General features: G+C 38.2%; 3 protein-coding genes across 4 annotated transcripts in view; 1 reads left to right on the forward strand and 2 right to left on the reverse strand.

Annotated features, from left to right (window-relative positions):
* Positions 1–8,783: 8,783 nt before the first annotated feature.
* Positions 8,784–42,068, forward strand: LOC144972463 (phosphatidylinositol N-acetylglucosaminyltransferase subunit Q-like). Of its 2 annotated transcripts, none has more exons than XM_078913657.1 (10): positions 8,784–9,532; positions 14,514–14,633; positions 15,592–15,712; positions 16,280–16,406; positions 16,898–17,051; positions 17,488–17,680; positions 21,109–21,223; positions 21,583–21,647; positions 22,352–22,555; positions 41,294–42,068. In XM_078913657.1, exons 1-9 carry the CDS (start codon positions 8,847–8,849, stop codon positions 22,538–22,540), a joined length of 1,770 nt encoding a protein of 589 aa, XP_078769783.1. In that variant the 5' UTR covers positions 8,784–8,846; the 3' UTR covers positions 22,541–22,555; positions 41,294–42,068. The 2 variants fall into 2 exon arrangements, with proteins under 2 accessions (XP_078769783.1, XP_078769785.1); XM_078913659.1 differs by lacking the exon at positions 41,294–42,068 and adding an exon at positions 34,663–34,768 and having other exon boundaries at positions 8,787–9,532.
* Positions 35,205–37,433, reverse strand: LOC144972464 (uncharacterized). Its single transcript, XM_078913660.1, has 4 exons — positions 36,289–37,433; positions 35,956–36,177; positions 35,684–35,831; positions 35,205–35,486 (listed from the first exon to the last, which is right to left on the reverse strand). Exons 1-4 carry the CDS (start codon positions 36,387–36,389, stop codon positions 35,292–35,294), a joined length of 666 nt encoding a protein of 221 aa, XP_078769786.1. The 5' UTR covers positions 36,390–37,433; the 3' UTR covers positions 35,205–35,291.
* A 21,083-nt stretch (positions 42,069–63,151) lies between the features above and the next one.
* The window catches only part of LOC144972462 (uncharacterized), a 101,758-nt gene continuing 92,820 nt past the window's right edge, over positions 63,152–72,089 (reverse strand). Inside the window, exons 74-82 of the mRNA XM_078913656.1 lie at positions 72,084–72,089; positions 71,375–71,444; positions 69,537–69,810; positions 69,259–69,355; positions 68,950–69,040; positions 68,343–68,504; positions 67,744–67,869; positions 67,279–67,381; positions 63,152–66,489 (exon numbers count right to left, since the gene is read on the reverse strand). The exon at positions 72,084–72,089 is cut by the window's right edge and continues 86 nt beyond it. Of these exons, the coding sequence (XP_078769782.1) occupies positions 66,252–66,489; positions 67,279–67,381; positions 67,744–67,869; positions 68,343–68,504; positions 68,950–69,040; positions 69,259–69,355; positions 69,537–69,810; positions 71,375–71,444; positions 72,084–72,089 (1,167 nt within the window). The 3' untranslated portion in view covers positions 63,152–66,251. The remainder of the gene's footprint in view (positions 66,490–67,278; positions 67,382–67,743; positions 67,870–68,342; positions 68,505–68,949; positions 69,041–69,258; positions 69,356–69,536; positions 69,811–71,374; positions 71,445–72,083) is intronic.

The following is a 72,089-nucleotide window of genomic DNA, read 5'->3' on the forward strand; positions in this document are numbered from 1 at the left end:
ATTGAAAAATATCAAAAAGGTAAATGTATACAGATTCATTAAATTAATTGTAAAATTATTGCTTACATGAATATATTTTTATGATAAACAAACAAGTAATGACAAACAGCGTTTGGAGAATTTATTCTCTGCGAACTTGAACAACAACCTCGGTACTTTCGATTTCAATTTCAATTTCAATCGTGCTGTCGTGCTGGGCGCTGACTAGTGCTGGGTCGAGTTTGAAACGATCAAATCGAGCGGGTTTTCGATCGAGTCCTCTAAAATCGAGCGGGTTTCGGGCGGGTTTCGAGTCAGTGACGTCATCGAGCAGTGATTCGTTTGAAAAAAAAACACGAGCAACTCGTTTGCCACAGGAAACTTCACATACCCCTCCCTCTCTTATGTCTGTGGCTGGCTTGACTGCAGCTGGTTATGATGGGGGCTGCCAGATGGCCAAGTTCAAAATTGGTTACTAAGAAACGCTTTTCTATTATTATTCATTAAAAAAAAATCTTTTATTTAAAAAAAAATGAAAAGATAAGTTTATCCAACTGTAGTGAATTGTTTTGTTAATCAAAACCCATGAGTTTTTCAAGGGAGTCAGAATGCTTGTGGTGTTTGGCCATTTGGGGTCTATTTGACTACTTGGGCAAGAAGAAATCTGGCTGTCTGGCAGCCTTGATTATGATCGTTCGTCGCATCACACACACATACACACACACACACACACACACACACACACACACACACACACGCCATCAAACAGTTGTTGATGGTGAAGGGTTGAGACCCCCCCCCCCCCCTTCCCACCACCATCATCCCGCTGTCACCTTAACATTTCATATTTATGTCGCGCCAAAAGTTGTCGGCCGCCCCCACCTCCCATAATTTGTCACTGGTCGTCATCGCCTCTTGTGTGTGCGGGAAAGGTCGTGCCTTTCATTTCATTATTTGAAAAATAAATGAACAAGAATGGTGTGTTTTTATTAGGTAGGTAGATAATAATAATATTTAGCAGGTTCCACACCCAGACACACACGGATTGCCCGGACACGATGATAACGATGCCGACGACAATGGATGACGATGATGATGATGATGATGATTATCGTGTTTCTGTTTAAAAAATGAAATACTTTAGCAGGTTCCACCCCCACCCCCAACACGGATAGACCGGACCCGAAGATGATGATTGTGGTTTTGCTGGCTGTTACGGCTGTGATGAGGATGATGATAATGATGATGATGATGACGATGGCGCAGATGGTGATTATTTGTTCGGTCGCTCAGTGGTACGGTTTCTCTTGTCACAAAATCAAGCCTTGTCAATGGCCGGATGAGTGACAGTGATTGTTGAAAATTGTGATCCAGACGTTAAGTCCGTGTGTCAGGCACTTGACTCAGGTGTGAATGTATTCTTATCTTATAAGCAATGACGGGTATTGTAAAGAGCTTTAATACAAAAAGACTCCAAACAGCGATCGGTACCTACTGTACGAAATGGATGTATGGTCGATATGGCGTGCCGGAGGAATAAATTAAATTAAATATTGTGAAGTTCATTGAGCATGGTAAATCCTTGGAAATGCGCTTTGAACTAATACACCTGCTAGACAACTCCGATTCCAATATAAACGACTGATTAATATTCCCATATATAAACTATAGTTAGCTGAAAATCTTTCTTTGTCGGGACTCCAAAAGTATGGAACAAATTAGACAAAGAAATCAAAGGGTCTTTTAGGAGCACTGATTGATTTTAGATTGATTATTACATTGAAATGTGTTGATATTTATTTTATCCATTATTATTAGGGTGGTGGTGGTGGTGGTGGTGATGATGATGATCCCGCTGATATGATGGTGATGATAAATAAATTAAACATAATTCCCTTTATTCATCCCATAGGGGAGATTCGTCTTTCGGGTCTATTCTAAGGGAAGACTGGAATAACCCAAGCGATAGCCGCAGTGCAGCGCCGCAAATTTAGTTAGGGCAAGGTGACTTGCTCAAGACCACTCAGCGGCGGGTGATCGAACTCGGTACCTTTCGGGTGCCAACCAAAGACCGTACCGCTGCCCCTGATGATGATGATGATGATGATGATGATGATGATGGGAACTAACAAAGAATACACAGGCATCTAAAATTGAAACATTCCATATTCAAAGCTAATGTTTTACTTTAAAAAATTGAGCTTTACAATATCCACTAAATGTGATCAAAGCGCTTTGTAAAGGGGTCCCCGGTCAACAGCAACATTTAATATCTAGGACGGGACATGCCGCCTGTTAGGCGATATTACAATTTTTCAGACAAAGACAACGCTGTTAACGGCCAGGTACTCATTTTACACCTGAGTACAGTGAGAGAATGTGAGTAAAGAGCCTTGTCCAAAGACTCAACTATGCACCGAGCGCGAGGCTCGAACCCAGGACTTTCCGATACCAAAGCGGGTGTCATACCACTAGACCATTATAATGCACGAGACCCATGGTCGACTAGAGTACTACCTATAGTTACGTCATGACTAGACCACATAGCCGCACTACTGTAGGAGTGTTCATTGATAGAGGGATGCGTGTGTGTCATAGAAATAGCCTTAGTGTGTGTGTGTGTGTGTGTGTGTTGTGTGTGTGTGTGTGTGTGTGTATGTGTGTGTGTGTGTGATAGTCAAACTTTAGTAGGTTTAATGAAGTCTTGTCACACACGCGTGATACACCTATACGAATTTCCCTGCCACTGCCACCCAGACACACTAACATCTGACAAGGAGTGAGGGCTGTGGAAGAACCACAGACTACCGTGTGCAAACATTGGCGATTGGTATCGGATGGCAAACTGTGATCGTTTGAATTTGAAATGATTCGAAACACTCGTTACCCCTCCGCTCGCTCGAATCCTGATCGTCTCAAGCTCGTCTCACGTGTCAAGATCGTCTCAAGCTCACAACCCGCTTGATCGTTTTACGATCGAGTGATCGTTTTACTGACTCGCTCTTCCGGCATTGAGATCGAGCACTGACTCGTGGCTTGGCGCTCGGTCGCCGATCGGGTAAAAGCGATCAAATAACCCAACACTACTAGTGCTGGGTCGAGTTTGAAACGATCAAATCGAGCGGGTTTTCGATCGAGTCCTCTAAAATCGAGCGGGTTTCGGGCGGGTTTCGAGTCAGTGACGTCATCGAGCAGTGATTCGTTTGAAAAAAAAACACGAGCAACTCGTTTGCCACAGGAAACTTCACATACCCCTCCCTCTCTTATGTCTGTGGCTGGCTTGACTGCAGCTGGTTATGATGGGGGCTGCCAGATGGCCAAGTTCAAAATTGGTTACTAAGAAACGCTTTTCTATTATTATTCATTAAAAAAAAATCTTTTATTTAAAAAAAAATGAAAAGATAAGTTTATCCAACTGTAGTGAATTGTTTTGTTAATCAAAACCCATGAGTTTTTCAAGGGAGTCAGAATGCTTGTGGTGTTTGGCCATTTGGGGTCTATTTGACTACTTGGGCAAGAAGAAATCTGGCTGTCTGGCAGCCTTGATTATGATCGTTCGTCGCATCACACACACATACACACACACACACACACACACACACACACACGCCATCAAACAGTTGTTGATGGTGAAGGGTTGAGACCCCCCCCCCCCCTTCCCACCACCATCATCCCGCTGTCACCTTAACATTTCATATTTATGTCGCGCCAAAAGTTGTCGGCCGCCCCCACCTCCCATAATTTGTCACTGGTCGTCATCGCCTCTTGTGTGTGCGGGAAAGGTCGTGCCTTTCATTTCATTATTTGAAAAATAAATGAACAAGAATGGTGTGTTTTTATTAGGTAGGTAGATAATAATAATATTTAGCAGGTTCCACACCCAGACACACACGGATTGCCCGGACACGATGATAACGATGCCGACGACAATGGATGACGATGATGATGATGATGATGATTATCGTGTTTCTGTTTAAAAAATGAAATACTTTAGCAGGTTCCACCCCCACCCCCAACACGGATAGACCGGACCCGAAGATGATGATTGTGGTTTTGCTGGCTGTTACGGCTGTGATGAGGATGATGATAATGATGATGATGATGACGATGGCGCAGATGGTGATTATTTGTTCGGTCGCTCAGTGGTACGGTTTCTCTTGTCACAAAATCAAGCCTTGTCAATGGCCGGATGAGTGACAGTGATTGTTGAAAATTGTGATCCAGACGTTAAGTCCGTGTGTCAGGCACTTGACTCAGGTGTGAATGTATTCTTATCTTATAAGCAATGACGGGTATTGTAAAGAGCTTTAATACAAAAAGACTCCAAACAGCGATCGGTACCTACTGTACGAAATGGATGTATGGTCGATATGGCGTGCCGGAGGAATAAATTAAATTAAATATTGTGAAGTTCATTGAGCATGGTAAATCCTTGGAAATGCGCTTTGAACTAATACACCTGCTAGACAACTCCGATTCCAATATAAACGACTGATTAATATTCCCATATATAAACTATAGTTAGCTGAAAATCTTTCTTTGTCGGGACTCCAAAAGTATGGAACAAATTAGACAAAGAAATCAAAGGGTCTTTTAGGAGCACTGATTGATTTTAGATTGATTATTACATTGAAATGTGTTGATATTTATTTTATCCATTATTATTAGGGTGGTGGTGGTGGTGGTGGTGATGATGATGATCCCGCTGATATGATGGTGATGATAAATAAATTAAACATAATTCCCTTTATTCATCCCATAGGGGAGATTCGTCTTTCGGGTCTATTCTAAGGGAAGACTGGAATAACCCAAGCGATAGCCGCAGTGCAGCGCCGCAAATTTAGTTAGGGCAAGGTGACTTGCTCAAGACCACTCAGCGGCGGGTGATCGAACTCGGTACCTTTCGGGTGCCAACCAAAGACCGTACCGCTGCCCCTGATGATGATGATGATGATGATGATGATGATGATGGGAACTAACAAAGAATACACAGGCATCTAAAATTGAAACATTCCATATTCAAAGCTAATGTTTTACTTTAAAAAATTGAGCTTTACAATATCCACTAAATGTGATCAAAGCGCTTTGTAAAGGGGTCCCCGGTCAACAGCAACATTTAATATCTAGGACGGGACATGCCGCCTGTTAGGCGATATTACAATTTTTCAGACAAAGACAACGCTGTTAACGGCCAGGTACTCATTTTACACCTGAGTACAGTGAGAGAATGTGAGTAAAGAGCCTTGTCCAAAGACTCAACTATGCACCGAGCGCGAGGCTCGAACCCAGGACTTTCCGATACCAAAGCGGGTGTCATACCACTAGACCATTATAATGCACGAGACCCATGGTCGACTAGAGTACTACCTATAGTTACGTCATGACTAGACCACATAGCCGCACTACTGTAGGAGTGTTCATTGATAGAGGGATGCGTGTGTGTCATAGAAATAGCCTTAGTGTGTGTGTGTGTGTGTGTGTGTGTGTGTGTGTGTGTGTGTGTGTGTATGTGTGTGTGTGTGTGATAGTCAAACTTTAGTAGGTTTAATGAAGTCTTGTCACACACGCGTGATACACCTATACGAATTTCCCTGCCACTGCCACCCAGACACACTAACATCTGACAAGGAGTGAGGGCTGTGGAAGAACCACAGACTACCGTGTGCAAACATTGGCGATTGGTATCGGATGGCAAACTGTGATCGTTTGAATTTGAAATGATTCGAAACACTCGTTACCCCTCCGCTCGCTCGAATCCTGATCGTCTCAAGCTCGTCTCACGTGTCAAGATCGTCTCAAGCTCACAACCCGCTTGATCGTTTTACGATCGAGTGATCGTTTTACTGACTCGCTCTTCCGGCATTGAGATCGAGCACTGACTCGTGGCTTGGCGCTCGGTCGCCGATCGGGTAAAAGCGATCAAATAACCCAACACTACTAGTGCTGGGTCGAGTTTGAAACGATCAAATCGAGCGGGTTTTCGATCGAGTCCTCTAAAATCGAGCGGGTTTCGGGCGGGTTTCGAGTCAGTGACGTCATCGAGCAGTGATTCGTTTGAAAAAAAAACACGAGCAACTCGTTTGCCACAGGAAACTTCACATACCCCTCCCTCTCTTATGTCTGTGGCTGGCTTGACTGCAGCTGGTTATGATGGGGGCTGCCAGATGGCCAAGTTCAAAATTGGTTACTAAGAAACGCTTTTCTATTATTATTCATTAAAAAAAAATCTTTTATTTAAAAAAAAAATGAAAAGATAAGTTTATCCAACTGTAGTGAATTGTTTTGTTAATCAAAACCCATGAGTTTTTCAAGGGAGTCAGAATGCTTGTGGTGTTTGGCCATTTGGGGTCTATTTGACTACTTGGGCAAGAAGAAATCTGGCTGTCTGGCAGCCTTGATTATGATCGTTCGTCGCATCACACACACATACACACACACACACACACACACACACACACACGCCATCAAACAGTTGTTGATGGTGAAGGGTTGAGACCCCCCCCCCCCCCCCTTCCCACTACCATCATCCCGCTGTCACCTTAACATTTCATATTTATGTCGCGCCAAAAGTTGTCGGCCGCCCCCACCTCCCATAATTTGTCACTGGTCGTCATCGCCTCTTGTGTGTGCGGGAAAGGTCGTGCCTTTCATTTCATTATTTGAAAAATAAATGAACAAGAATGGTGTGTTTTTATTAGGTAGGTAGATAATAATAATATTTAGCAGGTTCCACACCCAGACACACACGGATTGCCCGGACACGATGATAACGATGCCGACGACAATGGATGACGATGATGATGATGATGATGATTATCGTGTTTCTGTTTAAAAAATGAAATACTTTAGCAGGTTCCACCCCCACCCCCAACACGGATAGACCGGACCCGAAGATGATGATTGTGGTTTTGCTGGCTGTTACGGCTGTGATGAGGATGATGATAATGATGATGATGATGACGATGGCGCAGATGGTGATTATTTGTTCGGTCGCTCAGTGGTACGGTTTCTCTTGTCACAAAATCAAGCCTTGTCAATGGCCGGATGAGTGACAGTGATTGTTGAAAATTGTGATCCAGACGTTAAGTCCGTGTGTCAGGCACTTGACTCAGGTGTGAATGTATTCTTATCTTATAAGCAATGACGGGTATTGTAAAGAGCTTTAATACAAAAAGACTCCAAACAGCGATCGGTACCTACTGTACGAAATGGATGTATGGTCGATATGGCGTGCCGGAGGAATAAATTAAATTAAATATTGTGAAGTTCATTGAGCATGGTAAATCCTTGGAAATGCGCTTTGAACTAATACACCTGCTAGACAACTCCGATTCCAATATAAACGACTGATTAATATTCCCATATATAAACTATAGTTAGCTGAAAATCTTTCTTTGTCGGGACTCCAAAAGTATGGAACAAATTAGACAAAGAAATCAAAGGGTCTTTTAGGAGCACTGATTGATTTTAGATTGATTATTACATTGAAATGTGTTGATATTTATTTTATCCATTATTATTAGGGTGGTGGTGGTGGTGGTGGTGATGATGATGATCCCGCTGATATGATGGTGATGATAAATAAATTAAACATAATTCCCTTTATTCATCCCATAGGGGAGATTCGTCTTTCGGGTCTATTCTAAGGGAAGACTGGAATAACCCAAGCGATAGCCGCAGTGCAGCGCCGCAAATTTAGTTAGGGCAAGGTGACTTGCTCAAGACCACTCAGCGGCGGGTGATCGAACTCGGTACCTTTCGGGTGCCAACCAAAGACCGTACCGCTGCCCTGATGATGATGATGATGATGATGATGATGATGATGATGATGATGATGATGATGGGAACTAACAAAGAATACACAGGCATCTAAAATTGAAACATTCCATATTCAAAGCTAATGTTTTACTTTAAAAAATTGAGCTTTACAATATCCACTAAATGTGATCAAAGCGCTTTGTAAAGGGGTCCCCGGTCAACAGCAACATTTAATATCTAGGACGGGACATGCCGCCTGTTAGGCGATATTACAATTTTTCAGACAAAGACAACGCTGTTAACGGCCAGGTACTCATTTTACACCTGAGTACGGTGAGAGAATGTGAGTAAAGAGCCTTGTCCAAAGACTCAACTATGCACCGAGCGCGAGGCTCGAACCCAGGACTTTCCGATACCAAAGCGGGTGTCATACCACTAGACCATTATAATGCACGAGACCCATGGTCGACTAGAGTACTACCTATAGTTACGTCATGACTAGACCACATAGCCGCACTACTGTAGGAGTGTTCATTGATAGAGGGATGCGTGTGTGTCATAGAAATAGCCTTAGTGTGTGTGTGTGTGTGTGTGTGTGTGTGTGTGTGTATGTGTGTGTGTGTGTGTGTGTGTGATAGTCAAACTTTAGTAGGTTTAATGAAGTCTTGTCACACACGCGTGATACACCTATACGAATTTCCCTGCCACTGCCACCCAGACACACTAACATCTGACAAGGAGTGAGGGCTGTGGAAGAACCACAGACTACCGTGTGCAAACATTGGCGATTGGTATCGGATGGCAAACTGTGATCGTTTGAATTTGAAATGATTCGAAACACTCGTTACCCCTCCGCTCGCTCGAATCCTGATCGTCTCAAGCTCGTCTCACGTGTCAAGATCGTCTCAAGCTCACAACCCGCTTGATCGTTTTACGATCGAGTGATCGTTTTACTGACTCGCTCTTCCGGCATTGAGATCGAGCACTGACTGGTGGCTTGGCGCTCGGTCGCCGATCGGGTAAAAGCGATCAAATAACCCAACACTAGCGCTGACTAATGTGGAACTGGTGGCGGCCAGTTCGTTTCAGACTTCTGTTTCTTTTCCAAAATGAACGAGGAACACCTCTACGATGGTGTGAAAAGACAGTGGAATGTATTTATTTGTCAAGGTTTACTGGACAAACCGCCTGGTTTTTTGACAGGTTATATCGATCGCGATGCACGACAGTTGTATATTCTCGGTCTAGCGACGAGGCAAAACTGTGATGAATTTGAACGGGGGTCAAACATTGGTTACTGGCACGGGAAGAACATACAATCTTTCGAAAGACAAGTGAGATCACGAGCTGAAAGTTCTCTAAGAAGAGATGACAAATGCGTGCTTCATCTTGTGAATGTGAAGGGTAAACTAAGTTTAAATTTCTGTGAAAACGGAACACGTAGGGAAGAGGAACCACCAGTTTGCATCGTATTTGAACCTTCAGCTATTCTGAAGTCCTATCTTCTAAGCTCTCAATATTGCCATGTAAACAATGTAATTAACTCAATGTCACCAATAAAAGATTTCTGTGGTAGAGATGACAGAACAGTTCCAACAGCATCTGATGTACTCGGTGAAAGATTAAGCCAGGCTCTTGACCATTTCCAGTATGATATAAGGTTGCCAGGGGAAAAATTGTTTTTTAAAAAGCACAACCCTGCATTGCATACACAACTATTAAAGGATGCAACTTGGATTTTACCTTCTATTGTTGTGACACTGCTTTCCTTTCTTCATTTCATATTTAATTCCAGGTAAGTTTTAATGAAAAGGAAGTGTCATCTAAAATTAAAAATGTTAAGACTTTTAAGATTAAGAGTCTAATTGTTAGATGGGCACATAGCATTATGATCTACGCACATGGTGACTCGTTTGCCGTTGCAATACAAGCAATGGATGGACCTCGCTGTCGTGTGTGTGTGCGTTTGTTATTTTTTAAAATCAATCAATACATTTACAATTTTACCAATTATAATAATAATGAATACAGGCAGCGAGATTCAACCTTACATTAACCTAACACCAGATCTTAGTCTTAACACTCTTTTGATCTACATCATCAGGCAACCCATTGTTTCTTTCATCTTCCCCCCATGCCCCTCGCCCCTCCCCTTCTCTCTTGTCATAGTGTCATCCCTTCCCCTTTCCATCTCATCGTAAAATGAAAATTTTGTGCTCAGTTTGCAAATACATGTAGTTGTAGGATTTTTGTCTCGCTAGGCTAGGATTAAAAACCAAGATATCAGGTAAGGGGTGTCTAATGCCAAACTATAGATTCTCTGTTTTGCCAATTTAGTCGTGGCCGTCTGGCAGTCCAGCTACTTACGTTCTGCCTATAACACACAAAAAGGAGGTTGTGGGGGTGGAAACAAAAGAAATCAAGGTCATTAGTTACCGTGCACCAAGCTCAATGCCCCCTCACCCCTCCCTCCCATAGCGTGATACAAGGTTACCGTGTACGTAGATCCTGAGGCTAGGTGCCCGGTTACTACACTCCGAAAGTGTTATTGCAATTGAGATTAAAACTCCATTATACATCCGCAGTGAATCTCGGGTTTAAAAAGCTTAAACCCTTGGAAACTGCAATTTGAACACAAGGGCAATTTTCAACTAGTAAACATCTGTTATTGTGATTAACAAAAGTGCATCTCAAAAGTCGTTCATTCAGGAAAGAATGTTACAAACTGATTTCTTCAGCCACATGGTCTGCATCATATTTCTTTCAGTGTGTTTATTTGAAAAAGAACATTTTGTAAAAAAAATGTAAATCTGTTCAAAATTGAAGAAAAAGTGTAAGATTTTTATTAAAATTGAAGATTTATTTACGTAATTGACCCCTTGAATTGGAGAGTGCACTACTCTAGTAAGTCGACTCTGGTTAGAATATATGGATCAATTTTTGGGAGAATCAAGTTTAGACCAGTTTGTGTGGTATAAAAAATATTAAAAAGGGATCATCTATTGACGAGTTTTGGGTGTACCTATATTGTCATCAGATAACTCAACACCTGAGTTTTGGGTGTATATGGTCACTAGATAATTCAACGCCTATGTTTCAGGTGTATAATATCACCACATACTTCAATGCATGACTTTCGGGTGCATATAGTCACCAGTTAATTCGACACCCATGTTTTTTTTTTGGACAAAAATTCAACACTTTTTCGTCTTTGCAAACACATATATTCTCTCACAACACACTAACCTTCAACTGTCCAAGAACTCTCTCTCTCTCTCTCTCTCTCTCTCTCTCTCTCTCTCTCTCTCTCTTTCTCTCTCTCTCTCTCTCTCTCTCTCTCTCTCTCTCTCTCTCTCTCTCTCTCTCTCTCTCTCTCTCTCTCTCTCTCTCTCTCTCTCTCTCTCTCTCTCTCTCTCCATTTAAAGATAGGTGGCTTAACTGATTTTAGCATCATACAAAATTTGCCTTAATTAATTTTCAGACGAAGACTAATTTTGAATGCTTCATACTCATATTTATTTCTGATAAAACGTCTTTACATTTAAGATTTTAACCCATTGCTACCCGGGCATAATCTGAAAAAATGTCTCTCACAGACCATGCGAGGGGAGATAACTCTTCCAAATGTCATAGTACACTTCATTAAAAAATTAATTGCAAGAATGTGAGGCACAGCGACTAAAACTCGAACTTTTAGTTTGAGCCAGCGCTCCACTGGTGGGAGGGTAATTAATCAAGTTGTGACAGGTCGATGACTCATCATGCTACTGGCATCGGCATTTTCGCTACCTGTATTTTTTCTCTCCGATTCTGCATTTTATTGATATTTTCAAATAATCGTTGCTCAATAATCCGTTGACGTAACTTTTTCTTATTCATATATTCTTGTTCTTCATAATGTAAAGAATATTGTCATACCATTTGTATGGCTATGAACCGAATGGTTTTACAACGGCACTCTCCATGAGTTGTACTATAATTCAATGCAAGATCATAACTATAATTGGTAAGAAACATGTGAATAAATAGCATAAGTCACCGTACAGGCAAATAATTTTGGGATAATCAGAAGCAGAAGAGAATGAGGAAAAAGTGTATGTAAGTTTTATGGCCTGTTCAGACCTGGCAGTCCTGTGAGAGGTCTTGATATTGTGGTAACTCCTTATCAAATCCACCAGTATCCTGTCCACAAATTAGCCAGTCACAGTGATGACTGGAAGGTACGTGTTAGTGTGTGTCTTATAAAACTGATATCCAATCATTCCTTATGAATAAGATTCACTTGATGACATATTTCATTAATTAATAATATAAATTCTATAGTCTGTCACGTTCCCGGTCACATTGTCAGTAATAAATTTACTAAGAAATATTTCTATCACTCTCTCTTCTATTTTCACACATCACAACTAACAAAGTTTCATGTCTAATCACTATGCATGCAACACCATTATGAAAACAAATAAACAAGTTTAACAATAGTATCTCATCTATTTTCAACACCAACCAGAAAGGAGAGATATCATTCTAATATGTAGGATTATTATTAGGGGCCTTTATGAAGTACTGACGTCTGGTTCAACTTGAAGCAATGATGTTTCCATTGTGAAAGACAATTTTGCTTTTTCACTTCGAAGTCCTCCTGCTCTTTTTTCAATCTTCCCTATGCTAGAATGGAGCAGTTGACCACCTTGCTCGCCATGGAATCCTAACCCTATCTTATATCGCTTCAACCAGTAAATGCAGTGCATTTCCAATATATGTAATTTGGGGGTAATTGAGTGAGGGAATGCTTCTCTGTAATTCTGCAAATACCTTGCGACGGCTTCCTCTGCTCTTTTAATTTCTTCTGATGACATGGGATTTGAATGGGATACTAATTTATGTACATCTCTGTAGCTGTCATTTAAAGTATTATATTTGATCTCAAGTTGAATTATTTTCGTGATTAGGGTGTCTCTTTGGGTGTTTGTACTAACTGCATGTATAGCTGTCTTTGTAAGGTGTCTGTAGATTACTTTCTTTATGTATTTGTGGCAGTGATTGGCAATAAAGTGGCCACCGTGAAATGCTTGTCTGACAATTTTATTCTGATCTAAAACATGTTGTATTGCTTTTCTAACTGGTCCGATGATACTTTATTTACATTCTTTCATGTCATGCAATTTTTTCTTTATCTTTTTAAATTGCTTCTCCCACCTCCTCTTTTCAAATATCTTTTGCCACAAAGTCTACATAGATTATTTAGTTTTGTTACATGAGTTTCAAGAGAATGTTCCATCCTTGTCTGAAGTACCCAAAAAATTATTTCAGTACCACAAATAAAATTAATATAAAAAAATAAAATCACTCAACCAAAAATAATAATGTTATTTCACACAACGGATTGCCCAGATTATAAATAATCATAACTTTTTTATTTCGTGTGAATTAAGCGTACTTCTTGGACATACTAATTGCAAATTTATTGAATTATTTTAGGGTGTAAGAAAATATGACCCTCATGGTGACAAAACATGTTTAAAAAATATTTTAATCAATGATATACGGTGGACAGAACAATTTCACTCACTAATTTGAAATATTCTTATCTGCTTTATAATCCAATTGGCACTTCACAAAAATATATATAATTACGACAGAAATTTAAAATATTAAAAAAAAATAAGAAGAAATTGTGTGTGACACATAGGTTTCCAGTATTAAATGATGTAAGGAGTGCATTTCTTATGAATTTTTTGACAATATCACCCTTGTTTTCGGACCTCGCTTACCTCCCCTTGTTTCAACAGATGAAGGTGCAGGTAATTAATCACTTGTGACAGGTGAAGTTCCCTGTTATCAGTGATTTGCCTGTGATCAGGGGAGTGGAATGGGCGACAGGGGAAGATGCACAGTGGGTGGCACAGGGGATACAGCAAGATCAAAGCAAAAACTAAAGAGTCAAAAATTAAGTTAGTTTTATTCGCCGTGGAGGCATGCTAGAACAAAATAAAAGCTGTTTTGGAAAGAAGAATGAATGGCCTTTAATTTGATGTATTGTTTTGGACTATTGATTCATATTTTGATTTGAAAAAAAATGTTAAAGTTGAAAAATATGTAATAATATTAAAACACATGAAACCCATTGTCAATGTCATCATAATGCGCATCCAACTCAACCTCAATGTCTGATTCAGTGTCTGAATGAGTACTATCATCATCACTATCCATTAAAAAACGTTGATCACGCCCGAGAATTGAGGAATTCAAACGCCATTCCAGCAAAAAAAAAAAAAAGGACGTTACCACAACCGATTTGGTCGACAAACTTCAAAAAATCACAGCAGACAAACTAATTGAGATAAAAACGATCTGGAAATTTCTAGTTTCACTTTCACTCTTTCTCTACTTTCGTTTTCTAAATAAAAAGAAGTGGTTCTACACACGTTTTTAGTTTACGGGTTCAAAGATGCTGGGTACCTGGCGGGCGATTTGGACTGATTGAGATGTTTTTTGAGCGGGCGATTTGGGCGGCAATGGGTTAAAACCAGTCCTTTAGATTTAGAGTCATCAGCCCATGGAGTCTGAGTTAATCACGATGTCTGTAGTAGTTATTGGACTGTATCCCTTTGGATGAGATGCTGGTCTATTCACTTTCTCTCAGGTTTAACATCCAGCATTGCAATCACAGTTGAATGGTCAGGAATATTATAATTTGGCAAATGACATGCAAACTGGGTTGAAATTGGAACTTTAAATGCTTTTATTTACACTTTAATATTTTTGTTTCCCAGTTCACTAACATTGAAGAATGTACTGTGTGTCCCAAGCTTTTCAAAACATTTATTGGAGAGATGTAGGAGAAGTCACAGCATATTGAAACTAGACCAAAAGCAACCATTTCACAAACTGATGTAAGTCATCATATATGTCAATCCTTTTTCAACAGTTAGTATTTTATTTGATGCCCATTTCTTTGCTCACATAACCTCTCGTTTTCTATGTCAAGCAAACTTTAATTAAGGAAACATTTTTCTACTATTATTTCATGGTATTAGCTCTAATTTTATATGAATGCAATGAGTGAGCAAAATTAGTCACAATATGATTGTCCAGTTCGATAGTCTTCTCTGATTTCCATTTTGGCAAATGCATTCATATCTTGTTCAGTTGTTTCTAGCTATTGTTATCCACTGACTTGCAAAGTCTATGTCAGTGCAGTTTTAACAGAACCTGTTGTCCAGCACATGTCATAGTTTCTCCAATTTGTGCTTTGTTTCCATCTCTCCTTGTGTTTACAATGTTATGCTGACAATGACAAACTCCATTCAACAAGGCAAAATTGTTGCAATAGAAATGGAGTGCCTGAGAAAAATTAAAGTTAAAGAAATATAAGAGAGAATTGAAATGGGCCATATCTGCAGTATATCACCCATCAACAAGTCAAGTTGTTTTGATATTTAACAGGAACGAACCTGAACTACTGCCTCAAATGTCTCACATGAGAATCTTAGGCAAGCAGCTGACGGGCTGGCCAAGAAAACAATGTCATGGCAACATTAAAGACATTCTGTATTGATATTATAAGGTCATCAAATCTCTCTGGAAACTAGCAACATGATACAATATTTTCTCTTACATTTTCTTAGGCACCGGGGACCCGACAGTTACTTAATCTCTTAACTCTTTGTCCATTAAATTGGCCTGTGTGCATTCTGTCTCCACAGTGTTTTAGAGCTAAATCGTCTCAAATGCAGTTAATTTTCTAAAATTTAATGACAAAATACTGAATAACATTTCAGTGACATCAATACCTTTTTTTAAAGACATACAAGTACATTTGTTTATTAAGGCTTTATTTTTATTCTCCAGTCTATACAACATCTACAGCCAACAAATTTTTGAGTCAATGATCGGGGTTTATGTGCTGTACTTTGTCATCTCCTACAATATTGCGGACAACTTGGCCACTTCTATTCTCGATTGGGCAGACGTGAGTATAAGCTCTTTCTCATTGTTTTTTTTTTTTTTTTACAACTAAAATATCAGGTATTATCACTGAACTGTAAAAAAAAAGTAATATGAGATGCAATTGATTTTTGCAGTTGAATCTGAGACTTTGTATTTATTTGCTGTTAATGTATTGAATCATATATTGAACAAGATAAATATGATCCAAAAGTAAGTTTATAGTTAGGCTTTGTGGTAGATTTAAAGTCAGTGCTATTTATTTTAAATTCGAAAAATGGTTTAAGCATTTAATTGCAGGCAGTAAGGTAAGATGTGTAATTCCAAGTTTGATTTATACTCTGGGGAATACTTTGTGTCAGTTGTATCTAGCAACTATTTCAATACTTTGTGTCAGTTGCATCTAGCAACTAATTCAATACTTTGTGTCAGTTGTATCTAGCAACTAATTCAATACTTTGTGTCAGTTGCATCTAGCAACTAATTCAAATGTATAAATGATTGTTTAAAAACTGTCAACCTTTTTTATGAGTTGAGTAATTTCACTCTCTTTGAAAATCGATGTATAATTTTATTGAATTGTTTATATCAGAATGTGGCGAGTCACTCTAATGATCTCATCAAGTGGTTGATGGGAGCTCCAGCTGGTCTTAAACTCAACTCTCAATTAACTAGCATGCTGGGACACTTCTTTATCTACCATATTTACCTGTGGACAGGTAAGTTGTGTTAAGCAAGCAGCCGTTGTTGTAGAGAAATCTGTTGGAAATTATTGCATCAGAAAGGTTGTGATATTGAAATGACTGTTATTTTATGGATATAACAAGACAAATACATCAATTATTACAGATTTGTAGGTCTGTAAAATGATTCCTGGCCTTCAGAAACAGGCCACAGTAACTGACTTTCAAAAGTTAATATTAAGTGAAATGTCCTAATTTTCTAAATCTGTCCAATTAATGGCCCCTGAATTATCCAGATTGATTTCCCTTGTTGTTATGTAGCTTTTTTCATTTGTTTTCCTTTCTTTTTTTTTTTTTTTTTTTTTGGAAGAACTGATATGTCAACATGATGCTTATTTTCATATTTTTTCTGTGGTCCTGATATATCCTTCCTCGACTCTATACTTATCAAGTGGTTTTAACATTTATTTCTTTGCTTTTTATTGCTTTTATATAAAACATTTATTTATTTACTTTAACTTATTCAGGTTATTTGAATGTTCTGAGAACAGCATTGCCGTGGTTGCTAAAGTTTGCATCATGGACAGGTGTGATAGGCATTTCCTTCCAGTTGTGTATGGTGAAAGACGTTGTCTCCATGCTGACTTTGCACATTTATTGCTTTTATGTCTATGCTGCAAGGTAAGCACACAATATGGATTATCAATGTTACCTTGACAAAACACTTTTTTTTCATTTTGTCTAGAAAATTTTTCTTCGATATCGATCAATTATGATGTCCTTCTTCTCCTTGATGAAAAGGTCTCGAAAGAAAGAAAAATAGTGTAAAGTTAGTTTGTGGAAGGATTTAATTTTCATTTGTTTCTCTGGAGATGGAATTAAAATGGTTTTGTTGACGAATTTTATGGAAACAAAGCCTCAAATTTTGATATAAAATTCAATATTTGGTGTCTAGTTCACTCTGGCATAATACCAGGCATGGAATAAAAACTGGATTATATTTGTTGTTAGATATTTATAGTGTTTGAAATTACATGAACTATTAAGTGCACAAATTGAACTCTGTATTTGGTTTCTTTTACTGAATGGACCATTTTTGCTCTACTGTACTCCGAAGGATATTCAACTTGCAAGTGTCAGCATTGTCATCAATGTGGCGATTGTTCCGTGGCAAGAAATGGAATACTCTGAGGTCACGCGTTGACTCTGCAGCCTACAACACTGACCAGCTGTTTGTGGGGACTCTCCTGTTTACTGTTCTGTTATTTCTTCTTCCTACTACAGCTTTATATTATGCAGTCTTTACAGGGGTAAGGAACTTTTCATTTATGTCAAATTCTGTATTTTTTACACGTTATTTATTAATTTGTTTATTTAAAAAAATAGTTGATATAATTGTTTACTGTGCATTATCATTGTTACAATTATTGTTCTTTATCAATTCTTCTTCTTGTTATTTTTATTATAAAGCTCTCACGTTGGAGTGTTCGGCGAGCGGATTGGGAAACTTTCTCCCAGGAGTGTCACAGACTCCTTACGACAGAGGTGGACAGCTATGACAAATTCAAAAATATTTTAACAAATATCTGCAGCTCGACAATACCAACAACCTCTGGTAGACCGAGAAAACACAATCCCTGGTTTACAGAGGAATGTCGAGCGGCCCTACGGGAGAAGAAAAAAGCATACAGGAAAGCGATGAGATTCCCAACCCCTGAGAATTTCACAACATTTAGGATACTACGAGCAAAGTGTAGGAAGATCTTCCGAGAAAACAAACGGAGATCCTTCCAAAACTTTGTCTCAAAAATAAATAGCCAGACACCCCTAAACAGGGTGTGGAAGATGTTACGGAAACTGAAGGGATCTGATAGTGATTCACTAAATCACTTGACACGTCCCGATGGATCCGTGGCTGAAACAGAACAAGAAATTGCCAATACTCTGGCCGAGAGGCTGACTCACAACTCCTCGTCTGCACACCACACACCTCAATTTCTGCGCCATAAACAAAACGCAGAAAACACACCAATAAACTTTACATCTACAAACACTGAAGACTACAACAAACCATTTACACTTGAGGAGTTGGGTGCCTGCCTCCATGACACAAATGTCACAGCACCGGGTCCTGACAACATCAGTTATGAAATACTTCGACATCTTCCACAAGATAGTCTAGTTGTCCTTTTGAATATTTATAACAAGATATGGACAACACAGACTTTTCCACCTAGTTGGAATCTGGCCACCGTGATTCCAATCCCAAAACCTGGGAAAGACCATTCGGACGCTTCAAACTACCGACCAATCTCCCTCACCAGCTGCCTATGCAAGCTGATGGAGAAAATGGTCAACAAGCGTCTGATGTTCTACTTGGAACACAACAACTCCCTCTCCCTCCTCCAATGTGGCTTTCGAAAGAACAGATCAACTGTTGATCACCTTGTTCGACTAGAGAGCTTCATTCGTGAGGCCTTTGCCAAAGGTGAGCACTTGGTAGCAATCTTCTTTGACCTCGAGAAGTCCTTTGACACAACTTGGAAATTCAGAATCCTCAAAGATCTGCACAATCTTGGTCTACGAGGAAACCTTCCAATGTTTGTCAGAGCATTTTTAAACAACAGATCCTTTCAGGTCAAAGCAGGATCCACCTTTTCTGATCCATTTGATCAGGAAGAGGGAGTTCCACAGGGTAGCTTTCTGTCTCCCATTCTGTTTAAGATTAAAATAAACTCAATAGTGAATGCAATGAGACAGAATGTTGACTGTTCCTTATATGTTGATGACTTTCTTGTATGCTATCGAAGTAAATCGAGTATGGACACCATTGAGAGACAGTTACAACTCCAACTAAACAAACTGTCGGAGTGGGCAAATCTCAATGGTTTCTCCTTCTCCCCATCAAAAACAGTAGCTGTCCACTTCTGCCGAAAACGCACCTGCATTAGACAGCCTGACCTTTATCTCAACAATTCCAGAATTGAGGTAAAGGACGAAGCCCGATTCCTGGGTTTGATCTTTGATAGGAAACTAAATTTCCTTGCCCATATCAAAGATCTCAGACTGCGATGCATGAAAGCAATGAGAATAATGAGAGTTCTGTCGAGTATGGAATTGGGTTCGGACACAAACACTCTTCTAAAGATATACCGAACCCTTATTCGATCAAAACTGGACTACGCATCTTTTGTATACGGCTCTGCAAAACCATCCTACTTAGGCATGCTGGACCCAATTCATCATCAGGGACTGCGCTTGGCACTCGGGGCTTTCCGCACTTCTCCAGTGGCAAGCCTTTATGCTGAGGCAGATGAGCCACCTCTCCATCTCAGGAGGAAAAAACTGGCTCTCCAGTATGTTACTAAGGTCACATCGCTGCACGACAACCCAGCACACAAACACGTACACTACACGGATAGGACACTAGAAGAAAATTTTCGCAAGCACCCAAAAATGACACCACCATTAGGTTGCAGAATAAAAACAGACATCGCAGACATGAACATCAGTCTAGATAGGATACATCCATACGTCCAGGCAAAGAAACCACCATGGTCCATACATAGACCAAACATAAATTTGGACCTAACAAAACTGGAAAAATCACAAACAGACCCACATATTTACAAACAGACACTAAAAGCAATATTACAAACATACAAAAACCATACTCACATATTTACGGATGGTTCAAAGAGCGCAGATGCAGTAGGATATGCCTATCACTCAACGGAAGGCACGGGATCACTTCGCCTGGATAAAAATGTTTCGATCTTTACAGCCGAATCGAGAGCAATCCTAAATGCTCTCCGTTTGGCTGAGAGATCGAATAAGAACAAATTCTTGATCTTGTCTGACTTGCTGTCCGTACTTAAGGGGATCTCAAATTTTTATTGCACCGATCCAAGACTCATAAGTATCTTGGAAGGTGCAAATAAATTATTTATTAAAAAAAAGAAAGTTTGTTTTACCTAGTCATGTGGGTATCCAGGGGAACGAAGAAGCGGATCGACTGGCAAAAGAGGCAGTGAGCCAAGAATTACAAGAGGGCAGTAAAATCCCACACGCGGATTTAAAGATCAATATAAAAAAACATGTCCGAAAGGAATGGGAACGATCCTGGAGTCGAGATGTACATAACAAATTAAAACGAATTAAAAGTGACCTCGGCCCCAGACCCAACTCGGGGCTAAAAAGAAGAGACGAGGTAAAAATAACTCGACTCCGGATCGGACATACTGCCCTCACTCACCGTTTCCTTCTGGAGAGGGATGAAAAACCCCTCTGCAGAAGATGTAACTGTGACCTCACAGTTCAACACATTTTAATTGAATGTACAGAATTAGAACAGATAAGGTCACAACATTATGATAACAGAGACTTGAAGTCTCTGTTCCAGTCGGTCGATCCGCTTACAATTTTAAAGTATCTGCAGGAATGTGAACTCCTGCAGAAATTGTAAATAGATATTTTTACTTAACAAACATGTAACTATTATGATTTTATAAAGATTTTATTACAACAGTACACGTTTTGATCAGCTATGGCCCCTCAGGGCTGATAAAAGATTGATAAAAGACAGAAACGGGCGCTTAAATGACCTGAATAGTGTCGAAAGCGCTGTTAAACACCTAAAAACAAAAACAACAAGCTCTACCGAAATGTGGTGGTCTAATATTTATATAATTTATAAACATTTTTGAAATATTAAACGCATCTGTTTTTCATTTTATAGCTCCGTATGGTCACTTTGACTGTCCAGGCTGTCCTGACACACATTATCAAGATGATCAGTCTGACCCCTGTCTACAGCCTGTTGCTACGATTGGTCAGACCCAAATGGATTGCAGGTTTGACCCATTTATAGTGATTTGATAAAGAATTTAAGAAATAGAAAAGCAAAGAACTTTCATTTTTAATAAAAGTTTTCTTCAGTGTTGAATCGGAGGTTTTATTGAGAAAGTAACCCCAGCATCATTTGCTGTGCAAGTCCATAAAGTGAGCATCTGATGTATCGTACTCAAGACAAAAAAAATGAGATGCTGAAAGTAGGATGTGGAACCTTGGTCCTGGCGATGCTTGTTCTATTGGTTTTAAACAAAAGTAAAATTGATAAACAAATACCCTGACTTTTACTTTAGTACTATTTTTTTACCATTCACATTTTTTTCTATAATCTACAATTGACGCCATCTTTGTCCTTTTTCAGGACGAGTGGAGTTTGACGTTGTCTGGCTCAGCAAGCCTCCGGCCAATCTTGTCCTTGTCATGAAGGTTTGTCATTTTGTATTTTTAACTGCTAATTATAAAGATTTAAAATCATTTTTTCCCTTCTCTATCATGGTCATTTTAACTCATCTTCTGAATCCAAACTCTTTATTGGAAATAACTAGTGTCAAATCATATTTTTGCTTTTAGTTATAAATGCTAAACCAACTTCGTTTGAAACCATTGTCACATTGATGTTTTTACTGTCTTTGTGAAAATGAGAGGATGTTGTGTAGTTTAGAGTAGATTTGAATTGCCTTTGTGGATGAATAAAAAGGCTTGTTGTTTGAGCCTGTTGCTAAAATCATAATTTATTGGAGATTGACATTTACCAGATATTGTAAGGAATTTCGTTAAAGTCAGTCACCCCTTCCCCCCCCCCCCCCCCCCCCCCCGAAAAAAAAACATAAAAGAAACTATACACACACAGCAAATTCATGGAATTGGTAAAGTTAATAGGTTTTTAACTTAAAAACTATAGAAATAATCAAATCATTCATGAATCACCTCAAAACATACTGGTGGTAATTTTTTAGTTAGTTCAAAATTTGATAACATATTAGAATTTGTAAAAAAAATTAAAAAAAACCCAAATAACAACTTATTGGACCCCTCCCTCAAACCTTGCTTTCCCTTTATACTTTTATATCTTGCTAGTTCAGTAGCTTTTGTTTAAAATTATTCATTATTTTTATTCCAACGCTTTTCAGACCTCCTGTCTTTCTGTGTCAGAGTTGATAAAACTGACAGCTCCTTATCTTTACAAGTCAAGATCTTCAATGTACTCTTGGTCACACTTCTTATCCTGTGTTGCATCTGGAAAAATCCTCTATCCGTGGATGGGCGACATTAACGACGATCTTGTGGGTGAAAAGGATGGGAAGACAAAAGCAGACTAGATTGGTAGCTCAAAGGTCTGTTTTTGTCATAGTAAATATAGTGGTATCTGTTTGCTGTCATTGTGTGTGTGTGTGGAGGGGGAGGGGGGGGGGGGGGGGGGGGGGAGGTAATAGCATGAAGGGTAAATGATGGGAGAAATAGAATTATACCAAACTTTACCTGATGCTTACTTGTAATTGTAAGGTGAAATATAATTCCTTCATATTAATATGGTTGGAGAAATCAATTCCAGATATGTCATGCACATGCTCAGATCTCTATTCGATTCTCAAAAAAAGTGGTCCTTTTATGAGATTGGTCTTATTTGATCTTACAGAACTGAAGGGCTCTGACTGCATTCATATTTAGCCCTAGTTCGGTCACTGGGGTGTGACACAACCCAATGGCCTCCATTTTTCCCTAAAATCATCATTTTTTTCAATTAGGAATATGAAATTGTGTGTAGTAGTCAAGAAAATCAGGCTGTCCCGAACTACTACATTGTTCTTCCTGTAGAATGCAACAACAGGATGAACAGTGATTTGCTGCTTGCCGAAGTGAGCAGACTTTATTTCGGCATTGTATGCCGCTTTTCTATTCTCCCCAAAATCCTGCACCATGACAATCTCACCTGAAAATAGGAAAAAGAAACAAGTAGGTTGTCCAAACTAAAATTTCAAAGTATAATGACTCAATTTTAGTTAATGCCATGCGGTAGAGCTTGATGAACTGATAAATTTGGTAGTTAAATTATTGAGATAGGTACATATTTGGCAAAGTTATGCCATTTTGGAAATCGGGGAAAATATCGCGAAAACGCAAATAGTTTAAAATACCAAAATCTTGATTTTTGAGACGCAGTAACTTAAAAAATAATCGCTCTGAAGAGTTAATATTTCACAGAATTATTAACAAACAAGTATACTATTAGCCTTTTTTTTTCAGAGTTCTTGCTATGACGGTAACGGAATTATTGGTGTCCAAAGTTCCAAAAAAATAAAAAATGCCAAAATACGACAAAGTTCCAAAAATTACCAAAAATCCGCAAACTTCAAAAAGTCATTAAAAACTTATAAATCGAAGCAAATGAATGTGTTATATATCAAATTAATCAGCATTTCAAGCTCTATTTCATGGAATAAATTCAATTGAGAAATTGTAATCTTTTTGTACACAGAAAATGTGAGTTTGTTGGCTAACCAACCCAAATTGCAAAAATTACCAAAAATTCGCAAACTTCAAAAAATCATTAAAAAGTTATTGAGACAAATGAATGTATTAAACATCAAATTAATCAGCATCTCTATTGCATGGATTAAACTCAATGGAGAAACTCTATACCTTTTGTTCACCAAAATTGGCAAAATTGTGGGTACCCAGACCAAATTTCACATATTAAAAAAAAGATCACTTTAGGTTAAACAAAGATAGAAAATACGTCAAAAAGTGTAATTTGAATTAATATAGAAAGTTTATTAATTGGTATTCAATTGTAAGATATAATAATAAAACAAACAAAATAGACTATGATGGATATACATAAAATAAAACTACGAGAGACTAGCCTTTAATGTGTCAATCATAAAATTCAATGGCCCAAATTTAACAGTCTTAAATTTCTTTACATGTTTACAATATCTTATTTCATTTTTAATAACATTGGCAATCTGTACTCTACTTTTGTTATTGGATTTTAGACGAGTCAAAAGTTGATCTACATCGTCAGGGGTCATACAAGGGCCACCATGACGCTCTACATTTGTTTGTAGGAGAGAAGTTCTTGAAATGGATTTCATCTGTTTCTGGATTAACTTATTCTGATTGTCAACACATTTTTGTCTTGTGACATTTTTTACTTCTTTTTCCAAGTCAACATCCTCTTTCTTTAAAATTCTAGCCTGGCGGCGAGCAAACTGAAACAATTTGCCACGTTGGAGATTGGACTTGGATCTAATATACCTAACTGTTTTATTTCTCGCAACAACATGCCTGGCAGACCTATTATGCAAAGAACAATGTCTTCTACGACTAAGGTCGTAATCAAGATCGCCAAAAGCGCTTTCACCGACAAGGTTTGTTAAAGGACAATGCTTTAGAGAGTGAGGTAAAGCAAGTTCAGACGGATTAGAATATTTGCCACCATCAATGAAATCACACAACTGACGCTCTGTAACTGCCTGAAATTCTAAAGACACAGCCTTAACTACAGGAATTAAAAGTGACAGATCTACAGTTTCAAGGAAGGTTTTAAGGGCTGGAATTGTTGGTGAGGAAATAGACCATTGCTGTCCAAAGACTGATTCGGAAAGATCAAAGAAACTAGCAGGGTCATTACCCCAAAGCTGAAAACAACTGTGCATCTCTTGAACATATGAGGGGAAATCAGAATAAGAACATTCTTTACTTGTGACAATCTTCCAGTATGGACCAGTGACTTTGACATGAATAAGAGCTACAACAAAAACAAGAGACAGTAAAGTAACATCTTCAGTATCACGAGCAACACTCTCAATCTTGGAATTTCTATCGCAACCTAGAATACCAGAGGAAAAGAAACGTTGAATTTGGTCAGCATGGTGGATGCAGCCTCAAAGAAACAATTAAATCTGTTAGATTTGAAACTAGGAATCAATGAATCCTTACAAAATGTAATCCAATCAAGATGACAGCCATTCTTCTGATCACCCCGAGAACCAAGAACATCACAAATAAGTTTGAGGAGACGAGTAGTGGAGCAATCAGAATCTTTAGAATAGCGTTTTAAATGAGGAAGCTGATCTCTACCCAAGGACCTACCAAGTGAATCAAGAATTTCATGCTCAGAAGCAAGAAGAGCCTTTTCACATGAACTAATAAGCCCCAACAAAAAGTGAGCATTACAATGTAAAAAATTCACCCTAACCTCCGACCCAATAGACGACTGCAAAACTTTTTCAAATTTACAACCAAACAATTTCATGGAGGAAGCCCTGTCAGTCATTGTACTCGTTATTTTGGATAAAACAGATTTATAAATTTCTTCATCAGCATTGACATCATTTACAAATTCAGCATACGATTCAGAAAGTTTTTGCATCATATTCATTGTAACATTAAGTAATGTGCCTGCAGTTTCATTCGCAACTGGTTTAAAACCAAGAAAATAGGTTTCTCCATCAACAGTAAATTGGTGATTTACACTTTTTTTTGATCTCTTGAAGTGCCATCACTGTGTAATGTAACATTGCTTTTGCTATTTATGACATTTTCAACAACTTGTATATTACTCACAACATGACCTTCGCTTAAAAAGTTATTTACAGAGGACTTACTAGGCAATAATTTTGAATCTAGTTTGTGGTTAAACAAACCCTCACTAACGATTTGAATTGTTTTGCTGATGTTTCTGGATGAAATACCTACTTCTGAAATTAGAGCTAAAACAACCTGTCTAATATTATCAGAGTAAACATTTTTTACATTACCCTTGAAATCTACTATATTGTCATCAACAGAACACTGAGATTTATGTCTTAAGGTTAAATTTTTCTTCTCTAAATCCTTCACATGACTTTTCAGACTTTTTAATGATTTTTCCTTATCACAAAGCTTTAAACTAAGTGTGTTATTGTCAGATTGCAGATGATTTATCATTGATTTGAGGCTTTTATTTTCTGTACTTAATTTATTTCTCATGTTGTCAAATTTAAAAGTTGCTCGGAAACGTTCTTTTTCATTGTACACTTTTGTCTTGGACTCTTGATTGTTGGACAGTTGATGAAGTTTAACATGAAGCGATTCAATGTCAGAAGTAAGCTGACTGCACCTAACTTCAAATGAATTACATTCTTTTTTGATAGTTTTATTTTCACTTTTCAAGGAAGAAATAATATCTTTTAAAGCTAGGATCTCTGCATTCAAAGTTTCACAGTCAGTGCATGATTTTTGAATTGAAGGTATGGAAGGATTTGAATGGGGTGACATTTGTTTCACAGGAGTAACAGTAAATATACTATTTACAAAATTATAATACATGGCAGGATTTCTATGTTTTGATTTTACATGTGAAGCATAAAGCTTCATAGTCTTTGCAACAGAACTAGTTACGTCTTTGATTGAAAAATGGAGAAAAATTGCCTGAAGCCATTCATATAAATAATTTTTGGAAACATTTTCAAATGTACAATATTGATAGAAATCAACGATGGTTTGAACTAAAATAGTAGAAGATACTACAGTGGTAGGGGGATGCATAGCAGTTGCCCTGGTAACACCAATACCAGAAAGTGACGTTGAAATAAAATCCAAATCCAGTTGTTGGTCCAGAAATTGCAACTGAAGAGAATTATCCAAAGACAAGAAGCGCTCTTGAGATTTCTCGATTAGACTCCGGACCCTGTGTTGAACAACATCGGGACGGATTTGGTTGAACCATGAAGCAATCTGAAACAAGGAAAAATCACCACAAAAAATGTTACTGCATCTGAGGAAGCGTTTATATATACAGTGCACTCTCCCGATAACGACCTCTCCGAATAACGACATTCTCCCGATAACGACATTGGCCCCCGGTCCCGATTTTTTTTACTATATGTTATTAGTAATAAAAATCTCTAAATAATGACATACTTTTTAGACCACTCTCCGGATAACGACATTGAGTTAGCAATCATCGGCTGTGACTTTGCTAGATACAAAAATAAAAATAGCTAAAATGTTGTTTCCGCTAAGTTTCATTTCATTCTCTGAGCCAGAGGCACCTCATAGCCAATGAGATCACTTTGTTATCGGCCAATGAAATGTCCTACCAGAGGCACCTCATAGCCAATGAAAACACACCTGTGTCTATTGTCATCGGTACAAAAGAGTGACGCGCATTGAATGAGTCAATCATCACATCGCTGACCGCTGAATCGATTGTATTCACCCGAGAACAATAACGCACCCCAAGATGTCGACAGCTGCTATTAGAAAAAGAAAGATACTGACAATAGATGTCAAGCTGCAAATTCTGGCTGATGTGGACACAAAGACATTAACCAAGAAACAGATCGCTGAGAAGTACGAGATTCCCCACAACAGCTTATCAACAATAATCAAGAATAGGACAAAGATAGAGACAAGCAGCCATGAACCTCAGCGCAAGAAACCACGCCTTGCAATGAATGCGACCGCAGACGAAGCTGTGTTGACATGGTTTAAACAAACAAGAGCAATAAATGCCCCTACTTCTGGCCCCATTATCCGCGAGCAGGCCCGACTTATTGCGGAGAGGCAAGGCGTAACAGATTTTCAAGCAAGCAGCGGTTGCTGTGAATTCAGCGCGGCACGATCGTGTTTAAGGTGGCCTGCGGCGAATCTGCTTCCGTAGACACATCAATCGTCGATGAATGGAAGACAACAACTCTGTCCAGTTTGATGAAAGAGTATTCACCTCGTGACGTTTTCAACGCGGATGAAACAGGCCTGTTTTTCCGCTGCCTCCTGAACAAGACTCACACTTTAAAAGGAGAAGTCTGCCACAACAAAACTACATACACACACACACACACACACACACACACTTCGTGTATTTTACATGTTGGAAAGTCCGATCACTGATCACCCACTATTGTTGGCAAATTAATGTACATTCTAAGGGTCTAGCCACACCTCTTTTTCCTCCATCTTGAAATTTTCCGAATAACGACATGTTCCCGATAACGACATGCACCTCTGGTCCCGAGCCATGTCGTTATCGGGAGAGTGCACTGTATACACACATGGCGGAAAACAGATAAGATCCAAGAACATCTACTTTGAAGGGCCCATTTTCGCCAATTTTCACTTTTATCCACACATAAGTGTTATATATCATTTTAAAGCTAGTTATATGAGGAATCTAAATATATAAAAATTTTGAGCAGGAGATGATTATGTAACACCCAAAAGTAGGTCAATCAGCAGTGACCCCGATTTGCGTGAAAATGCAAAATTGACAGAAAAGTCACCATCCTGAAGTAATAAATGACTCAAAACTCTGACAAATACATTTATATATTGAAATAATTGACAAAAACAATATTTTTAGCACTTTGAATAGAAACAAATTTATTATACAGCAACAAAGGGAGAACAAAGGGAGATAATTACATGAAAAATATAACGAGGGGCAAAATATGAACAGTAATTACAATAAATATTAAGTTTTAAAAAAGAAATGATTTCGGTTGTCAATGCTGTAGTCAAATGGGGTTAATACAACCCAGGAATAATAATCAGGTGGGCCTTCTTTGATGAGACCCACATCCTGTTCCTGGCCATAGGTATACATAGTTCCGCTCTTCTGCAGGAACTGTACAGAGAAGCTTCCCTCCTCTTCGAAACTTCCAGAACCTGATATGAAATCAATAGAAATAATACAGTATGAATGACAGAGCAGTACTTAAATCACACTTTGAATAGTCTGTGGAGAGAAATATCCAATTACTGTTAAAAAATGGCATTATAATTATAAGATATTACACGACTCGGGCTAAGACCAGTTTACCACTGTATAATATAGTAGCTGAAGTATATGGATATAGACTCACCATTGCAAAATAAATTTTCTCAAGCTTATTTATCCGGCATTTCAATCTGACTAAATCCCCAAGCTTGGGGAATGCAGGCCTAGAAGGGCCAGCCACTGGCTCCACGCTGGGCTCCTCCATGAAGCCAGTGTTCAACGTTGTTGTGACACTGAAACAATAAGAAAACAAATGGAAAAATAAATTAGGTAAAATGCTTTAAAAATGTAAGTGATAAGCAATGTACTTTCTTGTAACAGCTCTATACATTAAGTAAAATATGCAATAGGAGTTACCTTGGTTTGCATTTGTGGACAACATATTCACCAACAGTGTCCAGATTTATACATTTTAACGGCTTGCCTTGTCGACAAGCCGTACAACAGCAAGGGAGCCGTCTTGCCTGCAATATGTACTCTTTCAGGGCCTGGAACTGGTGGTACTTCTGTGTCCCGGAATCGTCAGTATATCTTCACCAATATCTGTCCTGTCGATCTCAGGGACCAGAATATATTGTCTGTAAACCAAGAAATAAAAAAAAGACACTAGAATGAAGAATAAACAAATATCTTTACCACAGTAAATTATATTATAAATGAAGACGCTTGAACTGAAATAATAAACCTACCTTGTGGAGGACCCATGTTTGCTGGAGAGGTACTGTACCATGTCCTTAGCACAGGTAAAATTCACCCGCATGGACAGCCCTCTTCAATGCTTGGCTCATAGTGCTAGTTTCCCCGTCTGCCTCTCCTTTCCCGTGCTCACTTCCAAAGTAGCATCTTTGAGGCTGATGTGGAAGGAGTGTTAAGTCATGAAAACTGCCTCGGCCCTGTGAATATAAAAATTGAAATTATGTCACTTTTCATAACATTGTATGAATTGTACAAAGAATTCATAACTTGATATAACAAGGAAACATATGAAACCGTCCTTCCCTTATACTGACTAGCAGCACCATCACTCCAAATCGTGAGCTTCCTAATTGACACCTTTCTTCTTAGGATATCGATCGTCCGTCTAGTAAATTCTTGGACAGCCTGATGATCGTGAACAATGTCATCTGTCAAGAAAATCAGGCTGTCCCTAACTACCTCACTGTTCTTCCTGTAGAATGCAACAACAGGATGAACAGTGATTTGCTGCTTGCCGAAGTGAGCAGACTTTATTTCGGCATTGTATTCCACTTTTCTATTCTCCCCAAAATCCTGCACCATGACAATCTCACCTGAAAACAGGAAAAAGAAAGTGCAAGTTTGAATTATCTTTTCTTATTCTTTAGAGTTAGTTACTATTGTAAGTCAATGAACTTTTTTTTTCTCCTACCTTCTTCAGGATTTGTTTTGAACTCTTTAAACTGGCTCTGTAGCCAGTATGCATTAAAGAGATGCTCAAGGAAGCTTCTTCCTTTTGTAGGTTCCTTGATATCTTTCTCAAGTTCATTCATCAGCTCCCTGCAAAAATAAATGTCATATATTAGAGAAAATCTTGAGAAGTTTTTAAACATATGAAAGATAGATCAGATAAATAAATTAAATATCTACCCAAAGGTTCCTTCCTTTTCAAGGGGCTCCATTTTTCCGTTGGCATTTCTCTGCCAACGTTGCCATCCGACAGATGGTGTCGAGAAAATATCTCGACAGACGAATCGAAATGGCCTCATCCGGTCACAACAAAGACCACATTTTCCTGATGAGAGACAGAGAGAAAATGCTTAAAATTGTACTACACCAATTTCCTTAAATCTGCAAACTTATTCTTTGGATGAAAAAAAAAAAGGACGGAAAAAAAAACCCAACCATATGCAGAGGAGAAAACATGTTGAACAATATTTGAGTAAAAAACAATAAAAAATAAACTTACCCACAACGCAATCCAGGCTAGGCCATCTGCCATCATATGGGCAACATATAACAGACAACATGTCAGTCTCTGCTGGTAGTTGGCCTGATGCACCCAACAGTTTGTTTATGGTGTTGATCTTTAATCTAATGATGGTATAGAAGAAAGAAATTGTAAAAATATGGCACAAGAAAGGAAACCGTATTGAAAATAATATAATGGGTGGAGTTGAGAAACTAAAAAGAAAACCGTTAATAAATTTAATAAGAAAAAATTATTAACCACACCTCACATTCGTGCAATAGATGCAAATGCAGCTCTCCACCGGGACGCTTCCCATGAGGCGGACATTCCTTGGTCGAAGAGACTGGAATAATGTCAATCCCACCGTCTCATTGGGATTGTCTGCCAAGAACATGAGGTGGGCTTCCTTAACTAAGCACTGCATTACACGTGCAGGCCCGTGCTTAGAAGAATACCTCGAATGAGGTAAGATTCTTGATGTTTTGTCTTCACAAAAGAACAACTGAGGATGAGAAACAAAAAGTAAATTGAATGAGAACATCAGTTAATAGTTTAGACCATAAATATTTTAATATTTTCACATATGTATACAGATAAATCCATCAATGGAAAAGAAACATTTTTTGATACCTGAATTTTCGAGTGGAGGGGCTTGGGGACTGCCTGGTCATGTTCTTTGACCATGACATCTGTGACTTGGATGCCCAACTCTTGTTCCAAGTTGAATGCTTCGGATTCTTCAGCATCATCAAACAGGGCCTTACATGGATGACACTTTTGTTGTTGTGTAATCGCAACCCTTTTCTGAGGAGTTCTTGGGTTGGCCAGGTTCAAAACTGACCTCCCGTACTCTTCAGGGTCTTTTGCTTTACGTTTATACTGATGGAAAAAAAAAAGGATGTAAATTCAATCATTACAAATGAAGCATATTCAAGAATCTCTACTTTGACATTACAAAATATAAATGCAAGTTAATTTGAAACTTACTTCATGATTTAAATTGTAGTAGGACTGCCTCATTACTGGGCCCATACTAGAAGACACAGGTGTCCCTGCTTGTGCCAAGACAGTTTGCTGTTTCTTTTCATGGAACGACTTCCTTCTTTTGGCCCTGAAAATTATTCATTATAAATATTAATTAAAAATATGTATAAAAGAACTTTACAGACTCATGAACATTACTAGGTCTGTGTCATTTGCCAACGCACCCCTTGGCTCTAAAACTCACAATTTTTCACCTATAAATCTGAAATTTCGTGACTTTTCCTAAATTGACCCCTTAAATCCTCTCCCCAAGTAGATTATTATAAATAAGATACTTTTTGATAAGTACTCAAGGTCGTGCACATATAATTGGCAGAATAACCAAAATATAGGCCTCTGACCATGGCAAAATATGGATTTCTTCTTACTGGCAACTAATTTATGTGATTTTCAATAAAGATCCCTTCTGCAGGTTTGGCACACATCTCCCTAGCAATTGGAAGGCCGACAACAGCATTGATATCTGTGACATCAACCCATTTCCTTTTTCTGGGGTTTGGAGTCATCAGTGTTTGTGACTGAAGCAATTGTTGTGCATGGCGGTTCGCTTCAGCACAGATTTGTTCTATAACCGCATCAGGGGAAAAATGTCGGAAATAGTTCATTGGAGTTTTTTCCTCCTCATTGAAAGTAATGTTTTTTTGACCAGTGTTCTCATTGAATGAAATAAGCCATTCAACAGCATTATGTCTCTTCATCCACTAAAACATTCCAATCCATTCTGTGTCACTTGTTCCACGCTCCCTTTCACCTCTTCTGTTGTTTTCCACCCTTTGTTCAGTCCATTCATTAGGCACTTAAATGAACATTCAGATTTTTTTACAAACTAATCCCTAGTCATAGAGCCTGTCAAAACATGCAAAAAAACATTGTAAATTTTGTCTCTAACCCAATTAGGAGCGGAACTATGGCAAATTTTGTGCCCGAAAGGGGCTTATTATTAACATAGGAATTTTTTTGATTCTTTGACCTTCCTAATGCGGCCATTCCAAGTTGAAATTTCATCTCCCTCCACACACAGAGTACACACACACAGAGTACACACACACAGAGTACACACACACAGAGTACACACACAGAGTACAAAGACACACAGATGAGATGCGTAGGTAACGGAGGTACAACAACAATTTTCTGGTCGTTCTCGTATTTTATCACAGAACATGTAATCTGGTGCGTCGCCGAACATATCTTTTAACTGTGACATGGAAACATCAACGTCTGTTTTCTTAGAAGTGAACAGTTCTAACTCTGTTTTCCTTACTTTTGGTTTCGCTCTCACACAGTCGTTTTCCTTTGTTTGTCTCCTCTTTCTTGTTTTTTTCAACGAATTCACCGTTGCTTTCACTTCTTGTTGCGGTGGCCGAGAAAGAAGCTTAGGTTGTATCACTTTCAGTTGCGTTGGCTGAGATAAAGATTTGAGTTGTTTCGGTTTCTGTTGTAGGTCCAACGACGGAGAAGGCGAGTTTGACTGCAATGATTGTAAAGGCTGTAATGGTTGTCTAGAGTTCAATTGAATGGATTGTGTATGCAAAAACTCTTGTAATTGAGGGTTTATTGGTCGGCTATAATCTATTTCTATTTCTAGATCGAGAAAGTCAAAATCATAGTCAGAAAGTAAAGTATCATCATGAAAAGTATAGAGTGAAGTATCCGCCATTGTTTCAGTTAAACATTCAATCAATTAACTAATCATTAGATAATGTATATTTACCTTGGCTTCACAATCACAAAACACAGTTATTTGTTGATATTTTTCAGTGTGGTTAGCAAGCTGCGTCTTGAGGAAATGAAGGTTGTCATCGACTGAATGTTGAATCCACGGCTAGTCATCTCCTCTCGTGGGTGGGTGGGTGGGGTTGCGTGAAACCAACATTACGCAAGCCGCGACTTGACACGAGTGAGAGAGAGGCACACTCTCACGCAAGGCCGCATCACCCTCCACCACAGGGTCCAACCCGCATCACCAAGCCTTGTCTTGCTTGCTTGCTGATAAAACACTTGATGACGTCACTGTTTCGTATCCTGTTTCGTTGTTCCCACACTCACACGAAGCTCGTTCTGTGATTGGTGGAAACCTCGACTAGCCCCACTCTCACGTGGCGGTAGTCTATCGATCGTCGCTGAGTGCCGCCGCGCCTGCACGGATTGGCTCAGTGACTTGTGAGCGGGCAGATAAAGGACCGGGTTATTCTGCTGCTACTCAGACGACATCTCGGCGACCAACTCGTGTTAGTCACAGTCGAAGTACTTTCAGTTACATAAATTGTGCAAGTTGTGAGGATTTCTTTTGTGCTCTGTTATAATTCGTGCTCTAACATTCGCTCCAGATTGAAGGTAAGTGTGAAAACTTAATGTTATGCGACGGAATGAAATTTGCTGTTTGAATATGACTTACAAAATAACTCGTTTATATAGTAGTACAACAATGTTAGGAGATATTCTCATTGTGAATAAAATGTAACATGTTGATCGCATTGTGAAAAAATTTAACATTGTATTCTCAAAATACAATCAACATGTTACATTTTCTTCATAGTGAGAATATCTCCTAACATTGTGTGTGGTGTGATTATTATTATTATTATTATTATTATTATTATTATTATTATTATTATTATTATTAGTATTATTATTATTGTTGTTGGCTGCGCGTCACTCCCTCACCATCGGTTCTGACAATATCTCTGTATTTATTTTGGCAGAGACAGTACCATGGAGGGTGTAAAAAAAAGAAAAAGACCATCTCCCAGAGGAGTGCTGGTAGCAACGGCTGACGAAAGGGGCATATTATTAACATAGGAATTTTTTGACTCTTTGATTTTCCTAACGCGGCCATTCCACGTTGAAATGTCATCGCCATCCTGCCACGTATGGTTAATTAAAATGCCTTTAAGGAGCAGTGGATTCAGGATGTATTCTGTAGCCTTTTCAAAATATCCAGATGAAGGAGACAATGTCGTTGATAGGTTGTGGAGATTTTGAGGTAATTGATTTTTTCAGTGCTCTTTCAAGAGCCCTACTGTCCGTACATTCTCTTTTCAAGCGTGCTGCTTTGTGTCTCCTCTTTATGTCGTCAGAAGTTTGAGCAGCACGTCTCTTCGCCTCTTTATGGATGTTATACCCAGCAGAAATGGAGAAATGAATGAGCCTGTGCTGCTCTGTAGGAGGCTTTGATGAAATCCAGGAAAGGAGATGATTGGCCCTGGCACAATATTTTTAGCACTTTGAATCGAAACAAATTTATTATACAGCAACAAAGGGAGAACAAAGGGAGATAATTACATGAAAAATATAACGAGGGGCAAAATATGAACAGTAATTACAATAAATATTAAGTTTTAAAAAAGAAATGATTTCGGTTGTCAATGCTGTAGTCAAATGGGGTTAATACAACCCAGGAATAATAATCAGGTGGGCCTTCTTTGATGAGACCCACATCCTGTTCCTGGCCATAGGTATACATAGTTCCGCTCTTCTGCAGGAACTGTACAGAGAAGCTTCCCTCCTCTTCAGAAACTTCCAGAACCTGATATGAAATCAATAGAAATAATACAGTATGAATGACAGAGCAGTACTTAAATCACACTTTGAATAGTCTGTGGAGAGAAATATCCAATTACTGTTAAAAAATGGCATTATAATTATAAGATATTACACGACTCGGGCTAAGACCAGTTTACCACTGTATAATATAGTAGCTGAAGTATATGGATATAGACTCACCATTGCAAAATAAATTTTCTCAAGCTTATTTATCCGGCATTTCAATCTGACTAAATCCCCAAGCTTGGGGAATGCAGGCCTAGAAGGGCCAGCCACTGGCTCCACGCTGGGCTCCTCCATGAAGCCAGTGTTCAACGTTGTTGTGACACTGAAACAATAAGAAAACAAATGGAAAAATAAATTAGGTAAAATGCTTTAAAAATGTAAGTGATAAGCAATGTACTTTCTTGTAACAGCTCTATACATTAAGTAAAATATGCAATAGGAGTTACCTTGGTTTGCATTTGTGGACAACATATTCACCAACAGTGTCCAGATTGATACATTTTAACGGCTTGCCTTGTCGACAAGCCGTACAACAGCAAGGGAGCCGTCTTGCCTGCAATATGTACTCTTTCAGGGCCTGGAACTGGTGGTACTTCTGTGTCCCCGGAATCGTCAGTATATCTTCACCAATATCTGTCCTGTCGATCTCAGGGACCAGAATATATTGTCTGTAAACCAAGAAATAAAAAAAAGACACTAGAATGAAGAATAAACAAATATCTTTACCACAGTAAATTATATTATAAATGAAGACGCTTGAACTGAAATAATAAACCTACCTTGTGGAGGACCCATGTTTGCTGGAGAGGTACTGTACCATGTCCTTAGCACAGGTAAAATTCACACCCGCATGGACAGCCCTCTTCAATGCTTGGCTCATAGTGCTAGTTTCCCCGTCTGCCTCTCCTTTCCCGTGCTCACTTCCAAAGTATCATCTTTGAGGCTGATGTGGAAGGAGTGTTAAGTCATGAAAACTGCCTCGGCCCTGTGAATATAAAAATTGAAATTATGTCACTTTTCATAACATTGTATGAATTGTACAAAGAATTCATAACTTGATATAACAAGGAAACATATGAAACCGTCCTTCCCTTATACTGACTAGCAGCACCATCACTCCAAATCGTGAGCTTCCTAATTGACACCTTTCTTCTTAGGATATCGATCGTCCGTCTAGTAAATTCTTGGACAGCCTGATGATCGTGAACAATGTCATCTGTCAAGAAAATCAGGCTGTCCCTAACTACCTCACTGTTCTTCCTGTAGAATGCAACAACAGGATGAACAGTGATTTGCTGCTTGCCGAAGTGAGCAGACTTTATTTCGGCATTGTATTCCACTTTTCTATTCTCCCCAAAATCCTGCACCATGACAATCTCACCTGAAAACAGGAAAAAGAAAGTGCAAGTTTGAATTATCTTTTCTTATTCTTTAGAGTTAGTTACTATTGTAAGTCAATGAACTTTTTTTTTCTCCTACCTTCTTCAGGATTTGTTTTGAACTCTTTAAACTGGCTCTGTAGCCAGTATGCATTAAAGAGATGCTCAAGGAAGCTTCTTCCTTTTGTAGGTTCCTTGATATCTTTCTCAAGTTCATTCATCAGCTCCCTGCAAAAATAAATGTCATATATTAGAGAAAATCTTGAGAAGTTTTTAAACATATGAAAGATAGATCAGATAAATAAATTAAATATCTACCCAAAGGTTCCTTCCTTTTCAAGGGGCTCCATTTTTCCGTTGGCATTTCTCTGCCAACGTTGCCATCCGACAGATGGTGTCGAGAAAATATCTCGACAGACGAATCGAAATGGCCTCATCCGGTCACAACAAAGACCACATTTTCCTGATGAGAGACAGAGAGAAAATGCTTAAAATTGTACTACACCAATTTCCTTAAATCTGCAAACTTAATCTTTGGATGAAAAAAAAAAGGACGGAAAAAAAACCCCAACCATATGCAGAGGAGAAAACATGTTGAACAATATTTGAGTAAAAAACAATAAAAAATAAACTTACCCACAACGCAATCCAGGCTAGGCCATCTGCCATCATATGGGCAACATATAACAGACAACATGTCAGTCTCTGCTGGTAGTTGGCCTGATGCACCCAACAGTTTGTTTATGGTGTTGATCTTTAATCTAATGATGGTATAGAAGAAAGAAATTGTAAAAATATGGCACAAGAAAGGAAACCGTATTGAAAATAATATAATGGGTGGAGTTGAGAAACTAAAAAGAAAACCGTTAATAAATTTAATAAGAAAAAATTATTAACCACACCTCACATTCGTGCAATAGATGCAAATGCAGCTCTCCACCGGGACGCTTCCCATGAGGCGGACATTCCTTGGTCGAAGAGACTGGAATAATGTCAATCCCCCGTCTCATTGGGATTGTCTGCCAAGAACATGAGGTGGGCTTCCTTAACTAAGCACTGCATTACACGTGCAGGCCCGTGCTTAGAAGAATACCTCGAATGAGGTAAGATTCTTGATGTTTTGTCTTCACAAAAGAACAACTGAGGATGAGAAACAAAAAGTAAATTGAATGAGAACATCAGTTAATAGTTTAGACCATAAATATTTTAATATTTTCACATATGTATACAGATAAATCCATCAATGGAAAAGAAACATTTTTTGATACCTGAATTTTCGAGTGGAGGGGCTTGGGGACTGCCTGGTCATGTTCTTTGACCATGACATCTGTGACTTGGATGCCCAACTCTTGTTCCAAGTTGAATGCTTCGGATTCTTCAGCATCATCAAACAGGGCCTTACATGGATGACACTTTTGTTGTTGTGTAATCGCAACCCTTTTCTGAGGAGTTCTTGGGTTGGCCAGGTTCAAAACTGACCTCCCGTACTCTTCAGGGTCTTTTGCTTTACGTTTATACTGATGGAAAAAAAAAAGGATGTAAATTCAATCATTACAAATGAAGCATATTCAAGAATCTCTACTTTGACATTACAAAATATAAATGCAAGTTAATTTGAAACTTACTTCATGATTTAAATTGTAGTAGGACTGCCTCATTACTGGGCCCATACTAGAAGACACAGGTGTCCCTGCTTGTGCCAAGACAGTTTGCTGTTTCTTTTCATGGAACGACTTCCTTCTTTTGGCCCTGAAAATTATTCATTATAAATATTAATTAAAAATATGTATAAAAGAACTTTACAGACTCATGAACATTACTAGGTCTGTGTCATTTGCCAACGCACCCCTTGGCTCTAAAACTCACAATTTTTCACCTATAAATCTGAAATTTCGTGACTTTTCCTAAATTGACCCCTTAAATCCTCTCCCCAAGTAGATTATTATAAATAAGATACTTTTTGATAAGTACTCAAGGTCGTGCACATATAATTGGCAGAATAACCAAAATATAGGCCTCTGACCATGGCAAAATATGGATTTCTTCTTACTGGCAACTAATTTATGTGATTTTCAATAAAGATCCCTTCTGCAGGTTTGGCACACATCTCCCTAGCAATTGGAAGGCCGACAACAGCATTGATATCTGTGACATCAACCCATTTCCTTTTTCTGGGGTTTGGAGTCATCAGTGTTTGTGACTGAAGCAATTGTTGTGCATGGCGGTTCGCTTCAGCACAGATTTGTTCTATAACCGCATCAGGGGAAAAATGTCGGAAATAGTTCATTGGAGTTTTTTCCTCCTCATTGAAAGTAATGTTTTTTTGACCAGTGTTCTCATTGAATGAAATAAGCCATTCAACAGCATTATGTCTCTTCATCCACTAAAACATTCCAATCCCATTCTGTGTCACTTGTTCCACGCTCCCTTTCACCTCTTCTGTTGTTTTCCACCCTTTGTTCAGTCCATTCATTAGGCACTTAAATGAACATTCATATTTTTTTACAAACTAATCCCTAGTCATAGAGCCTGTCAAAACATGCAAAAAACAGTTTAAATTTTGTCTCTAACCCAATTAGGAGCGGAACTATGGCAAATTTTGTGCCCGAAAGGGGCTTATTATTAACATAGGAATTTTTTTGATTCTTTGACCTTCCTAATGCGGCCATTCCAAGTTGAAATTTCATCTCCCTCCACACACAGAGTACACACACACAGAGTACACACACACAGAGTACACACACACAGAGTACACACACAGAGTACAAAGACACACAGATGAGATGCGTAGGTAACGGAGGTACAACAACAATTTTCTGGTCGTTCTCGTATTTTATCACAGAACATGTAATCTGGTGCGTCGCCGAACATATCTTTTAACTGTGACATGGAAACATCAACGTCTGTTTTCTTAGAAGTGAACAGTTCTAACTCTGTTTTCCTTACTTTTGGTTTCGCTCTCACACAGTCGTTTTCCTTTGTTTGTCTCCTCTTTCTTGTTTTTTTCAACGAATTCACCGTTGCTTTCACTTCTTGTTGCGGTGGCCGAGAAAGAAGCTTAGGTTGTATCACTTTCAGTTGCGTTGGCTGAGATAAAGATTTGAGTTGTTTCGGTTTCTGTTGTAGGTCCAACGACGGAGAAGGCGAGTTTGACTGCAATGATTGTAAAGGCTGTAATGGTTGTCTAGAGTTCAATTGAATGGATTGTGTATGCAAAAACTCTTGTAATTGAGGGTTTATTGGTCGGCTATAATCTATTTCTATTTCTAGATCGAGAAAGTCAAAATCATAGTCAGAAAGTAAAGTATCATCATGAAAAGTATAGAGTGAAGTATCCGCCATTGTTTCAGTTAAACATTCAATCAATTAACTAATCATTAGATAATGTATATTTACCTTGACTTCACAATCACAAAGCACAGTTATTTGTTGATATTTTTCAGTGTGGTTAGCAAGCCGCGTCTTGAGGAAATGAAGGTTGTCATCGACTGAATGTTGAATCCACGGCTAGTCATCTCCTCTCGTGGGTGGGGTTGCGTGAAACCAACATTACGCAAGCCGCGACTTGACACGAGTGAGAGAGAGGCACACTCTCACGCAAGGCCGCATCACCCTCCACCACAGGGTCCAACCCGCATCACCAAGCCTTGTCTTGCTTGCTTGCTGATAAAACACTTGATGACGTCACTGTATCCTGTTTCGTTGTTCCCACACTCACACGAAGCTCGTTCTGTGATTGGTGGAAACCTCGACTAGCCCCACTCTCACGTGGCGGTAGTCTATCGATCGTCGCTGAGTGCCGCCGCGCCTGCACGGATTGGCTCAGTGACTTGTGAGTGGGCAGATAAAGGACCGGGTTATTCTGCTGCTACTCAGACGACATCTCGGCGACCAACTCGTGTTAGTCACAGTTGAAGTACTTTCAGTTACATAAATTGTGCAAGTTGTGAGGATTTCTTTTGTGCTCTGTTATAATTCGTGCTCTAACATTTGCTCCAGATTGAAGGTAAGTGTGAAAAGTTAATGTTATGCGACGGAATGAAATTTGCTGTTTGAATATGACTTACAAAATAACTCGTTTATATAGTAGTACAACAATGTTAGGAGATATTCTCATTGTGAATAAAATGTAACATGTTGATCGCATTGTGAAAAAATTCTAACATTGTATTCTCAAAATACAATCAACATGTTACATTTTCTTCATAGTGAGAATATCTCCTAGCATTGTGTGTGGTGTGATTATTATTATTATTATTATTATTATTATTATTATTATTATTATTATTATTATTATTATTATTATTATTATTATTATTATTATTAGTATTATTATTATTGTTGTTGGCTGCGCGTCACTCCCTCACCATCGGTTCTGACAATATCTCTGTATTTATTTTGGCAGAGACAGTACCATGGAGGGTGTAAAAAAAAGAAAAAGACCATCTCCCAGAGGAGTGCTGGTAGCAACGGCTGACGAAAGGGGCATATTATTAACATAGGAATTTTTTTGATTCTTTGATCTTCCTAATGCGGCCATTCCAAGTTGAAATTTCATCTCCCTCCTGCCATGTATGGCTAATTAAAATCCCTTTAAGGAGCAGTGGATTCAGGATGTATTCTGTAGCCTTTTCAAAATATCCAGATGAAGGAGACAATGTCGTTGATAGGTTGTGGAGATTTTGAGGTAATTGATTTTTTCAGTGCTCTTTCAAGAGCCCTACTGTCCGTACATTCTCTTTTCAAGCGTGCTGCTTTGTGTCTCCTCTTTATGTCGTCAGAAGTTTGAGCAGCACGTCTCTTCGCCTCTTTATGGATGTTATACCCAGCAGAAATGGAGAAATGAATGAGCCTGTGCTGCTCTGTAGGAGGCTTTGATGAAATCCAGGAAAGGAGATGATTGGCCCTGGCAAAAACTGGACTACGCATCTTTTGTATACGGCTCTGCAAAACCATCCTACTTAGGCATGCTGGACCCAATTCATCATCAGGGACTGCGCTTGGCACTCGGGGCTTTCCGCACTTCTCCAGTGGCAAGCCTTTATGCTGAGGCAGATGAGCCACCTCTCCATCTCAGGAGGAAAAAACTGGCTCTCCAGTATGTTACTAAGGTCACATCGCTGCACGACAACCCAGCACACAAACATGTACACTACACGGATAGGACACTAGAAGAAAAATTTCGCAAGCACCCAAAAATGACACCACCATTAGGTTGCAGAATAAAAAAAGACATCGCAGACATGAACATCAGTCTAGATAGGATACATCCATACGTCCAGGCAAAGACACCACCATGGTCCATACATAGACCAAACATAAATTTGGACCTAACAAAACTGGAAAAATCACAAACAGACCCACATATTTACAAACAGACACTAAAAGCAATATTACAAACATACAAAAACCATACTCACATATTTACGGATGGTTCAAAGAGCGCAGATGCAGTAGGATGTGCCTATCACTCATCGGAAGGCACAGGATCACTTCGCCTGGATAGAAATGTTTCGATCTTTACAGCGGAATCGAGAGCAATCCTAAATGCTCTCCGTTTGGCTGAGAGATCGAATAAAAATAAATTCTTGATCTTGTCTGACTCGCTGTCCGTACTTAAGGGGATCTCAAATTTTTATTGCACCGATCCAAGACTCATAAGTATCTTGGAAGGTGCAAATAAATTATTTATTAAGAAAAAGAAAGTTTGTTTTCTCTGGGTACCTAGTCATGTGGGTATCCAGGGGAACGAAGAAGCGGATCGACTGGCAAAAGAGGCGGTGAGCCAAGAATTACAAGAGGGCAGTAAAATCCCACACGCGGATTTAAAGATCAATATAAAAAAACATGTCCGAAAGGAATGGGAACGATCCTGGAGTCGAGATGTACATAACAAATTAAAACAAATTAAAAGTGACCTCGGCCCCAGACCCAACTCGGGGCTAAAAAGAAGAGACGAGGTAAAAATAACTCGACTCCGGATCGGACATACTGCCCTCACTCACCGTTTCCTTCTGGAGAGGGATGAAAAACCCCTCTGCAGAAGATGTAACTGTGACCTGACAGTTCAACACATTTTAATTGAATGTACAGAATTAGAACAGATAAGGTCACAACATTATGATAACAGAGACTTGAAGTCTCTGTTCCAGTCGGTCGATCCGCTTACAATTTTAAAGTATCTGCAGGAATGTGAACTCCTGCAGAAATTGTAAATAGATATTTTTACTTAACAAACATGTAACTATTATGATTTTATAAAGATTTTATTACAACAGTACACGTTTTGATCAGCTGTGGCCCCTCGGGGCCGATAAAAGATTGATGAAAGACAGAAACGGGCGCTTAAATGACCTATAGTGTCGAAAGCGCCGTTAAACACCTAAAAACAAACAAATAAAAACAAACGGTTTCAGTTTAAAGAGAGCAAGGGAAGGCGATGGCATAGCACAAATCCCACCCCCTTTTACCATATTTGAGCTATGTTTTCCATTCCATACCCCATTTCCCCAATGATTCCAAATTTCCCTTCCTTATCAAAATTGAGTTGCCAGGACAGAGAGAGAGAAAGAACGGAGGAAAACAAGCCTTCTTAACTGTCTTCTATCCCCCAGTATCTCTATACCCTGTACCGTTGAAATAGGTTCAACGAGGAGATATTCCTTTCCAAATCCTGCACAGCAGGCACCTTTCTGCTGAGGGTGCGCAGTTCCGAGAGGACCCCGATAAGGAGGAGCTATTGATCCTGGAGGCTGAGGGGGGTTCACCTTGCGAGGTGTTTCTACCCCAACACTCCTCTTTGGCTTGACGCTTCTCTAAAGACGGGTGGGTAGCCTACCTTGTAGATGGCCCGAGCTACCCAACGCAGAGATGCCAAATCTATTTTTTGGCACTCCCCTCCATTTAGGCAAAGAGATTGGAAGGACTAGATTTAAAACCATATCTAGTTCCTGTCCCCCATGAAATTTCTTTTTAATCATGGTTTGTCATCTCTGAATCAGCAGTCAGTCTTTGTGCAACGCAAAGATTAGGGTCAATCCGAGAGAAAGGCCTGGAGGCGGGACGTCCCCCAACTCCACCCCTCGAGTCCTTTTTTTTTTTTTTTTTTTTCCCCAAGGACCATGGAAGGACAAGAGGAGGCCAGACTTGAGGAGTATAGCTTCGGTGAGTGCCTTACCCCCCAAGTGTGGGACTGAGCCGTGCTAGTGGGCACAATATAGCCGGGTTGAATAAAAATTTATATATATCATGGCCAAAAATATGAAAAACTCTCCCCTTAAAGCCCCACCCCAGACAGGTAAAAAAGAAGGATAACTGCCCCGATGACTCTTGATGACTTACCAGGAATGGCAACCCCAAAATTCTCGCCGTTCCTGGTAATTCAACCGAATGAGGAAAACATCAAACTGAACACTTTGAGTATCTTCACCATCAGCAAGGCACTCAAAGCAAATGGCGCCGGTACACCAAAGGCAGTGAACAGGAACAACTCTGGCACTTTAATGATACAAGTGCAGGGTCGACAAGAGAGTGAGAACCTCTTGAAATGTACCAGATTCTCTGACATCCCAGTCACCGTTGAGGCTCACAGGAGCCTCAATAGGTCAAAAGGTGTCATAAGAAGCAGAGATCTGGTAGGCTGTTCGGAGCAGGAGATGGTTGAGGAACTGGAGGGTGTTGTCGAAGCTCGGCGGGTTAGCATCCGCCGCGGCAACAGCACAATCCAGACCAACACCTGGATCCTGACTTTTGACAGCCCGAGACCCCCGTCGAGAATAAGAATTGAATACCTCGACTTGGAGGTTCGGCCTTACGTCCCGAACCCCATGAGATGTTTTAACTGCCACCGGTACGGCCATACGAAAACAAACTGCCGCCGTAAAGCTACATGCCCCCGCTGCGGCAAAGAAGACCACAATGAGGAAAACTGCAAAGTGGACCCTTGTTGTCTGAACTGCCAAGGCAAGCATGCAGCACATTCGAAAGATTGTCCTAAGTGGCAAGAAGAAAAGGCAATCTTGACATACAGAGCCACTTACGGCGGTACGTTTGCTCAGGCAAAAGCAGTGATCTGCCCCCCTCGGCAGGTCGCTGCTTCTGCCAAGAGTTATGCAGAAGTTGCCAGGGCTGCTGGTAATAACCAAAACAGCCATGGCAAAATCGCACAGACTAGAAAAGACAGTCCTCAAAAGAAAAAGCCATCAAGACCTAAAAACAAGGTCGCAAATGTGTCAAAAAATCTTTTTGACACATTGGAGGTTCAAGATGTGGAACCTGCAGCCCCCTCCACATCCACCTCCAAGGCGACCTCCACCCCCCTCCTTTCCCAAACAAAAAAATTCTCCCCTCATGGGCGTGGATGTTGGACCCACCCCCCATCTCCATTCCCGTGAGCCCTCTCTATCCCCCCAAAAACAAAACTCCACCCCTTCCCAGAATATGGAGCCACCAACACCAGTCGGGGGATCCACAAATCCCCTGAGGGGCCTCAAAGCCCCAAAAAATCTAAGAACCCAGAGGGACCTAAAAATCCCAAGGGTTCAAAAAAACTCAGCCCTAAAAAAACCGAGAGGCCCTCCACAGGGCCTCCTTCTCCTATGGAAGTCTCTCCTCCTAGGAGAATAAAAGTAAAAGGGTTGAAGGCAGGCATACTGCCTAACCTCCCCACAAAAAATTAGGATACCTAGTCAGACAAGATTAATTTCCTGGAACATCAGAGGGATCAGATCAAATAGAACAGAATTGGACCTCCTCCTCCAGAGGAATCCTGATGTAGTCTGTCTGCAGGAAACAAAATTACCAGCAGACGACTACACAGTAAAAGGATATACGGCCAATCATCTGATTCACTCTGATGGCCAGATAGCGTGTGGGGGAGTTTCAATTCTCACGAAGAAGAGCACCCCCCACCGCTTGATACCAATGAAAACAGATCTACAGGCAATAGCAGTGAGAGTGACATTGCACAGACCAATCACCATCTGCTCTGTGTACATCCCACCAGATCATCGCCTCCAGTCTGCCGAGCTAGAGGGAGTTCTAAACCAACTCCCCCCTCCCTATGTGATAATGGGAGATTTCAATGCTCACAGTCCTCTCTGGGGAAACACAGACACAAACCAGAGGGGAAAGGCAGTGGAGGCTTTCATAATGAAAATGGATGTATACTTGGCAAACGGTCTCGAGGCAACACGGGTAAATATTCACAATCTTACCACGTCTGCCATCGATCTCACTTTCTGTGATCCTACATTAGCTCCAGATCTCTCCTGGACTGTGATCGATGACGATCACGGTTCTGACCATTTTCCAGTCTGCCTCGACATCACCCCGACTTCAAGGGCCCCACAGCCCAAACGTTGGAGTGTACGGCGAACAGATTGGGAAACTTTCTCACAGGAGTGTCACAGACTCCTTACGACAGAGGTGGACAGCTATGACAAATTCAAAAATATTTTAACAAATATCTGAAGCTCGACAATACCAACAACCTCTGGTAGACCGAGAAAACACAATCCCTGGTTTTCAGAGGAATGTCGAGCGGCCCTATGGGAGAAGAAAAAAGCATACAGGAAAGCGATGAGATTCCCAATCCCTGAGAATTTCGCAACATTTAGGAAACTACGAGCAAAGTGTAGGAAGATCTTCCGAGAAAACAAACGGAGATCCTTCCAAAACTTTGTCTCAAAAATAAATAGCCAGACACCCCTGAATAGGGTGTGGAAGATGTTACGGAAACTGAAGGGATCCGATAGTGATTCACTAAATCACTTGACACGTCCCGATGGATCCGTGGCTGAAACAGAACAAGAAATTGCCAACACTCTGGCCGAGAGGCTGGCGCACAGCTCCTCGTCTGCACACCACACACCACAATTTCTGCGCCATAAACAAAACGCAGAAAACACACCAATAAACTTTACATCTACAAACACTGAAGACTACAACAAACCATTTACACTTGAGGAGTTGGGTGCCTGCCTCCGTGACACAAATGTCACAGCACCGGGTCCTGACAACATCAGTTATGAAATACTCCGACATCTTCCACAAGATAGTCTGGTTGTCCTTTTGAATATCTATAACAAGATATGGACAACACAGACTTTTCCACCTAGTTGGAATCTGGCCACCGTGATTCCAATCCCAAAACCTGGGAAAGACCATTCGGACGCTTCAAACTACCGACCAATCTCCCTCACCAGCTGCCTATGCAAGCTGATGGAGAAAATGGTCAACAAGCGTCTGATGTTCTACTTGGAACACAACAACTCCCTCTCCGACCTCCAATGTGGCTTTCGAAAGAACAGATCAACTGTTGATCACCTTGTTCGACTAGAGAGCTTCATTCGTGAGGCCTTTGCCAAAGGTGAGCACTTGGTAGCAATCTTCTTTGACCTTGAGAAGGCCTTTGACACAACTTGGAAATTCGGAATCCTCAAAGATCTGCACAATCTTGGTCTACGAGGAAACCTTCCAATGTTTGTCAGAGCATTTTTAAACAACAGATCCTTTCAGGTCAAAGCAGGATCCACCTTTTCTGATCCATTTGATCAGGAAGAGGGAGTTCCACAGGGTAGCATTCTGTCTCCCATTCTGTTTGAGATTAAAATAAACTCAATAGTGAATGCAATGAGACAGAATGTTGACTGTTCCTTATATGTTGATGACTTTCTTGTATGCTATCGAAGTAAATCGAGTATGGACACCATTGAGAGACAGTTACAACTCCAACTAAACAAACTGTCGGAGTGGGCAAATCTCAATGGTTTCTCCTTCTCCCCATCAAAAACAGTAGCTGTCCACTTCTGCCGAAAACGCACCTGCATTAGACAGCCTGACCTTTATCTCAACAATTCCAGAATTGAGGTAAAGGACGAAGCCCGATTCCTGGGTTTGATCTTTGATAGGAAACTAAATTTCCTCGCCCATATCAAAGATCTCAGACTGCGATGCATGAAAGCAATGAGAATAATGAGAGTTCTGTCGAGCATGGAATGGGGTTCGGACACAAACACTCTTCTAAAGATATACCGAACCCTTATTCGATCAAAACTGGACTACGCATCTTTTGTATACGGCTCTGCAAAACCATCCTACTTAGGCATGCTGGACCCAATTCATCATCAGGGACTGCGCTTGGCACTCGGGGCTTTCCGCACTTCTCCAGTGGCAAGCCTTTATGCTGAGGCAGATGAGCCACCTCTCCATCTCAGGAGGAAAAAACTGGCTCTCCAGTATGTTACTAAGGTCACATCGCTGCACGACAACCCAGCACACAAACATGTACACTACACGGATAGGACACTAGAAGAAAAATTTCGCAAGCACCCAAAAATGACACCACCATTAGGTTGCAGAATAAAAAAAGACATCGCAGACATGAACATCAGTCTAGATAGGATACATCCATACGTCCAGGCAAAGACACCACCATGGTCCATACATAGACCAAACATAAATTTGGACCTAACAAAACTGGAAAAATCACAAACAGACCCACATATTTACAAACAGACACTAAAAGCAATATTACAAACATACAAAAACCATACTCACATATTTACGGATGGTTCAAAGAGCGCAGATGCAGTAGGATGTGCCTATCACTCATCGGAAGGCACAGGATCACTTCGCCTGGATAGAAATGTTTCGATCTTTACAGCGGAATCGAGAGCAATCCTAAATGCTCTCCGTTTGGCTGAGAGATCGAATAAAAATAAATTCTTGATCTTGTCTGACTCGCTGTCCGTACTTAAGGGGATCTCAAATTTTTATTGCACCGATCCAAGACTCATAAGTATCTTGGAAGGTGCAAATAAATTATTTATTAAGAAAAAGAAAGTTTGTTTTCTCTGGGTACCTAGTCATGTGGGTATCCAGGGGAACGAAGAAGCGGATCGACTGGCAAAAGAGGCGGTGAGCCAAGAATTACAAGAGGGCAGTAAAATCCCACACGCGGATTTAAAGATCAATATAAAAAAACATGTCCGAAAGGAATGGGAACGATCCTGGAGTCGAGATGTACATAACAAATTAAAACAAATTAAAAGTGACCTCGGCCCCAGACCCAACTCGGGGCTAAAAAGAAGAGACGAGGTAAAAATAACTCGACTCCGGATCGGACATACTGCCCTCACTCACCGTTTCCTTCTGGAGAGGGATGAAAAACCCCTCTGCAGAACATGTAACTGTGACCTGACAGTTCAACACATTTTAATTGAATGTACAGAATTAGAACAGATAAGGTCACAACATTATGATAACAGAGACTTGAAGTCTCTGTTCCAGTCGGTCGATCCGCTTACAATTTTAAAGTATCTGCAGGAATGTGAACTCCTGCAGAAATTGTAAATAGATATTTTTACTTAACAAACATGTAACTATTATGATTTTATAAAGATTTTATTACAACAGTACACGTTTTGATCAGCTGTGGCTCCTCGGGGCCGATAAAAGATTGATGAAAAACAGAAACGGGCGCTTAAATGACCTAAATAGTGTCGAAAGCGCCGTTAAACACCTAAAAACAAACAAACTAAGATGCACGACACCCTCTACTTATACCTCTGGACTAAAAGGACATGCGTGATGAATTTAAGATCAAAACAAACCAAAGGGCCACAAGTGCACTAATCGCATTCATGTGTCTTCCATCACGATAAAATGATGACATCCATGGTCCTGTTATCAGCTTGCCGAGAAGACCCAAGGCCTGGAATTCGGTCACAATGAAGTCATTAGATAAGTCCTCTAGCAACGCTTTTTTCAGTGCTGAGTCCCTGCCGTTCTTAGGGTTCAGGAAGTTGAGGAAGACATCCATGTGAGCATAGACAATGGCAGCAAGGTGGAACAAAATGTGCATTCGGTTCCCGACGTATCTGATTTTCAAAATAGGTAGGTACAAGAGACACAGTAATTATAAATACACAAGAAAAAAAATCTTAACTTTCATAGAAAGTAGCTTAGTTAAATAACATGCATCCCACTTCAATAAATGTAAAATGCAATAGGCTGTATGTCGAAATATTAATTTCAGGTTGACAAGGCACAATTACTTAAAATTTGTGCTGGCAGCTTCTTGATATTTCAAACTAAATTAATAGTAAGGAGACTGAAATGAACCATTTTCCTTGAATCTCTACAGTTTTTTAAATGAAAACCTATTTTCATGGGGAAACAAGAGATTGATGAAGGTAACAAAATAGCTAAAATGTAAAGCACTAACCTGACAAGTAGCCCAGTTGGAATGTTTTGCTCCTGGAAATACTTAGCCATACCCTGAGGGTCTCCAGAACCAGCTTTGAACCTGTAAAGAATTCAAAATGTTAAATGGCAAATGAATATAATTTACAATATTATACTTTAAAGAGAAAGAAAAATATCATAATTTTAAATTAAGTTTTAAAAACATTAGAATATAAATTTATAAATTTAAAAAATAAAGACATTGCACTGAGCCCCACTTTGTTTAGCTGCCCAAAAAAACTATTAGGAAAATCTGTGACATTGCGCAAAGACAACAATGTTTCTTAGTGATATTGTGCGCTGGTTTGTTTTCTATACTCCATTCTTTAAATACCAAGACAAGATGCTGAAAAGGCTCATTTCATTACCATCTTAAACATCAGGTTTTAAATGAAAGATCAATTAAAGAAACACTCACCGTAATGTGGTCAGGGCAAGAAGAACATTGGCTGCGGCACATTCTTTGCCAAATGTCTTGGTGGATATGCCATGAACTGTCTCCAGCTGTCGGAGGCTCTGCCGTGCTGCAGAGGAAATGGTGTCCAGGGAATGAACCAGGCACTTCAGTGACAGGAGTTCGCTTTGAAACGCATCTTGCAAAAGGCGTGCTGCGGCATCATTCACAGTACACCTATCTGTCATGTATGCCCCAAACTGAGATGTGAGTCGTTGAAACATGGCATCTGAAGACGTTGAGGTGTACTCTCCATATACGTTTGCCACGTCATTGATTATCCTACAGATGTGGCCGGAGTAATCAAGAGCAGTACCACCTCCCAACTCCTCCACCTGAATTGTGTAGTTTTCGATGTGATCATTGGATCCTGCTCTAGAAACGTGCACCTCATTGATGTGGCTGCCTGACACCGTCGTAGCATCCCATGATAAGGTCAAAGGAGAGGCCATGATAAGGTCAAAGGAGAGGACAAAATATATTCTGCCGCTTGAAGATATGTCAGAATTGTTAGCTCATATGACAAATGAGCAACAGTGGGTGCAGAAGGCACAGAAGTTAGAGAATTTCCAGTCAGAACATTGTACACAAAAGAAAGAAGAGGACCAGCACATTCAACAAACACATTGAACATAAGACATTTATAACAGTTAGGAAGGGAGAACTATTTTCCTCTTGTCACCTCCATGACAGTCTAAGAAGATTGTAGAATCGGGGAGTCAGTTTCTTCTTTAAAATTCCTGATAGTTTTAGGATTGCCTGTGGAATTTCTCATTAAGCGTTTAAGTTTATTATACTCTGCAGCAATTTTTTCTAATCTTTTTATCTGAATTTTAAGGTCCTTAATCTGAGTAAGTCCTTCCTCATTTTAAAGCGGTTGGTGTTCCGCACACTATACTTTGTGCAAACGTCTCTTAGTCTTTGGGAATTTTGGGATGCTCTGTCTTTAAAGAGCCCTACTGAACGGCATACGTTTGCCTTCCCATGGTACAGCCTTTGCAGTCCTTTCTCAAGGCTGGAGTAGAAGGAGGAGGCAGCAGAGGGGCATGGTCTGTGTCAGTAGACGGAGGAGAGCTGGCAGTGTCTATGACAGGAGGTGGCTGAACGGGAGAATTGTTGGTATTTGGAAACTGATGAGGGACGTTGGTAGTGGTTGGGGGTGGAGGCTCTGTACCAGGATGACCGCTGAGTGATGGTGTGGGTTTTTGTAGGTTATGGGGGAGTTGAAAAGGAGAGTTAAATAAATTAGATATGGCCCACCAATTTTGGGAAAAATGTTTTGCATATGCTTTGTATTTGTTAATCAAACGAAGCAAAGAAGTTCTTAAAATAATCCTTGTCATATTTTGACAGTATGTAAATGTTGAAACCTTATTGACAAGCGAAGGCATATCCCGCTCAAAAAAATGATATAAATAAATAATGCTCCCATTCTGAACTTGGCCATAATTAATTACCCTGAATGAGAAACAGTGGGTGCAGAAGACACAGAAGATAGACAATTTCCAGTAAAAACATTGTAGACAAAAGAAAGAAGAGGACCAGCACATTCAACAAACACATTGAACAAAAGACATTTATGACAGTTAGGAAGGGAGAACTATTTTCCTCTTGTCACTTCAATGACAGTCGAAGAAGATTGTGAAATCAGGGAGTCAGTTTCTTCTTTAAAATTCCTGACAGTAGTTTTAGGGTTGCCTGTGGAATTTCTCATTAAGCGTTTAAGTTTATTGTATTCAGCAGCAATTTTTTCAAATCTTCTAATCTGAAGTTTAAGGTCCTTAATCTGGGTAAGGAGGGAACAGTTCTCAGCTTTCAACCGATTGACCTGTGAGGCCTTCCTCATTTTAAAGCGGTTGGTGTTCCGCACACTATACTTTGTGCAAACGTCTCTTAGTCTTTGGGAATTTTGGGATGCTCTCTCTTTAAAGAGCCCTACTGAACCTTCTCATGGTACAGCCTTTGCAGTCCTTTCTCAAGGCTGGAGTAGAGGGAGGAGGTAGCAGAGGGGCATTGTCTGTGTCAGGGGATGGAGGAGAGATGGCAGTGTCTAAGACAGGAGGTGGCTGAACGGGAGAATTGTTGGTATTTGGAGACTGATGAGGGACATTGGTAGTGGGTGGGGGTGGAGGCTCTGTACCAGGATAACCGCTGAGTGATGGTGTGGGTTTTTGTAGGTTACAGGGGAGTTGAAAAGGAGAGTTAAGTAAATTATATATGTCCCACCAATAGTTGGAAAAATGTTTTACATATGTTTTGTATTTATTAATAAGACGAAGCAAAGAAGTATAAAATAATTCTTGTCATATTTTGAAAGTAGGTAAATGTTGAATCCTCATTAACAAGTGATGGCATATCCCGCTCAAAAAAGTGATATAAATAAATGCTGCTCCCATTCTGAACTTGGCCATAATTAATTACCCTGAATGAGCAAAAGTGGGTGCAGAAGACACAGAAGATAGACAATTTCCAGTAAAAACATTGTAGACAAAAGAAAGAAGAGGACCAGCACATCAAACAAACTCATTGAACAAAAGACATTTATAACAGTTAGGAAGGGAGAACTATTTTCCTCTTGTCACTTCAATGACAGTCGAAGAAGATTGTGGAATCAGGGAGTCAGTTTCTTCTTTAAAATTCCTGACAGTTTTAGGATTGCCTGTGGAATTTCTCATTAAGCGTTTCAGTTTATTATACTCTGCAGCAATTTTTTCAAATCTTTTAATCTGAAATTTAAGATCCTTAATCTGGGTAAGGAGGGAACAGTTCTCTGCTTTCAACCGATTGACCTGTGAGGCCTTCCTCATTTTAAAGCGGTTGGTGTTCCGCACACTATACTTTGTGCATATGTCTTTTAGTCCTTGCGAATTTTGAGATGCTCTCTCTTTAAAGAGCCCTACTGAACGGCGAACATGTCCGAAAGTAGGTAAATGTTGAATCCTCATTAACAAGTGATGGCATATCCCGCTCAAAAAAGTGATATAAATAAATGCTGCTCCCATTCTGAACTTGGTCATAATTAATTACCTTGAATGAATAAATCAAATCACTTTTAGAATGTGTTGATGAAGGCATGATGATGATGAAATATAACAGAACAGCTGATAAATGAAAATGGTCTGTGGATTTAAAAAAAAAAAAAAGAAAATGTATAACAGTTTGTTGACCCAATTCATCTTTTACATAGTCACTAAACAATTTTCCATTAGACTTATTGGCACTAGCTCGATCTGTCATGTGACTTGTTATCTTAGACAAAACAACATGCAAAACAGCTTCAGAGTTGATGTTAAAATTTGCAACACAAGCGTATGATTCTGAAATTTGTGTTAGAAGACTTCAAGCTAAATCTAATAAAGTGTTCAAGTTTTCTGTGGCAACAGGAGCATAGCCCAAATAAAATGTGTCTCATTACTGAGTGACAACTGATGGCCAACTGTTTCTTGTAGTCACGACTGGTACCATCACTGTGCAAAGTAACACTGTCAACCTTTAAAATGCTTTCTACAAGGTGTAGATGTTATCGGCACAGATTCCGAACATGAAAATATTGTCTTAAGGAAGTCCTCAACAGGTAGCTTAGAGTTTACAAGCTTGAAATAATTAGACACAACTTTGTCCACAGGATGGCAAAACTTTGAAGTGTCCTCACATTCCTGAATGGATGCAACCCATGAATGAAAATGTTTTTTTTGAAAACTTCATAGAAGTGTTCGCTTTACGTAGCTCAATGATCACTCCATTCGTTAAAGACATATCCACATACTTTGGGGCACAACATGTTTACCGATTAATTCTAATCGATGACAAGAAAGGAGATAACACTCTTGTGCAGGAAATCCCTTACTGCAGGATGGTCCGTTTTTGACAATGGAAAATTGGCTACAGCCAACATGGCAACCCACTCTGTACACAGTTCATTATGTTCTGTAACATAATGTGTGACATCAGTATAGAATTTCTGATATAGCCATCCACACAAAACATTAAATAGAAAACAAATATAGGTTCTTATTAGTGATCTTGAGCTGAAGACAAAATATTTTTTAAAAATCCATCTCCAGCCATAGCCATGATGAATTTACATTTCAATTAAATTTTAAAAAGTTTAGATCTTACTATGTCTCTTTCAACACTCAATTCCATTCCAGCGACTGTGACTGTGCTATTTTGAATAGTAGTTGTGCTACAGAATAGCACACTTGTATAAGCATATCATTTTCATAGTCATGTTTACATATATTTCTCCATCATGCAATAAACATGAACTCTCTTTTACTATTAAGTAGGATTTTGGCATACAACCTGACTCGAGTCTGAGTGTCATTACAACTTTCAAAAGAAAAGAAAAATAACAAAAATATATTTTACAACAAAACATAAATTGACCGGAAATTAAAAAAAAAATTATGGCTACAATAATTTGCATATATACGTACATAAATATGCTGGAAATAAATCTCTTACTAATACTAAATTATTTTCTTTCTGTTAACAACAGACAATTCAACACAGATGTCACTGGTCAATGTGACTGACGGATAAGGAACTCCTTCCGGTTAAAAAAAAAATCTAGGCTAGATTATACTTATTGATCTACAACCAGACTAACAGTAAAATTAAATTTTAAAAATTACCTTGGATTGGATAGCAATGGTTGAGGGACCACTACTGACAGATGGTGACTCTGTTAGTACTCACTGTATCTTTGCAGGTTGGATAGAATTTTTAAATTTCTCCTTCTTGGGATTTGTGTTTCGATGAATGCAAGTGAGATGAACCCTCGATTTTCTTGAGTGATCAAGAACGATGTTGCATGAGGTGCAAAACAACTTTTCACAAGCAACATGCGTTTCTCTTGGAAATTGCACCTGGCATTCTTTGGCTGTCGTCTTGTGCAGCTCTTTGCTTTTGATCTACTGCTAGCACTAGATCTATCACCCACTCGGACAACAAATGAATCCATTTTAATAAATAAGAGTCAATAATATGAATAAAATAAACGGGTGGTGGATTGTCTGATCAAATTAAAAATGGAGAATGGAAATGAACGTGGAGGAATCGGGCGTCAATCGAAAAAAACTTCTCTTGATTAATTATCCTTCATGAGCTATCAAATTAAAAGAAGATAAAAATTCATCTTTTTTTTTTCACCTTTAAACAAAAAATTTTCTTTCTTTTTGCAAAATCTCTAAAATTTGCAAAAGAAATTTTATTTTGCGGCCGCAATGCAAATCACAAATCAGCGGGGTTTTTTTGCCATTTTTAGCTCAGGAAGCCAAATACGGAACAAGTCCGTCTTTTTACATACAGAACTATGTTTCCATGGTTAATGGCAATGGTAACGTTTTGCTGCAGACAAATTATCAACAGATGATATTTTTCCTTTTCTGCTGTCTGTATCATGTCTTGTTGATGCTGTCTTCATGTGGTATGCAAGTGGAGAATCTATAGGTGAGGTCACTGCATTAGTTCGGACATATTTTCTTATTGTGGTGGTTTTTAAAGCAAGTAATTCGTATTTATGTATACTTCATATGTGCTGATTAATAAACTTGTGCTATTATAAGTGATATTATTCATGACACTAAATGACTATGAAAATAGATAAATATGCACTCACTACCTTTTTGACAGAAGGGTACTTGTCATGTTTAAAAACTTCAGCCTACCACAAATCAAGGGACATTTCAGCTTCAACAGGATGCATGTTGGGATCAGATTGTAGCATCGTAATTTCATTAACATTGAGGGCATGGAGGGCAGCTATTTCAATGCCATTGCAGTATCGCCAAATCCAACAACCCTGGGGTCCAGTAGAAAAAGAGTCCTTAGAAATGGTTATTGAGGGGTAACTTTTTCTGCATGTAAATGCCTGTAGATTTGTAAGCATCAAACAACAAATCGAGGAAATAATTTCATTTTTTCTTGTCCTAGCTGTGAGAGGGATCTGCTCTCACTACATCGTCCAGTATCACCATGTTTGTAAGGCAAGTAAATTTCTGATTTTGATAAATCAAGTGAGTGCAAATCTTTGCCAGATTCCCTGTTAAAAAGTTGACACAATTTTGTTTCTCCATTTTGTTTTGTTGAGCAGGTACCCGTACACAAAGTTACAAAAGTCACAGCTAAGTGAACCATATCTCTTCAATTGTAATATGATTGAAATAAAAATACCACGTACACAGTAATTATCTATTGAAATAATTATCAGCTCAGAAAGAAAGGAAACTGTAACAATAACTTCAGAGTTCAGTCGTGAATATTCAATGACTTCCCTGATAAAAATCTTTTGATATAATCTCTATTTCTTGCTCTCCGAGCCACTGTCATTTTTTTATTTTTTAAAAATTTAGCTTCCTCGTTATTCCACTAATTGCTTGCTTGCTGTTTTCATAAGTGGATCTTTGCTTGAAAATATCAACAATGCTTGGTTGAAATAATTTTTTGTCATTTTTTGACACCAAGAGAGGTTAAAATACATACATAGTACCTTTAATTCATCCTAACGTTGGGCACAGTCAAGTATGTTCAACTACCTGTGGCCAATCCTCTCTTTAGGGAACAGACATTTTATGTTAACGGGTTCACAAATTGATAAAAAATATCACCAAGCAAATTTGAAATATGATTTTATGGATCAATTGAAGGTGAAATTAATTTGGAAATGTATGGTGCCATATGTCACCATTAATATCAGAAGTTGAGGGTCGTCAGACCTGAGTTTTACAAAAATTCCATTACGCTCATTTTCTTCTCTCAAAGGACAAACCTTTGATGTTTCAAGAGCATCAGAATCTATTGTGCTTCAAAAAAAAAAACCCGCCATTTAAAAAATCATATTTATAACTCAAACACTCCTTTAAAATCACTGACAAGTTCCAATGAACTATTGAATGTGAGTCAAAGTGTAGTAATCTGAAGGGACAATGGCCGCAAAATCAAGAAATGCAGGACTCATTTTCCCACAATGACAATGCCTCATCAATTTTTTCTACATACTTGGAAGAAATCACCATATGACTTTTTGCTATTCATAAAAAAGTCATGATATGTTTGTGAACAAGAACTCTCAAAAGGGTTTGTTACCACTCATTATTTGTTCCACTTACATCTGTGTAGAAATTCCAATTTATGATAAAAAGTAAGTCGATTCTAAATTTGGCTGTTTACAATTCACATCACTTACAATATTCTAAATTTTGTCTCCCTTCCATTTTGTTTTATTGAGCAGGTATACAAAAGTTACAAAAGCCAAACATAATGATATGTAGCTATTCAATTTCAATATGATTGAAATAAAATAGCATGTACATGTACAAGAATTATTTATTGAAATAAATATCAACTGAAAAAGGAAACTGTAACAATAAATTCAGAGCTCATTCATGAAAATTCAATAGGTATCCGTCATCTTTTACTATCAATTCTAATAGCCAATGTCTTGCTTCCAATGAAGTTACAATACCGGTTAGCTTCCTTATATAAAACAGGTTATTTTTGCGGTGTTTGTGACTGAAAGCGATCTGAGTGTGGACAAGTTGTATCTCAAAGAATTCCAAACAACACGTGACAGTAGACAAATTAATTAATAATACAATCAACAAAATCTACAAGAGGAATAAAAATGAGAATATATTTTCTGATTGATTAAACAATGAATATAAGTTATATGAGATCGGGGTCTTTTTGCTATCACTGTATGATCCACAGTGTGGATGTATGTTAAAGCATTTTCTTTGGGAGTTGGGAGGAGGGGGTGGAAAGGAGAATGATTGAGTGTGTGGATGAGAGTGAAAAAAATGGGTGGGGAAAAAGTATGTGGGTGAGGAAAGAGTGACACAGAGAGAAAGAGAGAGAGAGAGAGCTGTTGTCATTATATTTATGTTCAAGGAAGATGACTGTCGCCCAATGATATTGCTCCTATAACAATAAATTTTTGATTGTTTACAAAATTGACGCCTTGTGTTACTTTTATATTTACCTGTGTTATTACTAGACTCTGTATCTCCCAAGTTTAAAGTTTTGAACAAGTTCCCAATATTCGCTGTGTGACTTTGGGAGTGCACATTGGGAACGAGTTTGGATCAATCTCGGGAGTTCAAGAATACTTTGATTATACCCCTCAAATGACCTCAAACATTTCATCAAAATTATATCCTTTTTTACACCAACGGCTGAAAATTTAATAGCCTTTAAAATATTTGACCTTTAAAAAAAAAATAATTGAGCTTTTATATAGCGCAATATCCACTAAACGTGCTCAAAGGGGTCCATGATGAACAGCAGCAACATTTAACATGTAGGACGGGACACGACGCCTGTTAAGCGTTATTACAAAAAAAATTTCTGACAGAGACAACGCTGTTAACGGCCAGGTAGTCATTTTACACCTGAGTACGATGAGAGACCTTAAGATTTATCATTATGGTAAAGATATTATTACAAATTACACATCAAAATGCATTTTCAGATCTTTGTGGAAGAAAACAATTTTTTTTAAAACTCCATTATTTTTTTTACAAAGGACGCCTCATAATATTTTTGCTACTATGTTATAGTTAACTCTCTCCTTACCATACATTTTCATAATTTTACCCAAAATTTTACACCCACCCTGGATTTATTTATTCAATCGGAAAAGGAAAAAGCACATTCTATATATAATATTCTTCAGCAAAATACACTCTACAAGACAATGTCAAGTTTTTATAGCTATGACAAAATATTCTTTTTTAAATGATGTGATGTAGAAAAGAAATCAGAATGAGAAAATTGTTGGTTGAATCGTAACGAATGTGACGATTTTTCTATGGATGGAAAGGAGAGGGTTAATTCGGGTTTTCCCAAGAATAGAAACAAAACAAAAAATAAATATATGTTATGAATGAACAGAATGGACAGTAATGTCATTGGGGAAAGACGACTTCAAATCTGTGACAACCAGAATGTAGGGACGTGGAAAAAGGGATCTTGAAGATATAAAATAAAATCAGCAAAGGATTGATTTTTTACAAAAAAAGGATATTTTTTTAGTGTATATTGGGATAATATTGTTCGTTTTATTTCCCCATTTCTCTCCCTCTCTTCCTGCCTCTCTCTCTATCTTTTTTCTCTCTCTCTTTCACCTCCCTCTTTTACTGTTTGATGCTTGTTTTTAAGGATGCTTATGGCACATATGGACGCTTTTAAGGACACGTGGGCTATCCCAGATTTTTCGGTTTTTTAAATAATTACATAGGGGTCAAAAGTGGGCGTTGCCCTGCCCCCTGAAAAGGTTTCGAGCATCAATTTCGTTTATTTGCTTCGTTTCTGGTATAAACTGCCTTGTGTTTTAACCGAAAACACAATTTGTACATAAGTGTAAGTGGGCTAACCCTTCAAACATGGCTTCAACATGAGACATGTCAAATTCACGACTGAATGAAGAAAACTCCCCACCAAACAACAATGCCATCATATCAGAAATTTTGCATTTAATTGTCAGTAATGTTTTAGACCATAAAAATAAATTTAAGGCAATAAACATGTGTTTAATGTAGGAAAATTGATTAAATTGACTGCGTGTGTGAGAGGGACAGCCCATTATTTCGCAACATACATGTCCATGTGTAAGTTGGGATAGCCCATTTAACTAGGGATGGCCTGGTGTGCAAATTGGTGGGATAGCCCTTATCATATAATGTAAATTCGTTGCTCAGTGATGCTGTTTAAATATGGACAACTCGGCCAACCCACTTGTTTTTAATAAAATAAGAGAATTCTGTAATGTATTTGTTGCTTTCTTTTATGACTATCATCGTCAAGTGTTCATTCGACACAGAAAGTAATGAAAAAAAATATTGAATAGTATTCGAGTAATTGGACATTTTATGGGATCGAAATCTTGAATGTTGATTTTCTCAAAACAGTAAAATCTGGGATAGCCTACTTGTCCTTAAAAGCGTCCATATGTCATTTCAGTGCCAGTAAAAAGGAAGAAAATGGGATAGTGAAAAATTTCTCGATAACAATAACAAGTAAAGGTAGCCAAGAAAAAGTAAGTTAAAGAAGATTGGTTCAAATAGGGAAAGATGATTCCAAGAGCACACTATCAGTGTTCTACTTAGTTTGAGATCACCTAAAAGTCTCATCCAGACAGCAGTACAGGACCTCGCTGAGAGGAACACACTCAAATGCTTACAGAAAACATAACTAACAATACATAACAGAAAAATGATTTACATTTACATGGAAAAAATATCACCTTCAAAAACTAAGGATTCCTGCAAAGGCCAGGACAAAACCAAGCAATCCCATTACTAGACAGGCAAAAAAAAAAAAAAAAACAACTTGGAAAACAGATATAAGGGGATAGAAGACACAATAACTAAAATTGACAGCTGTTTTTGCAAATGTTACAAATCAAGTTTATTTACAAAAGAAACAAAACAAAAAACGAGGCTTGTTTATATAATATGAATGCCTAACAATAAGAAGAAAGTGATTGTCAATAATGATATTGCTGAAATGATTTTGTCAATAAAGCATAAGTTTAGGATTCATGTTAAGTTGATATGTTTAACACAATGAATTCGTTTGTATAAGTATTGAAGATTTGTATAATGAATGGTTAAATTATGTATAACCATTTTTTAAAAAGATTTTAAATTCACAAAAGACTGGACATCTCAATATGATCTCACTCAGCAACTTGAAACTTTATCACTATACAATAAATAGCCCATCACGTGTTAACACCCTCCCCTCCCCCCCAAAAAACCAAAAAAAAAACAAGAAACACGGGGTCCTGTGCTGCTCAATTTTGAGCTTCAGAGAAGAGAAAAAGCGTTTTCTTTTTGGTGATTCTTGTGTAAAAATATCTGTAGAATCCATTTTCTTAGGTTTCAAAACTCAAAAAGGTGTCTAAGGCTCCTAAAATGACCCTTGATTAAGGTAAGGGTAAGGTCAGATGTGAATATTTTTGCGTTTTTCTCAAAATGACATTTTTGACAAACTTTTCTCACTTATTTTAATTTGGTCTCAAAAGGTAACTGCCAGAATTTGCTGTAGTTTTGCCACAATGCTTTAGAGATGTAAATTTATGACCTTACAAAGAGATTTTTTAATTAGCTGTTTTAGATCTCGATAATTATCCTCTAAATTCAAAGACCACGATAAAGCCTAATAATATGACACTTTGAGGCTGAATATATAAGTATGATAAAAAATTTCAAAATCAGCTTCTGCAGGGTGTCAGAGGATGTCCTTAGGAGTTATCATGCCAAGTACCAGACCTTTTGTTTTTTAGTTTTTAAGTGTTTTACGGCGCTTGCAACACATTAAGGTCATATCAGCGCCAGTAAAAAGGAAGAAAATGGGTTAGTAAAAAGTTCTAGAATTACAATTAGAGCACCAAGAAAAGGTAAGACAAAGGCGAATTGGTTCAAATAGGAAATAGATGTAAATTCCAAGAGCATACCATCAAAGTACCAAGTTTGAGATCACCTAAAATTCCATCCAGACACCCACTAAGAGGAATACACTCAAATGTTTTACAAATCATATATAGGGGTAATACAAAGAAAACATAATACAGTGCATAACAGAGAGATGATTTACAAGGAAAAAAATATCATCTCCCAAAACTATTCATTTGACTGTTTCCCTCCCTGCCAGGGTACCCGGCCAGTGTCAGGACAAAACCAAGTAATCTCATTCCAAGACAAAGATAGAAAGCTAGTTGAAAAACAGATATAGGGGGATAGAAGACACAGTAAGTAAGTACCTCCCTGCCCACTATGGGCGGTACCAGACCTTAAACTAGAATATGTTTTGAGATCTACTCAAAATAAAGTAATATGTAAAACGCTGAGTCAGTATTTTAACCATGTCACCACCTGATGGAAAAAGATGCAAACATATTTTTGAGGGAGCATCTAATTTTAAGCAAACAACTACATTTATGGAACAAGCAACAAAGATATAATTATAATATTGATTTTTAAGCAATCTTTTGTGGTCTATTATTTCTGTGTTTGAGTTTCAAACTTTAACCAACACTTATATTATTATTTAAGTTGACTTATTTTTGAAAACATAAAGACAAGAGTATTCTCCAAACTGCACATTTTAAAAGTTGAAAGTGAAAATTTTGGGAACAGATGTGTATCATGCAATGCTAAGAAATAGTGAGCAAACTCATTCACAATGCTTGTAATTAACCAGTAGATATTTAACCAATCAAAACATGGAATTTATGACAACAAACAAACGTGCTCGGACAAACATGGTTGGTTGTTTATGAACAATAACATGAATGAAATCAACCTCTCTCTGGTCATTATTGTTTTTATACCGCCAAATGGGTTTACATTATGACGACTCTCCGAGAGGTGTTGTTTTATCCCCTTCCAATAGGTGTCTATAATGCGGATCAGAGAGAGGAACATACATATTATTTGTGAATAATATGAGCATTAAATCGTCCTAACTATGGGGATATCTCGGTGCTGTAGCTCCTGGTTGTTTATAAGGCTAATGTTGAGTAAGGTAATTTTTGGGGGAGTTGATTTGTCTTAGTTTTGTTTTTTTGTATCTTTTGCTTTGTCTGGCACTGTATCATACACACCCTTCAAAATATGCTACAATTTCTGTGCTTGTCTTATATTCATGGATCGCCATGTCAATTTCAAAAGTAGGAAAGCTTTTCAAATAGGTGACTGTACAATCTCTGACTTTTATTAAAATGATGCAAAAGTGATTTTTTGTTGTTCTAAAAGCTTTGTGCTATGCAAGTATGCCATATTATTGTTTTCCCTCTGATTGATCGTAATATTTGTGACAAAATACATTTGTAGATAAAACAGTTTTAAGGACAATTACGCTATCCAATAATTTTTCAACACACGTCTTCACTTTCTCTTACTTTAGAAAATTGTCCAAATAAACCTTCATTCTGCTTCATTTCATGATAAAACCTTAGGATCTTAAAAATGAACAATCTTTTATATACATATATATATATATAAGTCTGATTATATTAAGAAACAGCGTCTAAGAACGTTTTTATTAGGTGTGATTGCCCATATATCCTTAAAACTGATTTTAAAAATAAAGAGATGAAATACACAAAATAATATTTGTATAAAACTTCCAAATTATGGCATTTTATTAGTAGAAAGTGGAAAGATAAAGTTATTTACATTCACAAACTCTCTGTCTTACAAACATGAATTTGATTAAAATGGCACTATTAAATACATTGTCTGAACCTTTCCTCATGCACAAGCACACCAGTATTTCTGATATTTAAAAAAAACAAACAAAAATCCAAGGCCTTACTTTATATGAACATCAACATGTGTAAGTTAGATTATAAATCAATGCCTGTACCTTTAGCTAGAATTTTTGTATAATAATCTTAATAGGGTTAGTATCATCATTGAATAAATTCATAAAGTTAATTATTTTACAATTAAGACTCATTCTTTGTCTTTCTTATAGTATCCGTGCAAATGTATTATTATTTTAATTATGAGGAATATATGCATGTAAATGGAAGAGATATGCCATATATTTGACACTGTTAAACTTGATGAATGAAATATAGTTTAATTTTCATGAGAACATAAGTATATAGAATGAAATATTTAAACTGTCTGTTCACACAAAAGATATGTAGATCTGAATAGAGAAATTTAAAAAGAAAAAAAAAAAAACAATGGAAACTGATCACAGGGTAAAGTGATCGAAATATTATACTATCTGCTGTTGATGTGCTCTGACTATAGTAACATACTAAATTTTACCCTCACTAAATTTATATTTGAATTATTTGGCTTCAGGCAGTGATGCATATTGCTGGATTTTAAGTATATTTTGCAGCAAAGGAAAAATTGACGGAAAATGGAATTTCATCCAGATAAATCCTGAGTTTCAAGGATTAAAAATAAAAATAAACCAATAAATTCTAATTACAACACTCATGACAATATTGAAAAAAAAACCTAGACCAGCAAAATACAAGATTCTTCTTATTGATAGTAAATTTAAATGGACAGAAGAAAAATAAATATGTAAGAAGGCAAATTCCATCCTGGGATTTCTCAAACATGACACACCATGCTGCCAAAAATTAAGTTAAAGATAACTATACAACCGTAGAAAATTTAACACTGGTCAATGATTGTTTAGTGTGAGATTCACACCATAAAAAAAATAGAAAAAAAAATAAATGGAAAGGCACAGAAGAATGCAATGAGATTCTTACAAATGACTCCTTGATGAGTGGTAAAACAGATGCACTCGTGAAACAATGATTATCTCATGAAGCATGGGTTCGGGCTAAACTAAAATAACACCTGTGTACAAAGATTCAAATAGCCTTACAGTAAGTACAGAGATACCAGGAGGTAACAAATGAAGTCGTGTAAATACAAACTAGGCAATCATTTTTTTATAATTTCTTCATCTCATGTTAACAACCCTAAACAATTTTATCCCAGTAACGTTCTACTTGTGGAACAATCTATATCTGTTGTCAAGCTTCTGAGCAATATTGATACCTTAAGATGCACTACAGACTTTCAGGAAAATACTGTACTGTATTTCTTTTTCTTTTGGATAAGTACATATAGGCAGATATTCTCAGAATGATTGACTTGGTCTATTTGAAAGAGAAGATGACAAGATAAAGAGCACAATAATGAATGTCTAATAAGTGACTTAAATCGTGAAACACTGAGCACTATACTGCCTGGTCGTCGCACCAAAAGGCTCATATGATTTTATTAAATTTCTACTTTCTTGTTTAAATATTAAAAAATCATGTGTTTAAAAGTAATGTTGAAAGCACCTTTAAACACCTAAAAAACAAATAAGGAATTCACTAATAAGGTAAAATTTCATCTCCAATTTGCAGCGGAAACAAGGTATAACAGGTTCAGATATAACGGGACCTGGTTATAACAGTTTGTTTTTTTTTCTCCCTCTTTACCTTTAGTAAAATTTACCTGCTATATTAGGACTTTTAAGAGCCTATCTCCAAATGCATTACGAGTTAGGCCTTATTACGCTCAGGTATGCCTATAGGTAATGTCTTCAGAGAGCTAGGCGTACATAAGCTACTTACTACTACATTAGATCATTTTCAGTACAATGTAGCACAATACACACACAAAACGGCCGGCTTGAAAGTGTGTGTGTGAGAGAGAGAGAGAGAGAGAGAGAGAGAGACAGACAATACAAATGATTTTTTTTTTTTTTAAACGGTGATTTTAGGCCTTTTGTGCTGTGTCCCTTGAAATTTGGCTATAACAGGGCTCTTTTAAAACAGGGATTTTAGGCTGGTCCCACCATCACTGTTAGTTACACTGAGGTTCCACTGCATTAACGGAGATGACTGGTGTGGATGTTTCGAGTTTTTCTTTATCCAGGTGCTGAAGCGATGCAATAATTCGTAATGTCTACAATCACTACCTTGTGTTTTGTATTTGTGTCTCATCAATCGTCCTGTATGTTGATAAAAAGAAACCTGAAACTTCCATACCACCGACTCTATTAATTAACTGAATTTCTCATAATTGTTTTTCACTTTTTTATGCTTCAAGCAGCTTTAAAAAAAAAACAAAAAAAACAAAAAAAAAAAACATTATTAGTCAAGGTTAAAATAAATCAATTTTCAACCACTAGATTCAAAAGCTTTGTTGTGGTAGACTGGCTGATAATAGTCCACATGACTTGCTTGGTACATGGTTGGATCCTGGACAAGGACCGGTTGCTGTGCAGCACCAGAGTAAACAGCGTTCATGAAGTAAGGGTGTTGGTATCCTATGACACTAGCATTGTGAGATTTGAGGTCTCGGACGCTGTCACTGTCTGATGACTCGCTGTGACGCTTGAAAGAGGACCTCTTAGGCCTGGCATTGATAAGACGATGAGGTTGGAGTGGGTGAAAAAGAGAAATGGAGAGTAAAGTAATAATCTGTCTTTTGGAATGAAGTAGATATAAAAAATGCACATTTCAATGGTATTATCAAGTTTAACTCACTCAACCCTAACACCGACTACATCCGTAGTTTACCTGGGTTACTTTTACCCCATGCCTATTTATTACATTTTTCTGAGACACATTATCGACGTAGTATCAAAGCTAATGTTCTTAGTTTTTGCATGTTAATGATAGTTGAATAAAACTATGTACATGCATATTTTTAAGTACATTTTTTTCCAATTTCAAAGTAGCAAAAATCTCTAGGATTGAGTGAGTTAATGCACCTCCTAATGCTTCAATAATTTGATCATATGGACCTAAAATTCCATTTTATCAGCTGTTTTGAAATTGGGTTGTAGTGGGGGTTTTTTCTTGTTCTTTTTTTTTTTTCTTCATTTATTTCTTTTTTTGTGTGTTTTTTTTTTTTTTTTTGGACTACACTGTGTCCACCAAGCACTGATAAAATACTTTGTGATACTTATATCCTGTTTAATGATATATAATAGAAAAAGGGAAACTCCGGGCTCTGCATTTTAAATTTACTTTCCTTTCGTGCACTGGAACTGATAAAAATTAGGTGGAAAGTAATTTGTGATGGAAAAGCATCTTAGTAGTGCAGATGAGTTAAATAAATGTACATAATATAAATTTTATTTTTAAATACAAAAATCAAAGGAGGAAATAACTAGGGGTAACTGTTTTTCTTATTACTTACCGGCAATTGATTATGCCGACAATGAGGAGAATGATAAGAAGAAAGAGACCAATACCACCTGCTATTCCTCCAATCAGAATCTCTGTGTCATCATTGCTACGACCTGAGGAAGGGATGAATGGAAGGAGGTGGAGGGGGGGGGGATGTTAATGTCTGAATGAACCTGCCTTCAATTGCTATGGAAGAAAAGTAGGAGGAGGATGGACTAAAGAGAAGAGGAAGACGAGACATCTGATGATGAGAAAATGAACTACACAACAACATTATGAAGTTTACGAAAACATTAACAAGAACAGAGAGCAGATGAAGGTGAGATGGAATAATATACTAAGAGGAATTAAAAAAAAAAAGATTTAATCTAAAGGACGATGACAATGATATCAAATGTATTTTTAAAATTTTACAATGAACTAAAGTAACCTGATATTTATACTACCCTAATTACAAAGAAATCAAAAGACTTACTTTCGCCAGTGTACTGATCACACTTGACTCCAGAATAATGGTTGTTGCATTGACAAGACGATTTTCCATTTGATCCAATTCCACAAGATCCCTTTACACACTGTGTCACATTGAAAACACACAGTCCTGTAAAGGAGATTGAAAATATATTAAGCGCTTTACCATTTTATGTGGCATGCTCAATGCACCTCATATTGTAACATTAATTACCCGGAAAGCCTTTTCATGGGACTATATGTGCAAGTTTCCTGTTTGCCATACTTTTTGTATAAGTATTCTTTCCATATCTGTGTCTGCTTCCTCATTCACAAGTGAATCAAGTATGATGTTTGTGAAACACCTTACACTTACACATGAAAGTAACAATAACTTTTAGTCGGGTAGCTCGAATCTTGCTCTATAACTATCACACAGCCTTGATCAATCTCAAAAGTACTTTTTAAAGATCTAACCCAGCCACTCAATCACTGCTAGGTGGACAAAGTCAGAAGAGCCCTTGATTGAACCTAGCACCCATTCCAGTCCCTTTGTGAATTGTCTCGAGATGAGCTATTAGGACATTATTCTAAGCTATCCACATTATTATCAAAGGTGTTTACCATCACACTTATCAGATGAAGTGGAGCCAGCATTTTCTGTGGTCATACCATCTGGACATTGTGTAGGTGTACTGCTACCCTCTTTGTCTGTGTATGTGCCTTTGGGTGTGTCCATGCATGTGTTGCTGCTAGTATTATGGTATGTCCCAACAGCACATGGTTCTATAATGAGAAAAAAAAACCCCATTGCAAATAGAATCCTTATCTTAAAAGAACCAACAATGATAAAGACACTAAATTCACCTTTTACGACTTGAAAAATATTTTTGCAGAAATTTATAGTGTTTAAAGGCAGATAAGTTTTGCCATGTTTTGGATGTTATATTATTTTTATTTGAGAAATATCACCAGCTGCTTACTTGGACAATGTGAACGATTCTTAATGGTATTTCTTATTATTTTGGTGGTACATATAGGTATCCATATTATGCCTTATTTTATTTTTAATGTCAAGGTGACTCACCTAAAAATATTCTTTATCGCCTAAAAGTAGGTATCTCTGTACTCTGCTTAATATTGATTGCTTGACTGATGTACAGAAAATTTAAGTATAGACCTTTGCAACAATCTAATACGGAAAATTTATATAGGAAAAATGCAGCCTTACCACATGTACGTCCATCCGCCTTAAGGATGGATCCCGATTGACACGTGACAGTCACTTGAATGTCAGAAGGTGAATTCAATCCATTGGCATCCTGTGAAAACATCAATCTCATCGTCATCACCATCACCACCATGCCCACAACAATCAAAATAATCACCAACACATACATAGTCAAGGTCGTCATTGTCACCATCACCTTCAGCCTTCCCAACCCCCTCCTGACAAATTCGCCTTGTGGTAAAATCAAAGCCATGACCCATTATTGAACTTTTAACTCTAAAATACTGGATAAAATGTGAACCAACTCACAAGTAGATCCTGTTGTGATGTCATGTCCCGAAGACTATCTTGAATAGCAGTCTCTGGCTCAATTTTGAGGTTATTGCTTAAATCTGTTAATCTGGAACTGATTTTGAAGACAAAATGTACTTTTATAATGGCTATTTCTTGAAAATGTCAATAGCGAATAGGGCTTTAATAGATGCTAGTTGCAATTATTTGGAAAAATAGAAAGTTACAGTATCAGTTTAGTGATTTATGAAAAAATAGAATTATTATATGTAACAGTAGCACAAAACTTTTCTTACTCAACATTGTTCAGTGTCAAATCAGTAGCAATATCCCCTGATGTGTCGCGTTTGCGTTTTCCTGCTCTGGGACCACAGTTTCCCTCAAAGTTGATTTCTATGTTGTCACAGTTGGTGTTTGGACACAGACCAGCCAAAGTCCTCGTTTTATCCCGGATGATATTTCTAATGACAGCTCTTATCACACCGTGGAGATGGTCCTGGTTGTCACAGTTGTTGGCTCTGAAATACATCCTTACAGTAAACTTGGTCTTTGTCACAGGTTTATCAAGCACTGAAAAAGACAGATGGTGGAGTTGTTATGGCTTAAAGCAATAACATTTTAGATTGCTGTCCTGGTGGAAGCAATGAGAGTTATGACGATCGAAGTTGTGAATGTTATGGTGAAGTGAGTGGAGCAGGCACTTATGTTGGTAACAACAAGAGATGAAGTGAGTAGAAAAGTGCCAGAAGACAATAGAGAATAAACATTTTTTTGCGGCAGTGATGGGGGTTTGAACCTGCGACTTACTGGTACGACAACTCCGCCTGGCCGGTGAGAGCGTGACTCTACCGTATGAGCTATCCACAAATCCAAAAAATAAGTATCAAACTCAGGTCATTCATGACTAGAGCTCTCTCTCACCGACTGCTGGAGACTGCGGGTCCAACACACAACCACCACGAAGTTAGGCCAGCAATTAAGCTTAATAGCCAATATTCTCAACACAAACATATAACATAGAAACAATTGAGACATTGAGTATGCTCCGGTATATGGGGTGAATTTTTAATTCAGAAAAGTGAGTGGAACAGGCACTTATGTTGGTAACAACAAGAGATGAAGTGAGTAGATAAGTGCCAGAAGACAATAGAGAATAAAGATTTTTTCGTGCCGGTGATGGGGTTTGAACCTGTGACCTTATTGGTACGACAACTCCGCCTGGCCGGTGAGAGCGTGACTCTACCGTATGAGCTATCCACGAACCCAAAAAATTTGTATCAAACTCAGGTCATTCATTACTAGAGCTCTCTCTCACCGACTACTGGAGACTGCGGGTCCAACACACAACCACCTCCTCATCCGTCTCAATTGTTTCTATGTTATATGTTTGTGTTGAGAATATTGGCCATTAAGCTTAATTGCTGACCTGCTAACGTGGCGGTGGTTGTGTGTTGGACCAGCTGTCTCCAGTAGTCGGTGAGAGAGAGCTCTAGTCATGAATGACCTGAGTTTGATACAAATTTTTTGGGTTTGTGGATACCTCATACGGTAGAGTCACGCTCTCACCGGAGTTGTCCTACCAATAAGGTTGCAGGTTCAAACCCCATCACCGTCGCAAACATTTTTTAATTCTCTATTGTCTTCTGGCACTTTTCTACTCACTTCATCTCTGAATGTTATGGTGGTGTTTTTGATCATGAATTTGGCAATGATAATAAATAGTTGTGGTTTGGAGTATCAATCTTGTTTTTAAAAGCTTATTAATTTCCCAAAACATCTTATGTTGTACATTTAAAATCACTTGGTGGATTATCTCCTAAAAAAAGTCATTTTGTTCAATAGAAATGTCAAAATGATTTAATCAAAACTATTGTATTGTTTGCAATGATATCATGTAGAAAGATGGTCAACTTTTAAAAGTTCGTGAAATACCTAGATTATTTGACATTTATATGTGTTTACCAAATTACTCGAATTATTTCATGCTCTAAATGAAAGTCAACTAAAAATCCACTAGGTACTTAAATGTCAATTATTTAGCTTTTTCTGTGTTTCAACATAGTACAACTGTACAAGATAGAGCCTAAAATCTTGGACTATATTCTGGTGCATTTCTATAAGTCAGTCCACCTACCATCTGTGTCTATACATGCATCGGATCCAGGTGTCAATGTGGTCTTTCCGTCTGGGCAGTAGTAACATCTCTGCAATATAAATGAGAGACCAGTGAAGCCAAGGTTGGGGGAAAGTGTGTTGGAGTCAGCAAAAATGACATACGATTTACTTATGTTAGTTAATGTCTTGAAATGCACCTGGCAAAACATTTTGTCTTGTTAGAAAGGTTGATAGATCTATACTTTATAAATTAAAAACACGTCATAAGACAGGGCCAAATGATGTGGGAAAAAATGCCCTACAGTTTCAGATTGTGTTGGAGTTTATTTGAGAAAATCAGTCAAATACATATATTTGGGCTTAAATTATTGAATATGTTAAATATATGTTTATTATATAATAATAATACTATAATTATTACATCATGTTTTAAGAGAAACTCACTCTAATCCAAAAGTATGTTAAAATGCTAAGTTGAGGGTTGATGAGAAACGTCTTCAAACTTCAAAAATGTCATTTTTGTAAAACATTTGGTACAACAATGCCAGAATGACACCCTTGCTAATGAGGTCAATCTTATCAATTTAGATAATAAAGTAGTTTCTAGACCCAATCCTAAAAAAAAGTAGTCAAAAATCCAATTTAAAGTAACGAAATAGGCATGACCTGACAATATAATAATCCCTTTCAGGTTACTTATCACTCCTATTGAGTGTCCAAAAACTTACCATCAT

This window comes from Berghia stephanieae, chromosome 5 (genome assembly GCF_034508935.2).
Source record: "Berghia stephanieae isolate SIO BIC M18660-M18661 chromosome 5, UCSD_Bste_1.3, whole genome shotgun sequence".
Classification (NCBI taxonomy): domain Eukaryota; kingdom Metazoa; phylum Mollusca; class Gastropoda; order Nudibranchia; family Aeolidiidae; genus Berghia; species Berghia stephanieae.

What these genes read in the sequence shown, in the direction of transcription:
- LOC144972463 (XM_078913657.1), top strand. Translation starts at nt 8,847, where the DNA reads ATGAACGAGGAACACCTCTACGATGGTGTGAAAAGACAGTGGAATGTA. An exon ending in CTATTCTCGATTGGGCAGAC is followed by an intron (nt 15,713 to 16,279) that starts GTGAGTATAAGC and finishes TGTTTATATCAG; the next exon opens with AATGTGGCGAGTCACTCTAA. An exon ending in TTTTATGTCTATGCTGCAAG is followed by an intron (nt 17,052 to 17,487) that starts GTAAGCACACAA and finishes TGTACTCCGAAG; the next exon opens with GATATTCAACTTGCAAGTGT.
- LOC144972464 (XM_078913660.1), bottom strand. Translation starts at nt 36,389, where the DNA reads ATGAGCCAAGCATTGAAGAGGGCTGTCCATGCGGGTGTGAATTTTACC. An exon ending in AAACATGGGTCCTCCACAAG is followed by an intron (nt 36,178 to 36,288) that starts GTAGGTTTATTA and finishes CTTGGTTTACAG; the next exon opens with ACAATATATTCTGGTCCCTG. An exon ending in AGAAAATTTATTTTGCAATG is followed by an intron (nt 35,487 to 35,683) that starts GTGAGTCTATAT and finishes ATTTCATATCAG; the next exon opens with GTTCTGGAAGTTTCTGAAGA.